Source organism: Thunnus thynnus, chromosome 17 (assembly GCF_963924715.1).
Source record: "Thunnus thynnus chromosome 17, fThuThy2.1, whole genome shotgun sequence".
Classification (NCBI taxonomy): domain Eukaryota; kingdom Metazoa; phylum Chordata; class Actinopteri; order Scombriformes; family Scombridae; genus Thunnus; species Thunnus thynnus.
In genome coordinates, this window is record NC_089533.1 from 10,295,084 (window position 1) to 10,367,172 (window position 72,089).

Consider the following 72,089-nt stretch of genomic DNA (forward strand, 5'->3'; position numbering starts at 1 on the left):
TTACATCTAATTAACTGCATATTTAACCCCAAGCTAAGCTATTAATAACCTCAGAATTGTTCATTGTTCGCAGATATCAGCAATTAACTTGCTGAGTAAAATATTTGTGTGAAAGTCCCGAAAATAAACCAGAATGACTTTTCAAGCATATCAAAAATCTTTCTGCAGCTTAACACATGCTTTGCTCTCATGTACAGTACGCTGGAAAATGATTTATGACACATTATATCGATTCCACTATATTGTGCTGCCGGTGAACATGGAGAGGAAGCTCTTCTAAATCACCGCTGTAAATGAGAAAATACAAACAAAAACGACAAATTTTTACTCAGTTGACAGAAATAGATGAGGCTCTAACACTCATTGTTCCTCTCGGGCGCAGTAAATGTACACATAAAGATGACGGGCATGTCTATCCCACAGTGTTTCGGCCACTGGCCACATGGAAACACTGATAAAGACTTGGAAATCAATAGGCCACCCGGTGCTTTATGATCTTTGCGCAGCAGGCGTGCTTATGCAGCATCTGGCCTCTGACCCTCAAGTGAATTTCCAACGCTTGCTTTCTGTTCAGTCTTTTATGTAGTCCACAAACCCTTAAGGCCTAACATCACTGGACATCAGAGGTCACTAAGTATCATTCACTTTTATTTTTTCACCCCGGCCAATTTTAGTGGAATCCAATCACAAGTGTAGAGAAGTCTGGATCTTCCCCTAAGGGAACGGTGCTCAAGAACCCATAACAACCCCAGCATCCTACAATGAATTGTTGCCTCTAACAACGTTAGGCGCTTCCTGGCTGTAGCAGCAAAGGTGAAAGTTCATTTGTTTTCATGAGGTGTGTCCAGAGGAGGAGGAAGACAAATTACAGAGCTGTGTGCCATTGCTATTTGGCTGAATGCCTCGTCCTGCTGAAGCCTCCCTAGAGTGTCCTGCTGCTGGCGTCGGGTTCCACGTGGGGAGGGCAGAGGGGGTATCAGCTCCTGCCCACACAATCAAAATATAACATGCGGCATACCTTTCAGCGGCTGGCTCAAGTAACTTGGTAATCCAACACTCAATGTTGCACAGATCATTAAGGTCATGCTCTGATCTTCGAGACGCAACAAACAATTGGTCTTGGCAGTATGATATGGCTATGTTTCACTGTAACGGATTTAGCAATGCAGCATTTGACAGGATGGACAAACTTTAGTCCAGACAGGACTTTAAATCTTCAGCTCGGTCCCTTGTATAAATCTTTCATGCTCTGTCTTCTCTAACTCTTTTAGGAGTGTGTCTTTTTATTTAGGTTCACCCCTCATTTGTGGCCAGCATTGACTTGGCTGATTGGCTCCTCGTTTTTCCCCTTAGAAATACGGACTTATTTGGCTTTGCCTCGCAATGCAGCCGTACCATGATTTACTGCATGTGGTTAGATGTTTTATGGAACTGTCCTTATACAGCACATTAATGCGTGAATGGATATGTCATGTGTAGCCACATAGGAGTGTCTGCAGGATAAGGGCATGATGCAATATTGTTCATGCTTTGTGTTCTCTTGAAGCAGCAGCAAGTGTTTTTTTCTCCCTCTCTTGTCAGATGAAGGCCTAGACTTTTATGGAAATGAGGAACCCAGCCACAGGGTGTACATGTTGAATGAGGCACTAGATAGAGTCAATCTGTATTGGCTGTTCATCATCTTTTTTTTTTTTTTTTTTTTTTTTCTGCCCTGTTTTAAGTTCCAATTTGAACTTTCTTCAGCTTTGCCTTTCATCTCTCCTGGAGTTTCTGCAATTTACACTTTGTCTTTCAATTCATTCCTGTCTGATGTAGTGCTTGATTATCTGTTCACCTCATGCCTTCCCTCAGTCAGACTTCTAAAAGGTTGTAGGATGAATCACACAGGGCACTCACTTCGGTGAATATGAGGTAAACCCTCTTTTTCTATCACCTACCAAAACACCCTCCTCTTTATTTAATGTCTGCGCACACGTTCCATTTCATTTCAGACGGGAAGCAAGGGAGAATTTTCCCACTGTTGACATCATAAATCTGAACTAGATTAAAAGTACGACTACACTGTTGGGGAAGCTCTATGTTCTCATCTGTCACCTGTGGAGGAGTTAACATTCGAGACAAAAAAAAAAGCAAGAACACAGCTCGCCTGCGTATGCCTGTTCAACTACTGCCATCTGCAGTACGCTACAGTCACAGCCACTTTTCTGCTCCTTCCTTTCACTATTCAATTACAGCTCCAGGAAATGTGCGGTGGCTCAGTGATCAGTGTCTATTGTATGCAGAACCAACAAGCATGAAATATAGAACAGAGTAATTACAGCTCAAACTAAGCAGACTTCAGGCGTAGACTGCAGAGAAATACCTTATAGCTACAACAAACATTTAGCAGCCATGACTTTGTCTAGAAGAGGACGCTGAAAAACAAACAGCCCTTATTATGCCTATTTACTGTGTCAGGCCAATGTAATTTGTTAGTGTGAATAGAATGAGAAGAGACATGACCTGTAATGGTATAAGAAGGACAACTTATTGGGCATTGGCTTCACTGCCTTACACCTGCTAAAATCTTCTAACAAATACTGAGCAGTGGGGACTAAAGATGTTTATTCAGGGGGAAAAAATTCAAAAACCTGTACGATAAATGACACCACCACATCCTCGTTTTTTTTTTTTTTTGTTTTGTTTTGTTTTTTTCAAGAGTCACAAGAAATGTTTCTGTTCACAAATCAGGATCTAAAGGAGAAGACAATATAAATTTTCAATTTATATTCTGTCTATCACAGAAATGGGACCACAGTGGCAATGCTGTGAGGACACAAGTCAGAATATCTGGCTGTATAAAACCAAAAGTAAAAATATTCATTGTATTTGTCTGTGTGAGTGTGTGTGAGTGTGTGTGTGTGTGTGCATGAGTGTGTCTCTAAATGGAACAGCAGCTAATGAGCAAATTCTCTGCTTAATGCCAAATCTCCCACTTAAAATGCCAACTATTAAGTGACCTTGATGCCTCAGCTTGATGTTGTTAATACAATAGTAAAACCCTTAACCTTGTTGCACTTAGAATATGAATGAGTTCAGAGAATAGGATGGCAGCTTTTTCAGAAGGATTAAAGGTCATTAAAATATTTAATAGCCTCGTGCCTTTGAGTATCACTTAAAATCAGTGGAAACCCCCAATTCCTCTACTGTATGTAAGCCTGTGTGGGTTTAATCTCTGTATGTGTGCACGTTTGGGTTGAAAGAGCAGGTCAGCATGACCACAATCCCATCTAAGTCTGATAAATCTGTAGTGCAGCTCACTGTTTGACTCCAACACGGCATTCTGGCACCTCTTTTTGCTAGGATTTAAACCCTCTAGCCTGGATGTGCTCCCTTATCCCCCAATCCCAGACTGCACACACAGCTTACTGACCTCTGAACTCCCATACATGCGGTATATGTGCTTTCTGACACCTTCGTATTTTATACCTGTTTAAATCTTAAAATAAAAATGCCACTTGTATCAGCGGGGTGAATGGTCAGATGTGACTGGTGAATTGCAAAGATAAGATCTATGTTATTCATTGGCTGTGGGGGCCTATCGACACTGGAATTCCTACATATTTCTTGTATCTGCTCAGCTTGATAGAGAGAGGAGGTGCAGGGGGAATAAATGAAGAAAAATGCAAAAATAAAATGAAGAATTTGCGAGTGTGTCTTATTCTATCCTTCTTGTATGAAACAAACAATAAGCTCAAATATCCCCAGGCTAAATTTGTACACTTTGTACCATAAATTTCTGCTAATACAGTATGTGATGTATGCAGAGAATTACAGAACCAAAACACTGATTACACACTACTTGTGCAGATAGGCATTTTTGTACTTTGCGCCTTGCCAGGTTTATATTATTACGAGGACAGTGGAGAGATGACAGGAATTGAAGGGAGAGAGTGATGGGGGGTGACATGCAACACAGGTCCGATTCGAACCATGGACGTTGCGGTTATATAGCACGCGTCTTAACCAGTAGGCTAACAGGGCACGCCGTGATGCTCCTCGCCAGGTTTTTCAAGGCCTCCAGATATAATCAAATTCCCCGACTCATGCCAGTTCCTGCAGATTGAATGAACAAGCACCTGCTGTGCCAGTCTGGGAAAGGGACAGAGCTGGCAGCTTGTAGATTAAATAAAGCTGTCTAGTCTGTGCCAAGGTAATGGCTTCTCAAACCAGACTTAAATGTAATACTGATTCCATGTCAGTGTTGCTTTGTTGGATAACTCTGTCCGGGGTACTGAGGGTGGGGATCATTGCACACTTTGCATTTACTGTAGGGCTCCAGCTGGCCTCAATTCTGGGTCCACAGGGACCGCAGAAATGTTCCTTACTTAGAGTTGTGCAACACATCGGTAGCCAGGGGCGCCGTAAGTGATTTTGGGCCCCATGAAAAGATATCAAAAGATAACCTCCCCCCCCACCACCACAGGCCATGCCAACCCTGAGCAAATGCTGTAAACACACCTCCAGAACCCAATCGACCCATTCAAAGCTTTAAATAACTCTACCTTTGCAGGCTTGCAACTCTCTTATACTTACCATGCGATATTTACTGACGGTGAACTGTGAAAATATAACACTGTGCAAACATGCATGCAACATTCTTCAAACACTGGAATTGACTATTTGATGCAAGACTGATACCCTCTATAAGAAATGTGCTGGAGGCTACAGTGTAAATGTAATTTTAATGGTAAAATTCTTGAATAGCATTAAAGGTAGAGTCAGTCATTTTGGAGAAAGATTATTGATATTTGAACTAAACAGCCAAACAAATACGTCCCTTCCTTTGTGCTCCTTCAGAAGCTCCGCCCCCCAAATTCACAGACGTGCATCTCCATGGCAACGACCAAAAGAGAAACATGTCAAAATCCAGAGCGAAGCGTCAGCTGTAGAGTCACTTCTGTTCCTCTCACACTTTATCATGAGAGGAAAAAAAATTGTTTCATGTGTGCCCAACAGTCCATCCATGCTCTCTGCCTCTCTGCGGGTTCCCCACTGCGTTCAGCGTCTCTGTGGGGAGCTGAGAGGACAGCGGCTGGACAATCTGCCTTCACCAGGCTGACTTTACTTAACCAAAATAGTTTGCATGTCAGCTCCACAAGAAGAAATGAACAGTGTTTGTATTTATTGATTAATTGATAGGGTTAATAAGTTCAAAACACATATACAGTGGGATACTTGTGTGATTTTAACAGCTGCCTGCTCAGATTATATTTCATTAATTGTGACAGAAACAGATTCAGAGTGTAAAAAAAAACAGGGGGTCTCTGTAAGACTGTCAGTGTGGATTCAGTGTGGATTGACACATTTAATAAAATGGAAGCGTATCTGGTCCATGAGAAAACGCTTTCTATGTGAATTGGCCACAGCCTCTCAATCTCTCCAGTTCAGCAGCCCTCCCTCACCATTCAGTGAGTGCTGGAGACAGAAGACTGTCATGTCCTCACATAGACAGCTGCTCTGATGACTTCCCCCTGTCCTGTGCTCGAGCACAATCGAACATCCCCTGCCTATTGGCCAGAATAGTGTTGTGCGGCTCCCTCCGAGCCACTGTGTTTACATGCCCATTTACAGAGCCAATGGACAGCTAGCACACTGTGGGGAGATATTTGCTGAATTTGACAAAAAGTGTATTGGATTAGAACTGCTGACTTTACCTTTAATGATCAATGTAAAATAGGTATAACTTAACATTAATATTAACATAACAACAACATTAACATAAATTATCGTCTGTATGATATAACAAACAAAAGCATAAAATCAGCAGCAGATTTTTGAAGAATACATACTGACTGAGTATACTACCAATTCTTATCATTGAAAAGGATTTAATCATTTTTCTTTCTTTCATAATAATAAAAAAAGATATTCCCACAGACTCCCTGCAATTATGCAAACTGACATGTTGTTCAACACAATGCTGCTCATATCCTCCTTCAGTTGGGAGTAGGGCTGGTTCAGTGGTAGGAGGATGGGGAGACAGTGCTGCTGAGCCTGAAGCTGCAGTTATTGGGCCTGGCACCAGGGAAGGGCAGGGACAACTGATTTAGTGGGAATAGCTTGCTTGAAGTTTGCCTGCATTGATTAAATTTCGGGTAAAAGCAGAGTGAAACATAAACACTCAGAATTCTCTGTGAAGATATTAAGTAACTAATGTTGGGGGGCAAACGTAGCCTCTTTCACTATGGACTAAGCTAACAGGTTAATTTCCACCACTCACAGACTACACCCACCAACACCTCTGTGATATACTGTTGCTTTTTCTTTTCTCTCTCGTTTTTCTTTTCTTTTTGTTTTTGGAAGGCAGATTTTTCTTTAGAAACCTGAGACATGATGCTCCACCAGCACGACTCATTTGCAATTCACTGCTAGCAAATACCGTTTGTGATCATTTTTTTTCGCCAGGATGGCAAATCATGACCCAACCTACTCTGCCTCTGATTGGCTTACCCTGATATTCTTACCCTAACCCCAACCAATCTCACTCCTCATGCCTAAACCTAACCAACCCAACCAATGAAGGCAACAAGCACTAGCCAATCAGAGGCAGAGTAGGGCAGGTCATGACTTTGCCATCCTAGGAAAAAAATTTGGTGAACTGTTTGTGCCTGGTTGGGGGGCAGGACCGCACCATTTCATATAATGAATGAATGAGGGGATGAATGAATGTATATAATTTTTAGGGCCCCTATCCAGTCATAAGGATAACCTCATGAATGGGAAGAAATTATAAACAGTAAGGACATTCTCCTGCAGGAAAAAAACTGCTTTTACATTAGCAATTGAAATGTTTAAAAAATAATAAGCTACACAACATTGTACATTATAGTATTTTATGTATTTTGATTTATTTATAATCAGTGTTTTACATACTAGTGCTTTGGCTGGGCTCTACTTTGGTCATGAGATAACTTATCTTTAGAGCGTTGCTCAGTTTCAGTCACATTGACATCAAATGTATATTTAGATGCAAAAAGAAAAACAGTCAGAAGGAAGGCTGTTTATATTTAGACCTGTGCTTTGCAGGTACTCAATTTTGGCATCTTGTCAGAAATACAGTAACACTTCTCTCCCAGTATCCTCTCCCTGGATTGCACAGGTTTTGTCTTTTGAAATTCTGGGGAAACGGGGTGTCCGCTCCATCCCACGCATCCCCTTCTAAAATAGGCACTCACCTGTGTTACTAAAATTTAACATCGATTTAGGCTCCTTATACGGCCCATTCCAGTGAGATGGCTATTGGACTGGGAACATCTGTTTGTCACAGTTTCTGTGCACAACATCAAACATGTTTATTAAAACATTTGCTTCCTTTATATTCATGCATTCATGTATGAATATTGTGATATGATAGAAATGGGGTTTCATATACTTTATACATTCAACATTCCCCATCACATAAAAAATTTCAACACCTTATTCTTATTATTAAATCATGAAACTATCAAGCAGATTCCAGTCCATGAGCAACATTTGGAGGGGCATAAATAGATTTTAAAATACTAATATATTAGTTCAAACTGCCCTTACAGTTAAATTATGTGCAGAAACTAAATTTCTTGTTGATAGTTCAGCTTGAGATAAGTATGCCCTTTGCTTTCATTATGCCTTTTAAAAAATGCTAGTAAGTAATTTTGGGGAACAGTCAAAATATGTCTGCAACAGAAACGATAGAAGAACCAGTGAGGTACTGGTGGGGCAGACGATGAAACCTCGGAAATGCATTGAGTGATAATGTCAACATTTATGTTTTTGACACATAGATTCATGTATTCTGGGTGACATCTTGATGAGGTCATTCACTCTGTCAAAACATAACCATTTTCTTTTTCTTAAATCAATTTCAGTTGAGATAATGCAATTTCTTATTTCACTGGTGGTTGCCATGACAAAGAATCAATCCTAAACTGTAACAAATGGCTTCAGTTCATAGAGGGAAATGGTTTCTATTTGTCCCCAGCTGGTCAATACACATTTGAGGTCCAGTCGAGAGCTCTTTAATGAATGTGTGCTGGCTTGTTTACCCTGGGAGACGGAGACATAATTTCTGACTGCATGTCTCTGGCTACATTTCGCTGGAGCTTCATGCCATGATTGCTGCAAAGCCGGTTTTCTACAAAATGTTCTGGGCTGATCAGGCCTTTTTCTTTGGCACGCTGTATCACATACACCACCGGGGTAAAGGATGGAGATAATCACTGCAGCTTTGTATGCCTTACTCGCCTCCCCATTTTTAAAGGGCAGTGCTTAAGGATGCCTCACTGTGAAGACATGCACACAATCTACAATACCGAAAATAGATGGAACGTCTTGGAGCTTGACCTATACTGTACGTTTTGTGTTGTGATAAAAGGACATAAAGCTCTCTTTGCATATAAACAAGTCAAGTGCTGTGAGTGAGTTCAAGGGCAGGGGCAAATTCATAATCAATAACTGCTAAAGATCCTAATTTAGCACATTATTCATCTTGACTACTTTGCTCCATGGTTATTGATCGATGGACAATGTCGTTGAGATGACAGAGACGAATAGGTGAAATAAAAGGACTTATTAAACAAGGTGACAAAACCACTACTGGTCACTGGAGTCAATATGGAGGATCATCCTGTAACTCCTTGAAAAAAATAAATCACTTCATATTACTTCTACCTAGTTTGTGCATATTTTCAGTCTTCTCCCGTTATTTATTCACAAAGACTTATTGTAGAGACGTCTCAATTAATATTATCGATCTGTGATGTTGAGGGTTGGTCATTTTGGCCTCCACAGTACGGATGTCAATAAGCATCCATTTACAGCGGCATCCAGCAAATGGGGAAGGAATTCAATTTGCCAGCATTCATTCAAAACTATTTTGTTCTATGGTCTTGCTGACATCTACCATCAAGCAAAACCAATGTGGTGGAACCACAGACAGGCTGCAGGCTGACAGTGAATGCTCCCCCCATTATTGCAGGAACAGATCAATCCACATCCAGTATAGAGGGACTGCACACAATTTACTACAAATACTGTATTTATGTTTTTTAGGAAATGACTGCCTAATGGACATTTATAGTCAAATGTATTATATATATCAGGATAAACAGCCCGAGAGATTGATCATCTTGTTTTCAACAGCCCACATTTGTTTAAGGTACAGAATTCAGTCCGACACATTACATAGTGAACAGACAAGCATCCTCTGACTAAACAGGACGTATCCAAACCAACTGGGAACATGTTTCTGTGTGGGAATCCGTGCATGGTTGGATGCAGAAATTGCCTGTACTGTCATCTAAAACCATTTGATTTTCTGCTATACCACAGGCATAATTAGCCAGACTCTAATGGTTCTCCTGTTACAGTTCAGTCTTTTAATCCTGGCTGAAATACTGTACTGTATGTTCAAAGAAATATTTGAAAATTATGGAAACTTTGATTATTTGCTGTCTTACCACATAGAAGACAATATCCATATCTGTGCGTATTCAGTAAAGCAACTGGCTCAAGATGTGTTTATCTGTTTAAAGCCTCAATATTAAAGTTGAAACGACTAGTCATTTATCTAAAATTTAATCAGCAGCAATTTTTGATAATCGATTAATTGTTTCAAGTCAATTATACAGCAAAAAGGCAAAATACTTTCTAATTCAGACTTCTCTTTGTTATAATATTGTAAATATCTTTGGGTTTGGGACTGCTGGACTGCTGATAAAACAAGCAATCTGAAGATGTCATCTTCAGTTCTATATAAAATCATTTTCAGTTGCAGCCCTGCACAATATACAATAGTAGTAATGCTTTGGAACAGATAATACAATAACTAAAAAAGAATTTTATTCCAGAGATGTCACAGAAATGCATTTTGTGAACACAATGATTCACTCTTCTGCAAATTGCTTAAAACCAAGTTAAGAGAACTTGCAAATACAACATGCACAGATACTATGTGCTTCACTCAGGGTCAAAAAAACACCCTTGATGGACACTTTCACACAAGTGAAACTCACATCAAAACATATTTATTGACTCAGTTTTTTAACAATGTTGTATTTGACATTTAATCTAAATGTAAAGTATTAGCATTTTGACCATATAACAAATCATGTAATTGCAAACATATTGCAGCATTATTTTGCAACAGTGTAGTAAAATATGTGTTTATATATTATGCAAATACATTCTCCAGGCCAAAATATACTTTTATTGAACAGACATACACCAGTACCACTGTGTCATGTGAAAATGTGAAATGTTCCAGTATATTTCTGTTGTACACCTCCTGGTGATTGCAGTCGCTTGTGTTGCATCCACTGCACAAACAGATTGCAAACACAGAGCTGCTACTTTGTCAGTCTGGTATCTCTGTGATTACCATCTCCTACTCACACAGACTGAAGAGGAAGATGTAATATATTGACCTGTCTATGGGTGGCACTACATCAACATCCACAGCAGAGGAAAAAGTCCTGACTGCACACAGGTGACAGTAAATTCTGATCTTATATGTGCACACACACACACACACACACACACACACACACACATACATATCTATACAGTCTGTTTCCAGCATTTATTATCAAATCTGTTTGCAAGAACTAATCGTGTTGTATAGTAGCTCATTAAAAGCCATCAAACACTCCATTAAGCCACTTTGCAGCCCATATTTTCAAATGTCTAATGGCTTAAAGCATGGTTGATGTCTGATCTACTATAATTTATCATTAAGTTCTAAGGCCTTTAGGGAGCGGAGTGTCAGTGAACTGTGTAACATGACATTTTCTGTCCTCCAACTCCAGAGTCAGCAAGCATCTACCCTACTTAAGTGCCATTGAGCAAGACCCTGAACTCAACCAGCTGCTCTGTATTTGATTTGCTCTTCTCTGCACAGAAGGGGGCAAATGAGAAGAGAAAACTGCGCTATTATTATCACATAATTGTCACAGCTTTACTATCACTATTACGCAATGACACACAAAAATGGGTGAGTGTTTGCCCTCAAAGTGGCTTTCCACTAAAGTGATGTAATGACGCTATATGTGCAGAAATGTATGTTGCTCAAGGTCAGACGGCTAGCTGTCCTGTTTCAATCTCACAGATAGTGATGGCAGTACGTTAATCTCAGTTTTCCTCCGTTGGTTTTTAGTGTACAGTGCATGCATCAGGAATTTTAGCAGTGCTGTGGTGTGAGCATATACCCTCTAACCATGTAATCATGTTTAACATGTTCCACCTCTCATGGGCTATGTGTTAATGCACTGTACTTTGCATTATATAACTGTTGCATGAGGTACTTCTGGTCTGCTGTGCAAAGACCTCACAAAGTGATGGTGTAGCAAAGTAAGCAGCAGTCTAAAAGACTGATGTGTGGAGAGGTCTCTGTGAGCATTTATTTATATTGGCATCTGTATGACTGAATGTGAGGGCCTGGGATGTGGTTGCAGGGGTTATTTCGAGCTCAGCTTGCTCTGATCGGTGAATTGATTAGACGTGAATGAACCCCTGCAGAGGTCAATGAAATCAACACAAGGACAATTGAGCTCCTACTTCCAGCCCATCATTTTCAACCACATTTCTAACAATAGACCTCACTCAGTATAGTGAGCCTCTTTCCATTAATATGTGAAATTTTGTTTGATAATAATTAAAACAGGGCACAGTGTGAATTACACGTTGAGGAAAACGTTTTTAAAATGTTTCTATGATAATCACATTCTTGCCAGAATTTGAAAGTGTATATTGAATATTTAAAAAGGTAACTAATTAACACAGCCTGGCAGCCTGAAAGTAATTAACAATTTGATGGGATTCATGGCTATATTTGAAGAAACAGCTCCAGTAATAGATTGTAGAAACATTGATAATGACTCTGTATTACAAAGTGCCTCAAAGGGCACATATGTGTGTAGTTCAGCTAATCAACGATGATGATTTCGTTTAATGGTATTCATGAGTGTAGCTCTGCATGGCCCATTGTAAGCTGTGTGAGTGTGAAAGAACTTAAAAATCTCACTTAATTCTCAAATAAATCTATACACAAACATATAAAACACATGACAGCCATATATAACTAAATCACATATGACATAAGGAACTCTTTTTATGTGTATATTTGTATGTTTTGAATGTGGTCAAACATTACCACTCGAATATGTTCAAGGGATTTGGATGCAAAATGTTGAGGGGTTTTTTGATAGTTTGCATAACTTATAATTTAAGAAAAAGACTAAAAAAAGAATAAACAAAAAAAGTTTAGATAGATAGATAGATATGTGGCAATGCACAAACAATTTGATAATCATGTTTTATCTTTAGAATAGCTATTGAAAAGCAATGAGACAATTTCTATATGACCACATATTTGATATATTACAACAACAAAAATATCTCTGTATTAGCTAGGAAAACAAAGAGTTGTTCATCAATTCTACAAAAACTGCAAAGATAAAGTGTTAGTTGACAACTAAGTTGTAACTTCTCAAGGGAAAATGTTTATTTTCATTTTTGAAATTTAAAAGAAAGGTATTGTTCCTGTGAAACCTCCAAAATCCTCCAAATTTACAAAAGATATTCATTTTCTTTCTTTCTTTTTATTCTGCCTGTGAGGCAAACACAGAGATGACATAAAGTTTGCCACATCTTTCATCTCTCAGCTGAAAGTTTAGTCCACAAAGAAATGATCAAACATTTAAGTTTCTCACCTAGTCGGATAATCCACACCTCTCTGATTTTATCACTATCTAGTTTTGTTTATTCTGACAGTCTGTGGGCTACTTGGTCTGTTTTATAACAACACAACACATACATCCAGCGACTTTAGTATAAATATATTAATTGGTGTTTTAATTCACTGTACCCTCTATTTGACATGAGCCTTACTTAGAATAGACTATAAAACAGATTAATGTCTCTTTCCCTCTGAGACCAACAGATTCATCCTTTTTATTCTAATGAAATTTTGTGTTTGGCAGTGGACATTCCTCCACCCACAGGAAATGATGAATCAAAATCTAACAGCCTCTATCCACACAGTAAGTGAATGTTCTGTTAAGAGAGAGCTGTTCTCACTAACAAAATGTATGCTCAAAAGAGAAAAATATAACATAGCTGCAAGCCACAAACGGAGGGGTCGAGTCCAAATGTTCACAGATGAAAGTTTTTCAATAGTGGTGAAATATTCATGCGGTTGTGCTTACAGTGCAGGCAGCGATCTTTGTGATAACATTGATGTGAATGCAAAGTAAGCACAATGCCTGGGCTAGGAATCAAACTCAGACTCTCTTAGTGGGAGGAAATTATATTAAACAATGAGCTACAGTATCGTGCCAACCTCGAAACTTATTTTTTACCCAGTAATTGTGCCAATATATGTGTAGCTGATCTGACAAAACTTGAATTAAAAACCACACTGAGGGACGTACTTTGGCATGAGTGGCACGTCCTACTGCTCTGTTAATATAATTTTACAGTATGACTGAGCATTGTGATTTGTTGTTTTGCGTTTCAACCTTTATTTACCAAGTATAAACATAATTATGGTAACTGCTGTTGATGCCAATGTCACATACATGCTGGAAGATATATGAGGTTAATATGTTTATTGTTGTTCTGTGCATTAACATATAAAGTGTTCATACAAACAATTACCATGTTTTTTATGTCAAGAACTGTTTACAAAATTGATTAAACTTCATAGTAATTGTAATGTCAGTATCAATGCCACATACATAAATTGTCATATTAACCAATATTTATATTGTATTGCTGCCTGACAGTGATGCTCACATTACGCAGTGGAGAGTGAAAATTTAGGGTTCATTTGAAAATGTCAACCTTTTTTTCTGGTGTGTTCTTGTGCTAAGTAAAGTCCTGATATCCTGAACTATTTTATGGTGAGGTCGAGAGGAGAGACAATGAGTAAATATAGAATGAATGGTGTGAATTTGAGAACTCCTTGCAACAAGAAAAGAAAAAAAGAATAACAATGTCCTATGACCAAATCCTGTTAACAAGTCTTCTCGATAATGAGATGCACACATTTTGCACCTGAATTGGCACATGAGATTGGCTTGTTCTATTTTTAGCCACTTTGAGCATTTCAAATGGCCAATCAGTCCTATATTTGTTTGGCGACCATTATGGCTGCCCTTCTACCACAGTTCTAAGATTTGGAAAAATTGGCCAGGTAGTTTTGTTCCAACTGGAAATAATCCCTGCAGTGCCCCGAGGATGTTTGATTGGGCCAGTTTCTGCTCGTGGGCACACAGCATTTGAAAGTTGATCGGTTATATTACACAAAAGAAAGGATAAACCACAAAAGAGAGGGTAATAATAATCACAGATACTGTATTGAGTGACAACTACAATATATGATTGGTTGTGTTGTGAAGCAACGCCTGAATAAAGTGATATTTGTTCCTGGAATACCATACCATCGATACATTTTATACCTTTTGTCATTAATGTTTTCATTTCAGTCATTACAAAGATAGAAAAGGATGAGAAGAATTGCATATTTATAATGGTGTTTATATTCGACAAGAAGAGAAATTCAGAGTTTGCCCACCAAGGGGCTCCCTTCTCAAACACTGATATGACTATGCAAAGCAAGTACAATCCTTTGGAGCATGCTCAGTCACAGTGTGCTGTAGGTATGTTTATAGAAAAACCATAATCATGGCAGTGTGAATGGAAGGTCTGGCAAATAAGTTATATATTGCTGTAAAAATAGGTTTACTGATTTAACAGTGACACCAGCACAAAGATTGAGTAATATAATGAGTATAAGTTTGAGCATTTATCAAAATTGCATGAGATTCTGTATTTAGTGTGATAGAATTAGTTCTATTTTAATTTTCAATATTATGTCAAATTTACATATTGTCCTAACTGGCTCAGACAGTTACTGTTTTTCTGTCACACTGTCAGCCAGAAGCACAGTAACAGCACTCTTAACTAAATAGCTACTCTATTGTAAAAAATATCTACTGTAGAAACAGATAAATCAGTAAACTACTGTCTGCTGTCTTTGCATAACTGTCCCACAATTTACCAAACATGACTTCTTTTTAGTTTTAGCACTTAACTTCTACATGTATGTAGAGCGCATGTTATTATTCAAGCCATATCAGTGTATTCAATCACCAAATCTGATGCAAGGTCACATGGATAATATTCCACGTGTTTGTGCTCTGAAATCCAACTGTACAAACAGGCAAAACAATATGAAAAAAAACAGTTTTGCATGAGACCCACGTCCAACACTGACCTTTCTTGATTGAGTGTAATAGCATACAGAGCAAATGCAAAAAGGTCACTGGTAGAGACAGCTTTAATATTATAATTGGCACTTTTTTCCAGGGAGACAGCTCTCTTGCAAGGAGCTACACATACCAGAGAAAAGTCTTTTACATATTCAGGGCATAATGTTTGCGGCCCTGTCATATCCATGCAGTATGGTCTACCTGGTAAATCAGACAGACAAAATACTGTGATGTGACTAAAAGAATGAGCTATTGCAACGGAGATGTAGTGTAACTTGTTTTGTTTTTTTTGTGCGTTTGTACTCTGAGAGGTGCCTTTGTGTCTTTATTATTTGATTCTGTATAATAGTGAAGGATAGATTTTTCAGCTGAATGCCATTCTGCTGGAATATGCAAGAGGGGAAATAGTGCTAAAAGCATCAAATTACTATGCTTAGCCCGACATTTATAGAGGCAGCACATCTCCAACATGTTGCCTTTGTCATCTTCAGGAATAATCATCACCCATGCTCTTCTGCTCTATATAAGCTAATCAACAGAGAAAAATATTGTGTTCTGTGACTGTTAAGTACTTTCAAGTATTCTCTGACTGCCCTCTCCTTGTGCCATAATGATGAGCAAGTAGTCTGCCCAATTTAATCACTGTTATTCAGGCAGGTTAGGTTGGTACGTGGGCTACATTGTTAGGCCAGATCTGAAAATATAGAGTGAAGCACACAGCAGAAACATCTTTGTCCCTGCTCTGGCTTTGTTTACATCGTAATTGACTGGATCACAGACTTTGTCACACTGGAATGTCTGAGTTTTTTATTGAAGGGCAGACGGCTCTGCATTAATGCTACTGCTGTAAAGGTTTCTGTGATGTTTGTAAGACCAGTGAGAAGAGATGTGATAGAGTAAGAAAGAGATAAAACAATCTTGAAGGACATATACTTCAGTTCATCAATGTATCTATTGTATTTTACCTGTAGAATTGAGCCAGAGGTGAAGCAACTAATTAATTACATTAACTTAAGCACAGTAAGTACAATTTTAAGCTGCTTGTACTTTATTTGAGTATTTTTGTGCTTCTTTATACTTCTCCACATTTGAGATGGATTTATAAGACTTTTTACTCTGCAACATTTATAAGACAACTTACTAGTTATGTGCTTTTCGCATTAATATTTTACATTTAAAAAATAATATAGGAAGAGCTTATAAAATACAGTACATTAGCATATTTTTGGCTTGTGACCTCTTACAAAAAAGCTGTGTCAGATTTTGGCACCTTGTCATGTTTCAGATAGTTGTTCGCAGTTCTGCCAAAAAATTATTCCCCTCTACACTTCTCAGATGGCTTTCTTTCCATGGCTTAAATGACAGTTTGAGGCCCAATTTACCCAATATTTCACAAATGAACTAAAGATTCAGTCCAAAGTTGCATGCATTTAGACTCTTTAGAGATTAATTACCATTTCATGCTGCAAAAAGTTGTATGTATTCCATGATCTTTTCACATTTGTTATTGTGCTGCTTCTTGGTCACAAGCAGCATCTACAACAAAGTGGGGAGGGAGGCTCAGTAACATAAGGTGCATATACTGGGAATTGTGAGGTGCCCTTTCATAAATGCCTACTTTGACAGATGTCTTTTTTCGGTTTGGGGGATCAACATAAGGAACTTCTCACAGAACTCAAAATGGATCATGACTGGAATCCTTTTAAACTCAAATTAATACTCTTTTTAAAGAGGGATCAGTCATTTTTTAAATATATTTTAAAGGCCCATCTAGAGAAAACTAGCTCAGGCTATTAATGCCGTGGTATGTGGCATTAGTTCATGCTATATACTTGTCCCTATAGACATATGAAGTCTAAAAAAATGTGTAATAGAAATTAGTTTTTTATTCTTTTCTGCCACACTAAACATCTCACAACCTCCCAGATTTATGTTGTGACCCTTTGAAGGGGTCCAAGTCCTGGGTTGGAAACCACTGTACTAATCTACCTAACTGTAGACTAAATTGTTAAACTAGCTCCACCTTGACAAGCTACACAGTAAAATGCTGCATGTTTCAAATACTTTTGATACTTTTCATTTCAGCAGAATTTGAATGCAGGACTTTTACTTGCAGTGGAGTATACATTGTTGTATCAGTACTTTTACTAAAGTAAATTATAGGAATACATGTAGCCTACCAACACTGACGAATAACATGCTTTCAGTTTATTTGTGGTTTGCCATACTGAGCTTTAATTATGAATTTACATCTATAATGATAACATGAAACCCAAACACTTTTTTTTGTAAACAAGCAGGCTTGTCTGTGTGAGTTTGCTCCTGAGTATAGCTGCATTATAACAATGGCAACAGTAGGTGGAGTAATTAATTACAAAGAAGCTTAATAATAGGTTTAGCTCAATGGCTTATTTGTTCTGGGTTATGTAAATACAGTGCATTCTAATTAATGTAATTGGGTAAACAGGGAGAGATAATTGGGAAACATCACACAGCATGGCTGTGTGCTTTGGTTTATGAAAAGGTCACAATTATGGAATATAAACATGAATGCAGTATAATCATAAGTGAAGTACCTACAATTTGATTTTTGCCATACAAATTCCGACATACTGAACCCTTTGGAGATATTATGGAAATTAAAAGCTATTCACTGTGTGCAATAACTGTTGCACTTGTGATTCAGACCACAGTGTCATGCAGCACACTGTGGACAAATGGCATCATGACACCATCTGATAGATATGATCCAGTCTGCAGATGATTTGTTAATGATTGATGGGTGTGTCAGAGCACTCTGCAGTGAGTTCCCATCATAACTGCGCTGCTTCTGAGCTCAAGTCATCAAACCAGAATCAGTTACACTGCTAGAATTTCCATTGTTGAAAGTAATTTTTGTCTATTGTTGAGTATTGTTTTCAATACAGTGCAAATGATGATTTAACTCCTGATTCTAACACAAATAACAGTTTCAAGTGTCATTTTATAAGATTCTATGCAGCCATTTTCCTTATTCTGTCTTCTTTCAAGATACTGGCAATCATATCTACATAAAACTACTGGAAAAGAGTCTCTGTGTTCCCACACAGTGGTTCTTCAAGCTAAATATTAATTGATAATGCTAAAAAGCAGATTTTTAGCAAGTATAATGTTTACCATGTTCACATTCAGGGGATCACCACAGTTATTACAATTAATCTTGATTGTGACATTAAAGTCTGTTATATTTGAGATATTAAGCCTGGACCAAAGTGATCCAACCAATCACTGAGCATTAACTCAGCATTAAAGTATGAATATGGAGGAGGAAGAAAGAAATATTATATTCCAACACTCATTATCAAAACACATCTCAAATCTTCACATGCAAATGAACACCAAAGAAGATTAATCTGATGATCAGTGTGTAGAAATGATAAATGTCTCCATAAACTGATATATACCACTAGAGATGTCAGGACCAATACTGTGTGTAACAAATATGGTCTGTATGCACCTGTGAACCCCCCCATGCTTTCATCATTATAGCATTTAATGGCTCCCTCTCAGTAACACATTGACATTGTCCACCCAAGATCCTCTCCAAGATGGCTTGATTTACCAAACCCCTCGAAATGGAAAAAAATCTCATTGAGGAGACGGATTGCTGAGAGGGCTCTCCAGCAGGCCTATAAATCATTCTTTAATCAGAGCGCACTGAGAGTGAGGTTACACACTCAGACCCCACATTAGCACCACTGACTCTCAGCTGTCTATGGTTCTGCTCCTGCACTCTGCCTTCCAAACTCCTTCGGTGCTCCTTTGCCCTCCATCTTCTCTCATCCTCCACACTCCACAATACAAAGCAGTCATTTACCCAAACCTGAGAGGAATGTTGTTTGGGAAAATTAAATATTTGGGACACTGAAACACTGAGGTCTAAGTTGTCTAAATATTTGGACATCAACTGTTCCAGTCATTGCTTCGGATGCACAATTACAAAAAAAACTAGGTAGACTGATAGCTTTAATTTTATGGTGTTTTCAGCTACAAAACAAGCAAGCAATCAAGGAAGAGTTTTTGTATATTTGACTTCATATTTCAAAATCCCAATCCCCTGCTAGAAAAACTGAAAGAAAGCCTCCAAATAGTCAGCCCACCAAATATCGACCTTTGCACCAACCACAATCACGACTTAGCAAAACTAAACTGGTAATCCTTGGAGTGAACATTCAGGGATTACACTCCAATATTGGTGAGCTTGCCAGTTGGAGCGACTGGTAGTGGTATAGCAGTCTACTGTCTAGACAATCCATCTACCACAATCCATCCAAAGACCCTGAAGACGTCGAGCTCATGTGGTTCACTGTTGCTCTGAAGACCAGGAAGCTGCTGATAGGACCTGTATACCATCCTCCAAGTGCCTCCAATGAAGTCTTGGACTATCTTGACACTCATACCTTCTCAGTGGACAAGTTTGGCGCTCAGTCTGTAATGCTCATTAGTGAGTTTAATGTACATCATGAAGAGTGGCTTGGACGCTGCTGGACGACATGCCCTGCAACTTGCCAACTGCCTAGGACTAGATCAGATTGTCAGCAAACAAACCAGAGGAGACAATATCATAATTCTAATTCTATCAGACACCCCAGCAACCACAAGGGCCCTGGCACTAAAATCAAGTTCAGTGAGCAAATGGAAATTCTAGGACTATGCATTGACCAAAAACTCCAGCGGGCCAGCCATCAGTCTTACATCTGCAAATGTGCTGGACAATGTCTCAGAGCATTGCAGAAGTTGGCCAACAAGCTTGATCCTAGAAGCAGAGCTAACGTCTGCAAAACCCAGGTCAGGAGCATCATGGTATACTCCTGCCTTGCCTAGATGAATGCCTCACAAAGCACTCTTAGGTTACTAGAAATCATCCAGGAAAAGGCAATAAAGATGAGGTCTATGACCTAAAGGATTACACCATCACCAAGCTGAACCACCACAGAACAGTTGCTGCTTGTTCTTTTCAAGATGCACACTTCCAACTGTCCAGCAGACCTTAAAGCACTGCTACCCTCAGCTCATGTCTCAGCACAAACCACCCAGAGGTTACCACCAAGCCATGCCATGTCACTCCCCAGAGCTTGACAGGAGCTTTCTCCACTCTGCACTCTGTAACAACATGGAACAGCCTTCCCCCTGCAGTCGTCAGAGCCATCACATCAAGTAGTGTTCATGTCTTCAAGAAGAGCCTGAACAAACACCTCCTAAGCACAAAACTGCAATCAAAAAGCTAAAGGACTTTCAAATATATACCAGTCAGCCTCATATATATTCCTGAGTACATGCAGATCAGCGATAGGCCCTCTGAATGGTATTCATTAAGCTTGTATCTGTAAAAGCATAATAAAAAAGGAACAGACATCTCCACACAAGACAACAGGATATAAAGCTCAAACAATTCTCTAAATAGCAGGAAGAACATGATTCATTTAAATGAGTAAAGGTATCATCTGAGTTATTTAAAATAAGCTTTGAATGATGGTGCTGTTGTTAAAGATACTCAGTTAAAGAAAATTACATTTGGCATGAGTCATTTTCCCAAGTTTCATAATTCAATGGTTTATAACCCCAATAACAAGCCTTGTTTGCTGAAACCAGCCTGTTTAAATATGAAACACATACTGTTTGGCCTTCCTACTGTCAAAGACAGTCCAGTTAATATTTGTGAACTCTTTTACAAAGATAGAGGTCGCAAAAAGAGGTCACAGTTGTAAGATGAAAGTTTGTTGTGTTTGTACAAGCTCAAAGTCGCTCTGATTGTGAAAAATGATCAACTGCCTAAATGATGATGAATCTGTTTTTGGCAGCACCTGGAAGTTTATCAACATTCTCCTGACCAGATTCTTCATTTATATTATCAATCCATCTATTATTTTTTCATAATGTTTGTTCATGCTGTATTTCTGTAATTTTGCTTTATTGGTCTATTCTGTGCACACAACACTGATTGCAAGTCTGTCCATCCTAGGAGAGGGATCCCTCCTTTGTTATTCTTCCTGAGGTTTCTTCCATTTTCCCCCAGTTTTTTTAGGGAGTTTTTTTCCATATTTGAATCGAGGGTCTGTGGATAGAGAATGTTGTATTGCTGTACTGATTGTAAAGCCCAATGAGGCAAATTTGTGATTTCTGATACTAGGCTATACAAATAAAACTTGACTTGAATATAGAGTGAACAACAACAACAACGTAAAAACAGATGAAATGATGTGATTTGATGAAGAGCTTTCATTTCCTCATGAGAAGTCTAATAAGTCCATGATTAGCTTTTATTTGTTCTCAAGACAGTTATTGCCCTTTTGTTCACTCTGAACTTGACAGTGCCATCTTGTTTCATCTGTGCTCAACAATGGGCCAACAGGTTGGAGATTGCTATTATTCCAACACATAAATCATGCACATGTGCCCCTTTGTCTCTCCTGCTCGGAAAGTGATGTGTCATAATACTTCCCTCCCCTCATGGGTTCTGCTGTCACTAAACAAGGACACATTTCCAGGGACAGAGCACTCCAAATACACCTTTGTATTTAAAAGCACATACAGAATTTTCTAAAATCACATTTATCCTCTCACTCAGATGCTGCAGAACAGGAAACGTGATCTTTCCTTGTAGAAGAGAAAAGTTCTGGTTGTCAGATCTGCATTTGATGCATTGGATCTCCAATTGGCAATTGCAGACCAAGCTGAAGTTACACAAAAATATCAACTAATCTGAGGTGGTGAATGAGAATACATTTTTAGACAACCATTTCTTGTATTTTATAATAATAATTTTATAAACTTATGTAAGTATGATTCAACCATAATCATCTGTCTGAAGGCTGTTTTGGAGGAAAAGTGAAATATTAGCATCCTCATTGGGTTTGCTGTGTACCCACACTCACACATAGTCTGGTCACAGATGAGGAACTGCACCCAGTCATCATTGGATTTAAGTTCTTTCAACTCACTTCAAAAGCAGTCTTACACTGATAGTGTGGCAAAAATTCAAGCTTCAGTACAGGGACATCACAGCCAGCACACTCTGGATGTGTCAGTTCCATCACGTGGAGCCTCTTAGTTGTCATCTTCTTCAAATAGGATGTGTTCAGCTTGGCTAAGATAGGAATAGAAAACTATATTTCAGTCTGTGCATTAGGGCATCAAGTGCACTCAATTTGAGGGTCATGTATTGGACTTCATTCACATGCACTTCACTTGATTCCAGTTCCCCTTTAAAGGAGAAACAACTGCATGTTACAGTATATTCCCACAGAGTGAGCAGTAAAATATACATCACACTGTGCTTTTTGTGCTCCAGAACTGACAGTGCTATAAAGTAAATCATATTCAGTTGTAGTAAATACTCACTCTAGTGCTTGACTTACTACTTGGCCAAGCACTAGAGTGAGTACACATTGCATCCTTGTGTTGTGCAGAGCAATGTGTAATATTTTTAATGGTTGGATCCCCTTGAGACATGTTACACCTTTTCAGAACAACCGGTCTTACTTCAGTTGTTTGGCTGACTTGAGGCTACTTGATGGAAACAGCTCTAACTGTCATGAAGCCAGGCTGTTTAAGAGGAGAGTTGCCTTTTATATTTATGCTTTTATTCACAATTAGGCTATTATTAATATGTTTTAATCAGTAAACTGAGTTTTGAGATCTATAGTCCATTAATCAGAATGACTCCAGCATCTCCTCTTAGTTAAATGTTATATTTCTAAAACTTCTGCAGTTACGTTTTAAGAGCAATATGAAGGATACTGAGCTGGACTTTCATCACTCTGCACTCTGTACTGTAGACAGCACCAGATTGTACCATGCTGCCTGCTGTATGAGCGCAAACCTTATTTTACTGCCTCCAGAGCATGCATGGTAATTCCACTCTGCACAAATCCCAAAAGCCGTCCGCTGATAAATATCCTCAAGTTAACCTCTGCATAGCAGAGTGTAGAGTGTATGCACTGTGCTCATATCTCCTTCTTAGAGAATGTCCCTGTAGGCTTTTACTAAGTTGGGAGCACTGTTGGTTATATAGCGCACAACCTTGCCATTAGTCCCCTGTTTATTCTCTGTTTATTAAAACAAATTGGCAGTATGCCTTAGAGGTGTGGGATTTAGGCGCCTCCCTTGCTTCCAACATCCTTGAAAGGCAATGTCAATAATAATGTTGTTCTATGTTACAATGCTATACTAGACGCTGTTAAGCGAAGAGATGCTCCCGTCTTTGTTGTTCACACAAAAAATTACATAAAACAAACAAGGGGCTCACTCCTAAAGTCAGTCCTTCACAGTTCACAGGACACTGTACATAAAGAAAATACATAATAATTGCTGCATTATTTCTGAATGTCCAGGACTCTGTATCAATCTTTTGCCTGTATCAATCACTCATAGAAACAGTCAGCTACAAAAATGTTATTTCAGCACATAACGGCTATAGCTGTATTACCTCACCACTTATGGCAGGTGAGGAGGAAGCAACTTTGCAGGTTGTGTTTACAGATCAACAGGAGCAGACTACAATATGCCTTTAGGTTTTGCTTGCCGAGTTAATCGATCTCATTGTGCTATGGTCAACAATTCTTCAAATTAATAGTTAAATGACACAACATATTGCTTGTCCATGTCCTCCAGAGTGCTACTGACATGAAGACATAATTTGTCTGTTCCTTTCACAACTGTTGCAAATCACTGTTTTGGTAAATTAAACTGTTTTCTGATCTGGAATTGCTATGGTTAACGTTTGGTTAAGTTTAGGGTTAGGAAAATATCATGGTTTGAGTTAAAATGACTTTGTTAAGGTTAGTCTTCTTCAGTCTTTACTGCTTGGGAAGCGATCGTGGTCATACAGTGGTTAAAGACCTGACTGTAACGACCGGTCACTTGTCCTTAGAAGAACTTCCAACCTGCATTATAACTTTTGTTTGCCATGCTGTCTTTGCCAGACCCCAGAGGTGTAGGCTTAGCACACAAAAAGGAGAAATCAAATATGCATTCCCTTCAATTCATAATTAAATCTACTGTATAACATTTGCTTATGTTAAATAATTCATTCATATCACTGATGTGCCCTACATCAGCTAACAAGTAGCAAATGGGGGAAGAGCAAACTCTCGCATTCCCACAATAAGCTGCAAGACATTTTCACAAAAAATAGATTCACACTGGGCTTTTATGACCAAATAAAAGCTGTTTTGCTAAACAGTCTAGTACTGTATACTTTGTAAAGAGTTTGTAGACATGGTCAACATGTTGGTGGTTGTGTATTCAGCTGTATTTTATTTATTAATCGTCATTCTAAATCAACTTAAAATGTGGTAATAAAAGAAGTGACATTGCCCTTCTTAATAGCAGCTTAATTAGCTGATATGGCAGCTTGTTGTTGTTTTCCGTAATGGATGATAATGAATAACAATTAACTTGAAGGAAGAGGCATCCTTAACATGACTTTATTTTTCCTTTGTATTTTCATTTTGCTTTTGTTGGTTGTGTTTTGCAGTTTCTGCTTTGCTTTTGGCTTCCACTTTTGCTGTGGCATAAAAAAAGCACAGGACCAGCACTTTTGAGAACAAAACAAACACACAAGTGGAAATAAATCTGACACTTCTGATCTTGTGGTCCTGAAAGGTCTTTCCCAGAGCCAAATTGTAGCACTTAACTGTTTTGTCTACCATGCAAAAAGTATAACAAATCACCAAATCATTCTGTTCTGTTTCTGCAGCATCCCTGAGCCTTGTTCTTTGTATTCTGAATCTCCACCCCTGTGACACTGGTGCAGGGAAAGTTGATGAATGATTGAAGCCCCCCCCACTCCACACACACACACACACACACACCCTCACCCCCCTATTTTTTCATTCTTCTATGTGGTGGCAACACTATCTCCTCTGACAGACCCTGGCTGTGTGTGGAGTTTCCCTCAGCAATGCAGAATTGGTAACAGAGTCAGCCCTCTGTGAAAAGACAAACTAGGCAGAAAATTGAACACCTCCATCAGTATTTGCAACAATCACTTTGTTTAAATGAAATATTTATGTATCTGCAGATTGTGTATGTGGTGCCATATCTACCTTCCTATAAACATACAGGGTTCAGCTGGTGAACATAGTGTGATTTCAATGATATGTTAAAAAAGCAGCAAAATCAATGCTATTCTATTAAATTATTCCAATGCCTGTGTTAAGACCACAGAGATTGTTTCTACTATGCGTTTCCATGGTCACTGCCAAGCACCTTCCCTTTCAAATCCTCTCCCAAATCCCGATAAGAACATTAATTGAGACGAGATTCCTGGAGGATAAAGGCGTCGGGTCTGCATGGATGGCAGCAAATGAGATCTGAATATGTAGTGAGGACCAAAAAGGATTTAAATATAAATTATGAATACGGCAGAAATTCAAAGTGCTCTAAAAATTCTCCCTCACGCTTCAATAATAGATATGGTTTAGTGCTCTGCTGATCCATATGGGATCCACATTTATACACTGGTGTTTGTGAGTGTAATGCAAAATAATCTGCTCCTTTATTGAATGAAACAGATGAAATTTCCAGTATTGTTTGGCTTTTGCTGCTAAGTGAATGTGAATTCATAATGTTGCATTTGATTCTTCAAGCTCAGCCTCTACATTATTGTTTGGTACACTAACTAATGTTCACTTAAGGTGTGCCACCTGTTTTGTTTTCGGAGGTGTGAAACATCTTCTAGTGCCAAACATCTACATGATTGGATAAAACAACACATTTATGCAATACATCTGAACTAAACAAAGTTTATCACAGCCTATCTTGAGCAGTGAATCCAGTGCTTTGAGTGTTACCTTTCTCTGTGATATACGCTAACAAACACTTTCTCAAACAAATACTGATAGCTGAGCTCTCACTTCTGTTTTCACAGTGGGGAGCCCTGTAAAAGCAGAGCTGCTTCTTCCTGCACTGACAGCACTCGTATGCTGAGATGTCTGACTGATGAACTGCAAGACTCCTCAGGAAAAATCTAAATTACTGTTAAGGACGAGAGGGCTGGAGGGGAGTCAGTATCAGGTATTTTAAAAATTAATCCGTGAATACAGGCAAGTAGGTACTCTGCCCACACCAGTCTTTACAGATGAAATACACAGTATTTTGGATGGGAGATGATTAGTAGATGTGCAGCAACATATGTAAGGTCATTCTCCTGAAATTCTTTTTGTCATTATGGACATGCGATTATGGTTACTATACTATGGCACCTATATACTGTCTATACCACCTGTTCATACTGCTGCTTTCCTGGAATCTGTTGTAGGACAGATCTTTTAGTCTTTTGTGGGCTACCTGTTAACCTGAGGTAAACAGCAGAATCCAAACATGATCTGTTTGCTGTGTTTAGGTCCACTGAGAGAATGTCAGATGGCACATTGCATCGTAGAATCATTTCTCCAATGACATGCAAAAATGGACAAACTGGGCATGAAACTTTGGACAGGAAGAAATGTATGTGAACACGGTTAGCTGGAGCTGCTGCAGAGAGTTCAGAGGCAAACTAACAATTAGCCAAGCTGCTACACTGAAAATACTGCAATGGACATTAAAACAAAGGAAAAAATAGTCATCAGTCAACATGAGGAGGAACAACTATTTGCTTTTGTTATTCTAGATTTAAAAAAAGTGTTACAGTTGGTTCTGTCTGGTTCTGTCTGGTTGATCAACAGCCAGTCTAGGAACGATTTGCTCCCCTCTCTCAAACTGCCATTATGACCAACAATCTGATTGCAACTCAGCTAAACTCCAGCTGAGTTTGGGCAAAACAACATTATTTTTCTTTTAATCAAAACTGATGGTATAATGACAGTAGTCCATAGCAAAATATCGGACTCTAAAATAGGATTACAGTACCTATTTATTTACAAAACATATTTCAAAATATGCCAAAAAAGAGGAGATGTGGAAATCAGTCTAAACCAGGAGGCAGGAGCTTTGGGCTCAGCTGCTCCCTGTTGATTGATATGACAGCCCTGCCTACAAATACCTACATCACCATCTACAACAAGTAAACCCAAGCAGGGCCATCACAATGGTGCATTGATTGTAGTAGCATTGGTACACATAGCTACTGTTATAAATGACTGCAGTCCTGTGTTCTATTCAGGTAATTCTCAGATGATGTTCAAAGTGTTGGTTTTGATGTACATTATATACAATGGTAAAAAAAAAGTGTGCTCAACAGTCTGTACGTACTGTAGTGTAATGCAATGGGTTTGAACCATGGATGTACTGGTTTTCACCACACTTTGTTGAGATGAAAATATCATTCAAAATGTTGCAAAATAATAGTGCAAAAATGTTTAGCAGTGAATGCATCCCTAAAAACGTCATGCACAAAGTAATTTCTTGAGTCACACCAATACCATATTTTGTTTTTATGAGGATATGAGGTTAAGAGGTTTGTTATACAGCACTGCTCTGTAGGTCCATTTAATTCCAGGGTGTTTACTTTTGCCTGTGGGAGTGATGTGCTTAAACCAGTTGACATTGATCCAATACAATAACATCACACCGTACTTGTGTTTACTCTGTGGTTTATGTCCTTCAGAAATAAATTTCTGAAGGACATAAATTTGTTCCATGACATTTTGTACAATAACATGGGATTAACTGTAAATCTAGTGCAGGATTTTATCATTTTAAATACTTTATTTGTAGGAGAACAATTTAATTTCCACACACTGACAGCAGTCATTCAAAAGAACATACTTATAATTTTTCTTCTTCATGTTTTTTCCTGCTCAGAATGCCAGTTTGAGAGACTAATTGGTTGAAAAGTGTGGAGAACTTATAAATGCTTCACACAATATTCTGTGCATGCGGTCACATCAGCCTGTGTGAAAATTAAACACTCTGCAGTTTTGCTTGAAGCATAATATCACCAAATTAAATATTCCCATCTCTGTCGGACACAATATGCCGCAGGACATTCCAATCAATATTTGTCAGTGTTAATTCTCTCCCAAGGCCATGAACGAGACAACGGAAACTAAAACGTGAGAGGTAGCAACAGGTGACATCTAAAGTTGCAGCACATTGTTGAACCAAATTTGACATCTTTGTCACAATGCTGGTTATTGACTTCGACAGGGAGGAGAGGAGTTCAATTTAATATATTGATAACAAGGTGTTCTCCCAGCCAACTAACAGCAACAAGTTTGTTTGCACAGATACAGGCTTGTTGTGTCCGTGTCATCAACAGTGTTTTCTTCCTGTTTCCCAGTCTGAGACTATTCAATGATTCAGGGTCCCGCTGAGGGATAGTTCTCATTTTGTTTGGATTCAGGATTGTTGAGCCTCAGAATAACAGCAGGAGTCGGGTACTCCCTGTTTATGTGCTTTCAACGGGTGCTAGCCATCCAGAATAAAGAATCTGCGGAGATGCAATCAAAGAAAATGAATCTGAGAGCCACTGAAAGGACATGGAAATCCACTTCACAGCCATCAATCGACTCGTGTTGCATTTAGGCAACAGAAACAGGGGTGTAGCCTTGTATGCACGGTGATCAATTACATGCCGAAGCAACCCTTTGTCTGTGTCAATGAAACCCAAATAAAACACACTAAATCCATCAGCTGTGTAGGTTGTCTCAATCAATAAGAAGTTGTGTTCAGAGCTGCTCGGAGCAAATAAATTGCTTCATTTTTAACAACACTCATGTCCTTCTCTGATAGCAGCTATCCATCATCCATCAAAGAGGTGTTGCAAGAAAATCGAGGGGATGTAAATCAGTCAGACACGAAGGTTTTTTAATTGTAGGGACACTGTGGATAATATACAGTACAGTATAGAGAGAGCCACTGTATCACTTAATCACTGGAATAACCTGAGATCAATGATTCCTATTTTAAAAATCATTTTATCTTGGTAAATTACTTAATAAAACAAGCTACAGCTGCTTAAAATCAATGCTGCTTGACAAAATAAATCAGGAGTGGAAGGATCACAGCAACCAGACTCCTGTGTTTCTAATATTTTTGCTTAATTTGACTTTTTGGATAACTCCTGACAGTTAAGACTCTTTTTTACCTGGTGGCAGCCAATCAGTGGGTGTTGACTTTACCCTACATGCAAGAGATTCAGAAATATTTGCTGTATTCAGGAAACTGCTGAGTCCTGTCAAAGCCAACTGTGTGATAATTAGACGATTTTGTCAAATAGTGAGACGCTCGGCGGATGGCAGAGAGGGTGGCATTTCTTAACCGTGTCCCCTTTTTGTGAAGAAACAAAAAAAAAAGCAATGCATCAGAATAGTTTTGATTTAAACAACATGGGCAAAATGTCAGCAGCAATTAGCTGACACCGTAGTTGGCGAGGAGAGAGGGAACCTGCTGTTCAATGGCCTTTAGTCAGTGCTCTGCTTTTGTTCTTGTTGTCTTTGCTCAGTAAATCAGCAACAAACATAAAGAAAAAGGCGAAAAAGAACTATTAGTAATAGTGACTAGTGGCAGTAAAAGCTGGTTTCAATTGAAGAACTAAAGTAAGATGTGAGAAAAATCTTGAAACATGATGCTGATTTTGCTATCTGAAGTTCAGCATGCTACAGGTAGACACGTAGGTACACATTTCATCATGCACTAGTTCAGGCATTTATAATCATCAAATGGCATCTTGGTATGCTTTCCTGTAATGTAAAGTGCAGAGGGGAATTCTGATAGCGCAGAGCCTTTAGAGTTCTGCTTAAGGGAAAAACAGTGTGCACTCGTACACCATGCAGCCAGTATGGTAGAAGTCACATATTTTAATTATATATTGTATCTTATTCAGTGTTTCAAGAAAGTCAGCAACTTTTCTTTCATGTTAATCATGAATAGTTTCCTCCTGCCAAGCAAGTGGAAAGCTCTAGCAGACTTGTTAATTAAGTAATAGAAATATAAAATATAACTGAAAATATATTAAATCGATGAATAATTATGAGTGTGCTGACAATTCAGTGTCATTTTTCTGTTCTTAAAACACCTACCTGCAGAGAATTAACCTCTATATATCATTCCGACATTAATCTTGATGGTATAGCATAGCTGTAATAAAGCAGGACCGTTAGTCTGAAAACTGCTTTATTTTACTGCCCTCTAAGTTTTCATTCTGTCGGTCTTTGGGTCCAGTTTTAATTACATAAAATGTGCAGGAGTGACTGATGGTATAAAAAGACAATTCTCAACTAAAACACGTACAGCACTGCCTCATGTTTCCACTGGAATCAGCAACAATCTCACTCTGCTAAGACATTTTGATGAACTTGGTTTGTTCAGTAGTTGTATAACAGTGTTTTGGATTCAGCAGAGGGGAATAATCATCGAGGATACAGTACTTATGTTTGTTCTCAAAGAAACATTAGTGCAGTCTCAAAGCAACAAAACATTACTGTAATTCCCTATTGTATATTCACTTTGTGACTCTTACTCCCTGCTCTTCTCCCTGAACAATCATTTCCTAACTAGTCCAATCAGAAAGCACAGTTCTGCATATTCAGCACAGACTGTAATTCCTAACTTAATAATAAATGCATCTTAAAGTCGACTAATAAGTGTCTCTGTTTTAATAAAGATAGAAGTTTGACAAAGTTTTTCAGCATGACTCTCCAACAAATTTCTGAAACTTTAGATTGTCTTTTAGCTGTCCGTTTTTGACTTTTACAGCATTGTGTTAGTTTTTGACAAGCATGTGTGGTATAGCTTTGTTTTAATGACTTGCACTCTCTGTCTTACTGTTCACTGGATGTTTTTCTTAGTTTGAAGGAGGATTGTGAAGATACACAGCGAGTGCTGTCGATCTGGTTTGCCATCAGACAGATAGGAATCTGCAGAAAACATCGGGTGGGTGTTTACCACAAATAAAGATGACACATTTTACTGTATAACCTGAATTCTTTCTTTCTTTCTTTTTTTTAAGAAACATTAGTTATAGTCCTTACGCTGGCATCTTTCTCAAGTTTATCTACAAAATTGCAGCCTACAGTGCGCCACATAATTTAGCTGTATAGTGTCAGGTTTTCCACAGAGTGGGTGGAATAACTGAATGCTGTCAAGTCCTGATATCATAGTGATACTGTGAACCTAATCTCTGAATAGCATGAAACTAAATGAAAAAAGTAAGATATCCTGATATCCTTGGCATTATAGGACAACGGCAAGAAGAAAGGGAAGGTGTTTCATTACCACAGGGTGCTCTGCTGTGCTGCTGTGCAAGGTTGGTTATTCTCAGTGGTTTATATGAACTTAAAAGCGAAAGATTATTTGAATCCCCATTCGGTGCCCTAGGCGAGCTTCACTCCAGCCCCCCGTCCCTCTGAAAAATTATAAGGATAAATAAATGAATACAAGTGCAGCAATGGTTCTAAAGACACAAATATGCTTTTCATTTAGTACAATATTTATTTAAACAAATCTAATTACAATAACAATATATGATATCATATACTGTATATATGTCTATCAGATGTGAAGGCCAGTCAGCAGGATCAGCTGAAAGTGGCTCATCTGTCTCAGCAGCAGCAGGTGTGTGCAGCTCCAAAGGCTGGGCAGAGGACACTAGTGATATGTCAGTCACGAGCCGGCTCCTTTAAGTGAACGATGGGAGTCGGCTCCCGTCTGATTTCTTTTTTCTTTCTTTCTTTCTTTTTTTTGTAAATGAATACAACACAGAATAATAGGATGATCTTTTCGCCACACCGCACGGCAACGTGCACTCCACGCACTGACTGAATGTTGTGTTGATGTGCATGCGACCAATCACGTGTGATGACAGACAGAGATCTCAGGTTAAAAGCAGGCAGGGGGGCCGACAATCTTCAGTTCTGAGGGACTGTAGCTGGCCTGTGTTGTTTTCTCTTTGATATACCCATTTCATTTAGCATTTTTATCACTGGCCTGACACTGTTTTGGATAGTTCCCTATGAATTAAAACATTCAATACACGTGCGATAGTGTTTGATGTTTTTACATTATTTAAGGTTTTTATACCAAGCGCAATGTAAAATTATGATATTATGGAAATTATAAGGTTTAGTATAATAACATTGAATAATTTAAGTGATATATCTGCACACATATCAATCATAGGTCAAAACATTGCTCAATTTGGCTGAATTATAAAAGTGATACTAAATGAAGAGCCATTTGGGAGCAAAAAGAGTCGGCTCTTATTGCTGAGTGGAGCAAAACGATCTGGCTCACTAAAAAGAGCCGGAATTCCCTTCACTAAAGGAGGCTGCATCTGGTGCTCCTGCACGGCAGATAATACACTTATTACACTTATTCTCACGTCATGTCCACACAAGCTTCACACTTGAATACAGGTCGTAATATATTCTTTTATAAGGAATTTATTTGAATCAACTGATTGAGGCAAATGTATGGAGTGTGTATACAATTACAGTTATACAAATGATATGGCTATTAAACAAAATGAGTTGTGCATATGTTTGTACTCATGTATTCACACACCTGAGAAAAGTGACGATGTGAAATCTGTGGTCAGTGTTGTGCTCTCATCATCAAAAGAAGATATAGCCAACTGTTGAGATGTTTCTTGAAGTGGTTCTATAGATATATAGAGGAAACAGGAACAAGTTCATTGATTAGATTGTATATAGCATTACATGTATTTACAATAGATTATTTACCACATAAATGTCTAAATTGATATGTTGCACTCACTCACCTGGAGAAATATTTGGGCCTCTACCAGTTGTGACAGATGGTGACTGTAGATGTTTTAAAAGTGCATCTGAAAATGACATAAAAGACACTGTGGTAAGCTAACATAGCTAGCTAACTTAGCTTACATCAATATTAAATGCTGAGCTCATGCTAGCTAGCTAACCTAGCAGGCTAACAGCTAACGTTAGCAACTAACGTTAGCTTGTAGACATAAACCATAGACTGTAAAAATCATGAACGTAGCCACCATGACGTTACCCATTGGTTTGTGGATTTGCTTTTTGAAGCCTCGAGTTTTGCATTTTGACCGTCACCATCTTAGATTTTTGGAGCCAGAAGTGATGAGAAGTGACCATATTTGGACGAGGGGCTGGCGCTGACCCTGACACTAGCTGCTAGCTTGTTTAGCACAGAACATTTACAGTCTATGGTTAATTGTGATTATGCTAATATTTAAGACTACTGAAACAAATTGTACTTACTAGAAAAACTGAACACCCGACTCCTTAGAAGATCTTTTAGTACAACCAAACACTGAACTGAAAACACACTGAAATAGTGACGGCTACGATTACACCACCTTGTGAATCTGGGGTCACGCCATGGTTACGTTACCTAACCAACCTTGTCGCAAACGTAGCCATGTCCTGAATCATACCCTGCTTTATCATCAAATTTAAATAAAATGGGACCAGTATTTACAAAATGAACATCATGCTGTATTGAAGGAGACTTGAAACCAGAAATTGAGACCATAAACTCATTAGGAAAAGTGGTTTAGTTTGTTGCAAATGCCAGACATATATTTATGACACACCATACTTGGTTAGATTATAAATGCGGGTTTTCATACCAAAATACTTTATCTTATGTAGATAGTAATAGTAATAGTTCTATACTATTTAAAATGAACTTACCCTACATGATTAGTTTTGAAGTATATTCTTTTTTTTCTTACTGCATGCAAAATGGCTACCATGATGTCATTTTGTTTATGCTTTTGGAAGTAAATGCTAATGTACATTTTAAGTCACACATAATATGTACAAAAATATATACAGTGTATCAGCAGGGTTGTGCAGAGTTGTGGTGTAATAGTTACACATTCTGATAAACAAATGTTAGTTTTGTACAAGTGAAAATAATTGACTTAGGGCTGCATGTTTATACAAGAGAAATGCAAATTTAGCTTTAATCTCATATAAATATAAAAGTATATACGGTGTATCAGCAGAAACAATAAATGCTAATTTACATTTTAATTCACACATTATGGACAAAAACTATATTCAGTGTATCAGCAGAAACAATAAATGCTAATTTACATTTTAAGTCACACACAAAAAAAATATATGTGTGTATCAGCAGCAAAAGTTCTTCTCTAATAACCCTGTAACAACACTACATTACAAAGCTTCTTTCTCAAGCAGCCAATCTGCCATTGTAGAGTGTGAGTTTTTGCCTCAACTTATGAAAGCTGCTCACGATTAAAGATATGAGGCTAAAGTGATGGTTGTCAATGCCGTCCTGAGTTTCAACAATATGGTCACGAAGATCAAACACATCTTCACAACCTATGTTTGCTCTGACAACACAGTTGACCAGAGACACAGTGCACTGATGTGCTGCAGATGAAATGTTTGTGGACCGTCTGATGCAGTTCTCTGTTGAACAGATCACCTTGGCTGTATGCTTGGAATCATCAGGCCTCTATTGTTTTTCAAGGTTAGAAGGTGGTAGCCATCACAAAATGATGCTGGTACAATCTCAAAAACCGAATTGTAATGGCATACATCACATGAAAGCTGTCTCATGACCTGCCTGACAACAAAACCTGTGATGTAAACCAGAGCATTCTCAGTTAGGCACCCGAAGCTAGTTGGCAGGTAGCTGTGCTCCAACACCACACTAACGAAATTCTCAAATGCAGTGTCAGAGTCCTCAGCTGGCACTACAGATGTCCAGCTGACAGAGACACAGTGTCATTCTGTGCTCTGACGTTGCCTGTGTTTCCTGAAGAAATGCCACCGCAGACCATAAGACGGCAGAACACCTCTAATAAGCCATTATAAGTATGCTAATTTTTTTCTTGTTGGTCATGTTTTTTAATTTCTTTTATCATTTATTTTATTCCGGCTGTCCTGTGAGATGGTTGATGTTAGAAAAATGAAACATTCACCAACATGTAAAATCAAAACTGCAAATATTTTCTCTGACACTGACTGGTGTTGCTATTTAGGAAAATCTTTGCAATATTTACAAAGATTCTGACAAGTCTAATAGTGGCATTTACCCTCTCATGAAAAAAACAACACCTCTTTGAGCGTTGACGTGGAGTGCCATCATTCATTGTCAACTTAGTCAAGCAAAGCTGGGCTTCAGTCATAAACTCTAATCTCTCTTTCCAGTTGAGGAAACCTAGTGGAGCCTTAAAGCCTTTGGCACATGGATTTCTGCTGTTCATCACATCAAACAATCTGTCAATCACCTAAAACACAAATATTCCTTATTGTTGATAAACAGTGAAATTATACATTCACTGTAACTGCAAAGTTTTAACAATACATGTATATTCAATGCCAATCAATTATTTTCGAGAGAATTATTTTGTTTACGATGGACTAAAATAACTTTGGCAGGTTTCATAATGGGGCTGCAACTAACAATTATTTTCATTATTGATTAATCTGTCAGTTATTTTAACGATTAATTGATTAATCATTTAGTCTAAAAATGTCAGGAAATAGTGAAAAACGCTCATCATAATTCACAAGTGCCTAAGATGACGTCTTCAAATGTCTTATTTTGTGTGGCCAACTGTCCAAAACCCAAAGATACTCAATTTTCAATGATATAAGATCAAGAAAAGCCGCAAATTCGCACATTTTGAGAAGCAGGGAACATAAAATATTTATCATTTTTGCTTGATAACCAACTTAAAAGATTAATCAATTGTCAAAATTCTTACAGATTAATTTTCTGTTGGTCAGCTAATCAATTAATCAACTAATTGTTGCAGCCCTATTTCCTTACACATTGCATTTTCACAATACTGAAAAGTAGAAGTACTGATAAACTTTTCAAGGATTACCTCAATAAATTCAACCGTTGGAGAACAATCCTTGAACTGTGGATACCCAGCTTCCTCAAGCATGTGCAGAGCTTTTCCCACAGACAGGCTTAATGTCTCTGCTGTCAGGGACACCTTCATCTTCTGAGTGCTGAAGTTTATGTGCTTTCTTGTGATCCTGTTGGCAGCATGCAGACTCTCTTCGTCCTCTACATCATTTAGCTCTGATATGTAGCTCCATCTCACTATTTCAGCAGGACTGATGATGGAACTGTATGCCTATAACATGTTCCTAGCCAATTCCAACATGTGACTCCATCATCACAAACACTTTTTCTCCTACAGATGTGTGGGAAAAATATGTCTTGAGAGGCTCCAAAGGATTCAGCTTGAGCTGGCATCCAAGCATAGTGCACATGCTGACGTTGGATAAATACCCATCCATTGTCACACACAGTACTTTAATACCTTGTTCATGTAGTGCCTCCAAGGCTGTCTGGTGTCACTGTCTTAACAAAGAAGTAGGCAATGAGCGTCTTTCAGTGGCCTTGCAGTCCAACAACCATAAACACAAAGGCTTCACTTGCAACATTGTTCTCATCAATGCCGTCTCCAAGATCCACAAAGCCTGTCATTGTTTGTGTGTGAGAGTCATACTGAACTTGCCTCCTGATGGCCACAATGGCAGCATCCACAATGAGACATACTTGACTAAATCTCGCCGGATCTTCATTTTTTCATTGTTGTAGAATATCTAACAATTATGTGCTAAATCCAGGCTTGGCATCCACAGTCTGTAACCACCACAATACATGCTGACATTATATTTACTTTAGAATAGTGTGAGGATGTGGGAGTGGTATCTTCATTGTTTCTTTTTTTTTTTTTTAAATAATTCAAATAATTAAAATTTATCAGCTGTTGTTTTTCAGAACAGTGGTGAGACTGCAATTAAAATGTGTGTGATGAGACATGAATTTAAACAGCTACAAAATTATAAATGTTACACTTGCATCTGTTAAAAGGAAGGGGCTCAGCGGTTCAGCTAACCAGAGTAGAAGTCGAGCTGCTGCTGCAGTTACTCTGTTACCATATTTTTGTTTTTTTAAATCCTCTAGCAGGGATTTCACCATCTTCTTACGCCTTCTTTCCCAATCCTTGGCATTTCTTAAGTCCCACTGCATTTCCTCCCCCTTCTCCTGAGCCTCAATTAACTTTTTTTTTTTACTTTAACTGGGTCAAGGGCATACTGATGATCCTGAAAAATGTTAATTTTATAATAACTTAACAAATCCTCTTTTTATAAATGTCACTGTAATAAAGGGTCACATGTGATGTACCGACAGTGTCCCAGTATAATTCAACATGTGGGCCTGTTGTGGAAACACTGATCACTTATGAAAAATATAATGCCAGGAGTAATAATACAATAATACAATAATATATAATAATTTTCCAGACATTGCTTAGTGAGCGACGTCATTATGTCTCCTCTACTCTCAGAGATTTCTCTCTGATCTTCTCGTGAATGTCTGTCTCTACACACAGTCCCATTTGTTATGTTTTGTTATGTTTTGCATCTAAAAGAAATCATCTTTTTTTTCTCTTTTTCAGCGTTGATGCATAAAATGCTCACTAAGCAGGAGATGATTCTCGAGCAGCAAACACACATTCTACAAGTTCTATAAGCAAGACCACAAGCTGTGCCTCAATGTGAAATTGATGAGGGTCTCCTGCCATTAAAGGACCAGCAAAGTCTTGAAATCCAACTTTGGGAATCAGACTTCAGATCGAAATCTGGTGAGTAATGGGTGTCTGTTTTAAAAAGTGAAAGTTTACCAATGTGTGCAAATTTACTCATAATTTATTGTTTTATTCGAATCTCTTTTAGCTCAAGTGTAGTCTTGTAAAAGTCGATATTAAAGTCCCAATAAAAACATATGCAAAGTACCATATAACAGTTCTGGTAAGAGGAGTTTATCTTACTCTTAAGTTCCTATGTCCATGTTAGTTTAACTGAGGACTCTATTTATCCTTATTTCTTTAAGATGGACTTGTATATATATATATATATATATATATATATACACACATATATATATATAGCCTTATTGGGGGATGTGATGTGAAGAACATGGTTTGGTATTTAATGACGTTCACCATCTCAAACACCCTTGCAAAAGATACTAATTGGAGAGGAGTGAATGGAAAAACATCCATGGCTTCCCTGCAATTAAAGAATGTTGTAATTGGTAAATATTCGTCATATTTGTCCACTTATTATTCAAAATCTTTGCTGGATCATAGAATTTTGCCATTTTTGTGTTTGTCCTGTACTAAATGATTTTTTATGTCTGTAAACTTTTGTCTGCATCAGCTGCCGTATGGAAGAACCCTCTGACATCAAAGGCCTCTGAATGTGAAATAGAGATGTTCATGAAGAGATGGTTGCAGCTGGCAGTGGATAGAGAGGGGGGGGCAGAAGATGGTGAGTCAGAATGCCCGAAGCACCCTGAAGCTGGATTTCAAGACTGGAGAGCACTGGGTCTTGTTTGAAGAGCCTCAGTTGTATTGTTGATTGTTAGTCACGTTAGTGGCATGAATTTAGGGTCCGGATTGATCCTTTTGTTCCAGTTCAAGAATACATAATACTCCTCTGGCCGCAACAAGACCTTCTTGTGTTATCTGGTGGACATAGGAACACAGCTGATTTACTATGTAAAGGATGAGCATCTTGGGTCTCATGCTGAGGCCTTCTTCTTATGACCACCGCATTCAAATACACAAGGGTCAGTTGGTCAATCCACCACTTTAGTCCAGACTGAAATATCTCAACAACTATTGGATTGTCAGGACATTTTGTACAGACACTCGTGGTTCCCATCGGATGAATCCTAATGATTTTGTTGATCCTCTGACTTTTCATCTAACACCACCATGATGTTCACATTTGTGTTTTTAGAGAGATGTCTCCACAACTGTCGAAAGGCTTTCTATCAAATTTGGTTCAGACATTCATGCATAGATAGAATACTTTGGTTTATCACCAAATACCCGCAAAACTAAACATTATACCTGCTAAACATCGGCACGTTAGTATTGTCATTATGAGCATGTTTGTGTGCCTGCAGTAGCGTTTCGTTAAAGCAATGCAGTGTTTAAGTACAGCCTCACAGAGCCTCTAGCATGGCTGTAGAGCCATGTTTTTATTGTCAATTGTGTTTTGGTTTGACTGCTGGTTGAACAAAACAATTTCTTTCCCAAAAATAAAAGTTGACTTTAATATATTTGTTTTGACTTTTCACAGAAACACACACACATATATATGTATTGTATGTATCAACATACACTATAACTCTGTTCCACAATGTATTTTTTGCATAGTGTTTCTTTAATTTGTCTTTCTGAAAAGCTGAAAAATAATACCAGGGTATTTTGGTATTTTGTTCATATTGTAAAGCAACAGGTGGCAAATATAAATATGTCAAATATGTGGCATTATTGGGCTCAGTCAAATTGTATTAATATGATCAATTTATCTAGAATGTTAACAGAAAACGTGAGTATCATCTTTCAGCTTTTCAGAGACACTGATGAAAGAAATGCAAAAATACACTGTGGAACAGAGGCTAGCCCTGAAGTGGGGTGGGACTTTGGATCTCCATGGCAACAAGGCAACCCTTCATGTACATGGGCCAGGCCTGGGCCAGCAGCACATTTTTAATTTGATATCAGTATATAGTGTATGGGCCAGAGCTGGGCCAAATTATTAAAATGAGAATGTTACAGTATGTGGGCCAGAACTGGATCACAGCCTTTTACTAATGTGTCAAACACATTTGGCCAGATCAGACCCATTTATGTTTGATCTGACATTCATGCTGTAGATAGGCCAGACTCGGGAAATGCAAACATGTGGTCCAAGTATGGGTCCAATTAATTTTGCTATCTTTGATTTCTATCAAAGTTTGATTTGAAGTGTCATTACTGAGTGTTAAGGGTGCATGCATTATTCACCAGGACTGATTTCTGCTGCTGAGTAATGCATCCCCTATTATTTCAACTTAGGTGATTATTAAATGTATGAAATTCACACTGTCGAGCCAAAACGGCCCAAAATATGTGCTGGTAAGACCAGTTGATTGATAGATCTCCAGAAATAAAATCACAGTGTGGATGCATTATTCGGGCAGAGGTGTATTTTATTACATGCTGAGAACTGCATCTCCTCCTTTCTCAGACCAGGTGGTTTTTACATGTATGAAATTCACACTGTCAAACCAAAACAGTCCAAAATATGTGCTCGTAAAAGCATTTGATTCATAGATCTCTAGAGACAAAGTTAATGGGGTTGATGTAGTATTCCGCAGTAGAGTTTTTACCTGCTGAGACATGCATCTCCTATCTCAGGCCAGGCTCATACAGTATCATTACTTTACATCAACAGAATACATTTTTGAGTGAAAGCCCATATTATACACGATGTTCTGTACTGCACATTGTACAGACTTGGAGATTTCTTGATTGTAGTGAGAGTGAAAGCATACATGGCCCCTTACTGTGTGTAAATTCTATTTCCCTCTCATAAAATACAGGTTACTGATAATTTTTGTCTGCCCTGGCCTTGGTAATATACACATACACCGCAAAATGTTCAGCAGCTGGGATGATGACACTTTATCCAGTCAGAAATATAAATACCCTCATCCAACTGTTTAAAACAAAAATAACTGCAATTCAGTAGATAGCAGCACTCAAAGTGTATTGGGAATATGAAAAATATAATATTTAATAATAATAAAAGGAACAGAAAGACCCAACAGGACTGAAGAATGGGCATACCAGGACAATAAAACATACATGTTCAAATAAAATTATACACAAAAGTTAAAAAAAAATAATAAAATAAACATTTTTAGACATAAGAAACCAAACAAGAAAATAATAAATGCCTGAATAAAAACACTGTAAATAAATAGTTGAATGTAACATCTTACAACTGCCCACCCCACACTGAACAGGACTTTGTCTATAGAGGGCAGAGATACTCCTGATCCAGCACTGGACTCCTAACACAGCCATGGTGGTAGCACCTACCACAGATGTCACAGCCAATCTGAAAATTCGAAATGTACATTTAAGCTTAATATTATCAACACTTCATGTACTTTTTCATAATTCTGACGTTGCTTCTGTTTTACTGTGGGTTTTACTACTATCATACTACTGGAATGTTATAAACCTGGTACGAGCAATGTCAGACTTACCCATGAGATAGATACCTAGGTGATTAATATCTAAGTGATAATGATTTTGTAAGCTACAAAGTATGTCTCAAATTTATGCTGCATCTAAATTTATGTTATTATGTAAATTTCATATATATAACACTCATCTGGTCTGAGAAAGGAGGGGCTGCAATTCTTAGCAAGTAATAAGATGCACCTCTGCTGAATAATCCATCCATACTGTGACTTTATTTCTGGAGATCTATGAGTCATGGTTTTACCAGTACATACTTTGGGCTGTTTTGGCTCGATAGTGTGAATTTCATACATTTAATAATGACCTAAGCTGAAATAATAGGGGATGCATTACTCAGCAGCAACAATCAGTTCTACCAAATAATGCATGTGCCCCTTAACACTCAGTAATGACACTTCAAATCAAAGTTTGATAGGAGTCAAATGGTTTTATCAGCACATACTTTATCTGATCGACTTTGACAGAGTAACACCCCACATTCATTTTTCCGCATTTAAAAACCTAATTTCAGTATAACTATCTGAAATCTTGTGCTTAAAAATACATCAACAAAGAACACTGAAGAGTTCGCCCTAAGAAACATTGAGAGATTAATCAAGGAAACCTTGTAAATTCCAGACTAATCATATCAAGGAAATGCTATGAGTCGAATAAAACATCGATGACTCTAAAAATTCAAAAACTATAGACTTCAGATCATTTATCATCATTGATGAACCTGACAAAAAAGATTCCTATTTAGATTTATTGATTATTTTTTATTTTTAAACAGTACATTGCCTTAAAAATCATTAAATTGTCTGGTAGTTTTCCCTTTAGCTGTGCACGCTCCCACAAGGTGAACGCAATTCTCGGCAGGCAAGCAGAACTCAGCATAACACCGTCGCATAGTGAAATGGGCTTGTTATATCTGCGCCCCCCATTAGATGGCGTCTTAGGTGGTTGCCTAGGTCGCCTATAGCTAGGACCCACTAATGTCAAATTTTCAGAAAACCTGCTGACATATCACATCACTATCACATAATGCAGAAGCTTGTAATTTATGAGGATACCTGCACACATCAAGCTTGACTTGATTCAAATTGCAAACATTTGCACAGAATATAAAATATTTTTCACAGTTCTCACAACTATGGATGGCAAGAATACACTCATTTACAGTTTGATGTTATACACTACACAAGTTCAATGTTTTCTATCATTAATACTTTATTTTGACATTACATGTGTATGTGTGTATGGTCACAGCTCAGCCTTGAATAAAAAACAAACAAATCACAATTCCTTTACTGGGTCATTTCACTGCTCACTAAAGAGTTCATTCTTCACTGTGTGAAGGCTGCGAGGGCAGACAAGTGCAGTGTTGTCCACGAGTGGAAGTGTGATGGAAAGCAGCTTCTGTTCATGTGAGCAGACTTAATATAAGTGAGGGAGTTTTTCTGCAAGTGTGATATGTGCATGGAGCGTGGAGTGAAAGCTTTAGCACTGCCTGAGGTTACTGTAAGCAACAACTCACTTAACATCATTTACTGGCAATTTATAGGATTTTAATTAGTAACTATGAATTAATCCTGTTGCGTAGGAAGCCTGTGAGACTGAGACCCCTTTGAAACACCAAAAACCTGTACCCTTCACCCATGTATACAGATGGATTATAAAGAAAAAGCCAAAAGGTTTTAAAAATTGAACACTGAGCGTAACGCAAGAAAATATACAGATTTTAAAAAGATTCTCACTCGTTGTGTCCTTGAATTTCAGTTTAGACCCCATATTCATTCACACCAGCTACAAATATGAGTGTCCTTGCAGTCAAGGGCCAATCTCTCATGTACAGTCTGAGAGTGAAACATGAAAACACTAAAGTGTGCAGATGTTGGGAGTGTCTTCAGTGCAATTTCTGCTTCTGCATACCATGTGTCCAACTGTCCATTTGTATAGTTGAATGGTTTGACCTCCAACATGTTTTTTTAATACAGTATCATGGACTTGTGTGATCTACATGTTCACTGATCATATTTTTCTAAAGACTGAGTGAGAAGCAGGTTCAGTAACATGGCGTGGATCAAAATGTTAAGTTTGTTAAATGAAATTGAAAGCAAACAGTAAAAAAAGAAGACACCCAAAGGAATTGCTGGTGTCCAAGTGGATATACATTATCAAACATTCAACATGAGCTGCAGGTGAAAAAATGCTGTCTTATGGCCAGCTGAAGGAGCTTGACAGATGACTTCATAAAACAGTGCATGGTTTAATAGCGCAGAAATACAGCCACTTGTTTATTTCCTGGAGTACAGTGCAGCAGTGTGGCAGTAAACCCGAGGGAGCCGAGACTGTTATCTGTTTAAGCAGCACTGAATCTTGTATATTTTACTCGTATATTAGTTCAATACGCCTCAGTGACAATATTTACCCCATTATTAGCAGTAACTCAATGCAGCATAAACTTGCTTAGATTAGACTTTTTAAAAATCTTACAGAATCATTAACATATTTAATCAATATATTAAATCTCTCATTTAAATCTAGTAACTACAGTACACAATCCAGTAACTACTTAACCTTAGATATCCCTCATTTTGTCACTAATGTTGAACTGGCCTCAAACTTGAGTCATACATTCCTCTTGGAGATTTTAAAGCTTTATTATCTGATGTTTTTTTATGATTCTTGCAACTGTTTGCATTAATTCCCTGTTCAATGTGTAGTTGTGTTGTTTCTTTTCTGTGTATTGTGTTCTTGTCTTATGAATGTTTTTTTGCTCTCAGGTCTCTTTTGGAAAAGAGATCTTAATCTCAATGAAACTGCCTGATTAAATAAAGATTAAATCAAATAAAAAATAATTATATTTATTGACATCAATCTGAATTCCTAATACACAAAAGTGAATGAACAGATGCCAAAGCTTGAATGTTTTGTCTCAGTTTCATTGTCAGCTTTTTGTGTTAATGTGAGACTACTGTTGTTGTTTTAATGTCAAATGTGACTTTTATGAGCTCTGAGTGCAATATACTGAAATAATAAATAGTTGGAAGGAGGCAGAGTCTGGTTATTGATCTGCATTTTCTATTTAAGAGTGGTTTCACCTTCATCTCCTTGCACCCCCTCTGTTTGTCACTTTTAGCTAATACAGTAGAAGCACACTTTTATCATTATAATCCTTTAGAAAACAGACTTATTTCACTTTTCTGTTTGACCCTTTTTAAAGAACTGTTCGCCTTGAAACTGTAAGTGTATTCTACCTAATTTTTTCACTTAATCACTTCATTGTTGTTGTGAAACGTGGTGGTGTTTTAAAGCAGATACACACAACCAGCAAATGGATCCCAAACTTCATGAAAAAGCCAATTTGAGGCAAACAGGAAGATGGAGATGTGCATACACAGGGTCATGTACAGAAACAGAATGACAATGTTCATATTGTATTTACAGGTGGAAAAATGCGAACACTGCAGCTGCTGTTTGTGTGGGCTATTCACTCTCCAATAATGGAAGGTTCGACAGACTTTAACCATGACAATGAAGGAGCAGTCTGCATCCAGCGTGCATCATGGCTTTCAGGCTGCTAATGCCCAGGTGTGTATAAAGAAAAAGAATACATGTAGACAATGCTCAGCCTTGATGAATCATTCTGTTTCAAGTGAAAAGTGAACACGTTGCACACAGCAGAAAACTGATAACAAAAGTGTTAATAGCTCCTATGAAAGCCTGAGTGCTTTGGTGGATTCTTCTGAAATGAATCCGAACATCATGAAACTAAATGTCATAAGATTCATTTAACACATACCATGCAGCTCTGACATGCTGAAACTGATGGAATCAAAGTTAAAATAATTTCCTACATACATTACTATACTCTCTGACACTCATTTTGCATCTTTAAACCTCCAAATATGATGCCTCCTAAAATATTCAGGATGTTCCTTTAAAAGATAAAACGCATATAGAATTATGATCATGTGAGTTACGTCAGAGGGGTTGATTAAATATTTATAGCCGGTAGCCTAAGTGCATATATCTTCACAACTTCATTATGAGAGGAAAAGGTGGGCTGAGCATCGAAAAAATCCCCTCAGAGGCGAGCAGAACAATCGCGCTGGTGAGAGTTTTGGGGACACTGAGGACGCGTTGGACTTTTCGTTTTCTCTCATAATCCACACACAGGGAGAAGGAGGATGAAGATTGGCGTCAAATTCCTTTCGGATTCGTTTTAGGACAGTGCCACCAGTAATTGATCCAAATGAATCACTTCAAACTACTTAGGAAAAACTTGTCTAAAGGGGGACTGACCCATTTTTCTCTCCGAAAGCAGCCGCAATCATATTCTGTTCCAAGTTTTCTCGTACAGTTCAGCAGCCTATGAAAAGAAATAACGCGACTTACGCGCAGTTTATGCCTCAGAGAAGCCACCCCTATCCTCATATGCCAGTCTGTCAGACTTTGGAACCTACATTATTGCCAGACTCCAACCGCAGAGCAAGAGAGGAGGAAGACTCCGATGGAAAATCATGCAGCACTTTGAACCCATGGAGACATGGCACATAGGTTCCTCTCATCTACGAACAGATTCAGCGCCAGATTCGCCTTCATATTCACCGTTTCACTTTCTTGCACCTATTTATGCTATAGTATTATTTTTTGTCGCAGCACAATCATGACAAACCAGGGTTACGGCGGGAAAAGATGCCCACCGAGCAAGAACGCTGGAGGGAAGAAACTTCTTGGGAAATTAGACAATTGCGCTTCGCTGGAAGTCAGGTCCGCTTTGGATGAGTCTGCTGCCCAGCGAGGATCAAGTGATCCCCGCTACCAAAGTAAAGCATCTGCCTTGTCCGGTACTCACTGGGCTGACGCGAAGTTGAGAAACATGAGTGTTGCGCAAAGATATGGGAATAAGAAGCTGCCTAATGCGTTAATAGTCGGTGTAAAGAAAGGAGGAACCAGGGCGGTGCTGGAGTTCATCCGGATACATCCAGATGTGCGCGCACTCGGAACGGAGCCCCACTTTTTCGATAGAAACTATGACAGAGGGCTGGAATGGTACAGGTGGGGAAAAGATGAAACAAACATTTAAGTAATAATTTGTCATGTTTTCTGCAACACTTGCTTAACCTTTTCTTCTGCATACTGTAGAGACCCTACTCTGTCTTTACTTCTGTCACAGTGCGCAGAGCAGTCACCCTCCTGCTCTGCAAACAGGGGACTCTTGTAATATGTGAGCTCCTTTTGTAGATTCTTCCATACCAACATGTTTATTTAACCAGTTTTATGACAAGCATGCAAAGTCATAGTCTGACACAGTTCTCAGTCTCTCTGCATTTTACTCTATATAAACTCAGTAGCCTAAATGTTACATTTGGCTATGCACACACACACGCAGAGGCACCATAAGGGCTATACCACACACATGCAAACTCACCTACACACAAGTAGCACGCCACCACCAAGATCACAAGTTTGATTCTACTTTTGTATAATGTTGTTTTTCTGAGTGACGCAGATGTTACATGTGCTACGTGGTGCTGAACAGACAGTTCCATGAGGCAGATGTAGGATCAGTTCACACAAACAATCACAGTCAACAGCACAGATGACACAGGCAGCCTCCAGGTTACCAGCTGGCTTCAAAAAGCCTACACAAGGCACAAAATGTTCTTCTGACGGCTGGTGAGGGCAAAGGAGCTCATACTGTAAGGTGCAACAAACACAGAGTATCATCACCACCCAACTCTGTCTCTCTTTGTCACTTACTTCTTCTCTATGTTATAGATGGCCCTATTCAATCCAATCTGAAGATGAGACATCTTTCTGATTAATACTATATTTTCTGCTTTTAACATAATGAGTATCTGTTCAGTTAAAAGTCAAATCCATAAAATGATCATAAAGCAGGCGTCCTCTCAAGAAAAAACACAAAGATCACTGCCAAACTGAGTGCGCAGACTAAAAAATGTTGCACTCAAATCCAGGTTTGATGGTATTGTGTTACATTATGTCTGATTGTTGGAGCTCCCTATAGCTTGCCGCTCACACATCCATAGTTCCTCCCGTGTGGCAGGAACGGACCACAGAGCGATATTTCCATGAACATGGAACAAGTGATGAAGTCTATTCTCAGGCTGCACTGCAAGAATGAACACCTGAGGCTGCAGTGAATTGTCATGTATATGAGGACCTGCCCATCATGTCTCAGCTGATAGTTTGCTCTTTTATACATATAAGCTATGTGTTGTTGGGTTTTTTTGCTATACCTTGTCTTTTGGCAGCACCAGTTTTCACCTTTTTAAATAAATATTAATAATCTAACTATAGGATACATAGTACATATACTGTATGTTTAAAATATTTCCTAAATTCTGCACATGGATTCAAGTTCTTGGCTGCAAAGACAGTGTTTGTGCTGGAACAGAGCAGAAACAACTATTTTATTCATACTTATTTTAGTTGAAATAGTTGACTAAAATGTCGTTGCACAATGTCACAGTGTACACTTGCAGATGTAAGACAATCTTAGTCATACACAAAGAGAAACTGGCTGCACAAAGGAGTTTTCTCAAAGGCAGATCCATGCTCATGAAATTATCTTCAAAGTAATGAACCAGAGGCTATAATATTACAAAAATGCATTAATGTAAGACACAAAAACACTCCAGAATCCCCTGGTCGGAAGTTAAAAAGAAAATACTTGTTCAATAATTTGCATGTTTATTAAGGTCTCTTTTTAATTGAAATTTCTGATATTAATCTTAATTTCCCATGTATAATTCTTCGCTATCAAGCGCACACTGTAATGTCACTTTATTTGAATGCGCAAGAAGGAGCCTTCTGCTTTTTAAATTTTGAAACTAAAACTTCCCAAGGGCATACTTTACAGATAGTTAGTCTTAATTGTTGTGTGTATTTCACTAATTAAATAGATTTACAAACAGCATATTCACAAATGAAGGTGCCTGCCTTTGTAACACTTAATTGAGTGAGTTGAATAGCAAATATATTGGCACATAAAGACATTATATACAAGAATAATACACACATGTTGATTAATTTATGGAAACACATGCACACACAAGGCCAAATGTAGACACAGTGTGATGTCCTTCGTACATTTTGTATTCGTACAACTTTAGTAATAAGCATCAACACCACAGTAACAGAAGTTAAACAAACACCCACCAGTAAAATATCTGAACTACAACTGAACATCACAGAGTGACTAAGTATTTTTCTGAGTATTTAAGTGCATTTTTCCACCTCTCGGAGAGCCCAGATCAGACACCAACACATCAGACACCATCCTACCCCAGCCATTAGTCCATTCACTGCACCAGCAACCTTCCATCACTTAAATCTACCATCTTAATGGAGCCTAATGGTGCAAAAGCAACCGTTTACTTCATGGATGAGCAAACTATTAGACCAGATGTGTGGGCTTTATCTAAGTTTGTTTTTTATTTTTCTATATTTATGTCAGTCTAGATTATTTAAGCCAAGATAAATTCAGGTCCCATGCTGATATGATGCCACTTGTGGAAAAATCACAGAGCTGGAATATTGCACACATGTCACAAGCTGACAGTTCATATATTTAAGATAAGTACTTAAACAATACTTTGGAGACAAAGACTGGTTTAATTCAGGCTGCGGCAACTTGGCAAGTGACTGAGTGATGTTCATTGTATTAGACTTTGACAGATAATCACTGAGGGCCAATGTTTGGTTTGTTGGCAGCATGTCACATAAAGTATCTTTCCATTTTGATTAACTGTCAAATTTGTCTCTAGAGCAAGTAGCATTGTGTAATTGTAAATTCTACATGTGTTGCTCTGCAATGAGCTTTCTTCAACAGCCCACTTTGTAAGTTGGCCAGTCTGTCAGTCTGTCTATCAAAGGGCTGCAAATAAAGGTCATTTTTAAGATCAATTCATGAATAATTTATCTTTTCATTTTTTAAAAAGGTGGTAAACTCCTAAATTCTTTAAAATGGATACACAGCCTGGAACAACCATTAAAAAAATAAAGATCAAATCAAGACCACCTTCAATAATTGAGAGAATAGAATTTGCCTGTTAATGTATTTTAAGTTCAAAATGTGGAAATAGAAAGCCCTGGTCAGACAATGTAAAACAAGTAATATTTATAAAACAAAAAGATTTAAATAATAAGATTTGACAACTACTAGTGCCAAGTTTCCCAAAACAAGACTAAAACTCTACAGCCTGCTAGCAGCTCTATGAGACAGTACTTTGAGCTCACAATGCTCACAGTGATAATAACATGCTAATGTTATGCATGGATAATGTTCATCGTTTTAATTTAGTGTGTTAGCATGCTCACATTTGCTAATTAGAACTAAACACACAGTACAACATGAGGCTGATAGGAATGTCATTAGTTTTGTAGGTATAATCCAAATTATTTGACAAATTAATATTTTGGCCTGAATTTGGAGCTGGATGAAAAGTCAGGGTCCATCCAGTAGTTTCACTTAAAACCACAGAATGACAAAAAAAAAGACAAAAAAACTGCAAGACAAAAATTTTAACCTGTTGCTGGCACTAGAGGAACATTCAAGGTTCAGGTCACCAATATCAGTAGGAATCATCCTCTGGGCACCATAAATATCTGTACTGAATTTCATGGCAATACATCAAATAGTTTTTGGGATATTTCCGTCTGGACCACAGTGGCCCAACAGACCAACATGGCCATGATATAGTCATTCCACATGGCTAATAATGATAAATGATTTTCATTTTTAGTCAACAAACTAAAGTATTAACATTTGCAATCATATGATATGAAAGACAAGCAAGACAGTGTTAATATTTAAGAAGCTGTAATCAGAAACTTTTAGCCAAGTTAAGACAGAGTTGGTCAATTGGTCAACCACTTTGGTCCAGGGCAAAATAACTTGTCAACTTGTTGATTAATTTACTTTTCACTTAACATATCTTTAAAAACAATGACTTTATTTCCATCAACCTCAAGTCATACTTTGAGATGAGTATACTCACAAACTGCTAACATGCCTAACATGCTAACATGCCAGCTGTATGACTGTTAACCATGGATGTATAATAAGACCTGGATAAGGCTCCACCACTCAGCCTTGCTGCCAATTTTTCCCAGTGGCCACTCACTTTATTGTAGCGGAAAAATCCCCCTGCGGCCCAAAAAGCATTTTCCCAATATAACACGATTATAAAAGAGACATCTATAAAACTGTTGGCAGGACACCTCCAACTGCAAATAAGGGTCATTATCATGCTTTCTATTATGATTTTTTTGATCCATGAAGGTTTATATTTGTAAAACTTTCCTCAAGCCTAGAAAAGCGATTTAAAAATCTGTGACATCATCCCAATGTCAAGTCTACGGGCCGAGCATAAACTCGCAGGCGGGACGAGTGGGAGAAACACTACTGCTAACATAACCTGGAAACACTAGTTTGACAAAATAATTTTTACTCAAAAGCCATTTGTAGCAAGGAGGATTTTTCTCAATGTATTTCTTTCAACAAATTAATTTTGTTGTCTGTATTGAAAATTACAGCCTCATAGTCTCTACTTGATGAATGACTCCAATAATCGATTTCTAAAATTGATTAATTTTCTGATTCATTTGACTATGGAAGTTTACTTTGGGATTAGTACATAAATATCTTCAACTCGCAGTCTTTTCAATGATCTGATCATTTCAAAACATCTTGTTGATATTTTAACTTATTCTCAGAGGCTAATGTCTGTTGAACAGACAGAAAACGACAACATGTGACACCAAATTAACTCTCGTCAAGTCCAGTGTACTGGCCAGTTATTCTGCACAGTCTGTCCTGTTACATTAAGCATGTGACAGATCATTTAGGCACAGAAGAAGAATGGTGCCGCATTCATTACTGTGCCTCCTGAACAGAACACACACGTGGCCTCATTTATTTTGTGCAAGGGTATTCACATAACCATACAGGACCCGATAAAACAGACATTTCACCGCCACCAATTTCCTCAAACTCCTCTCCCCACTTTTACCATTCTCACTGAATCATAGAGATCAAACAAAAACACGTTGCTATACACCATCAAGACTTAAAAGGGCATCTCAGCTCTATTGATTTCACAGGAGGCAGAAGCATTCCAGTAGATTCCCTGAGAAGTGTTGAAATTGTATGAGAGGCTGCAGCTACGAATATTCTCCAGGTCCACATTAATTGGCTCGGGGAGGCAGGGAGCTCTGGAACAGTATCATCAGAAAGGTTGATGAGGACAGAAAGTCCGATGGTTCTCATTTAACATAGAAAACTGCACATTTTACAGCGAGGGATGGTCAGACGTAACTCTGCATTATTAATGAGAGCTGTCTTCATTCCAGTGCTGCTCAGAGACATGTAGTGGTTAACATTAATTACAAAACAACTCTTTTTGAGAAATGTCCCCAATGAGACCAGTCTGAAAAGCAGCGGGCTGGTGCTTTTATTCAGGAGATAATATAATCATGCATACATTATAGACCACTTATATACTATAGCTGTAATATTTGCAGTTGAAGAAACAGTAGTTCCAGTTCAATCTTGCAAGTATGTGTTGGTGTGGTATATGATGTAATAGCATTTCATAACTTGCACCATTTACTGATTTTAACAGTATTTTGAAGAAAATCTCCAAATATCTATCTATCTGTTTATATAACTATATCATAGTTTGAATGGGTTAAATGCAGGGTTGCATTTGGTTGCAAATTCCACCTGGACAATGGTAAATGGACATACCTACTGCAAGTAGTACATTTTTACCTTAATGGACTAAATGCTTTACAATGTGCCTCTCATTCACACGCCCACTCACACACCGAGAGGACGTTTTGCAGAGGTGCAACCATCAGGGTTGTTGTTTATGAAGTGATGTATATTGCAATGATAACACAGAGACTTGACACATAACCATATTAGCTCTAAATGCTGGTGCTAATCGTCACACTTAATTGTAGATCCGTCAAACTGCAATTGTGTGGTCATACAAGTCATTGTAGGTCAAGTAACATAATTGATGTCACTTATCTGTGTTAATTGGTGCAACCTTTAAATAGTTAGATGAATAAATTTAAAAATTTGGTCTTCACAGTACTCCCTGTAACAAATAGTACTTTAAAATAACTGATGTCACTTTAGGGACTTTATGATTCCAGCAGTCAGTGATCCTTAGCTCATATTTCGAGATTGTCGGCTTGTTAACTTTACCCCCCTTGGCGAACCCGGTGTGTCCCTACTGACCAGGCAGGGATCAAATCCTGTCTGAGCTCTCCCTCCTGTGACTCCCATATTCTGTTTCCTTTTGTACTTTTTCACCATCTAAGTAAAGAGTGAAACTACTAAAGGTGTGTAGACCGTCCGCTCTCCATTTATAAATATCCTTGACTGTCACATTGCCAGAGGCTATACTGTAAACCCAGAGAGAACTTCCAAGAGGTCCAGCACCTCTATGGTTGATGTAAATTCAAGAAATATCCATTCATGTTAGTTAATATGCTGCAATACAACTGAACAAATAGGTGAGAGATGCAGGGGAGGTATACATCTATGATGTGCAGGGGCAGGATGTAATCTGCCAATCACTGGCTGTCATTCACAATGTCACAGTGTTAGTACAGTATCATCAATGTTATTTCATACAAATTCAAATATATTTTTCAGCTGCCGCAGTGATTATACTCATTACTCTTCATTGCCACATTGTAACAAGCCTTTTTAAAGATTTTATGCATTCATCAGATGAAACAGCAGTCCAGCAATTATAGATTCATCAAAAAAATAAAAAATAAATAAATAAACAGAATAAGAAGCAATCCTCATCTGGGAATGTGCAGTTCAGGATTTCAGAGGCTTTCCTGTCAGCCTGAGTGTCTTCATTTTGGTGTCCGTGGATACTTTGTCGTGCCACATGTTAATGTGACAGCTCGAAGCTCAGTTCAATTCAATGTGTTATTGCTCAAGGAGAGCAAGTGTCAGTCATTTCCCTCTGCAGACCAAACCATGAATAATTGTTATTTCAGCGAACGCAAGGGGCTAGAGTTGAAATGACAGAAATAAAATAGGTTTTCTTTCAAGGTCAAATACATTATGTAGTTTTTTTTTACAGTAATGCAGAACTGTATTGTCTTCCTATAAATATATTTTGATTCTATTATGTTGCCTGATGTCAGAAAGTGCTCTACTGCAAGTGTGTTGGCTCAGTTATTCTGCTATTTTCAACCAATTTGCCTTCAATTAAATTAGAGAAATAGATGCTTGATTCTCATGACGCTAAATTGTTATTCACCTCTGTTTCTTCACATAGTTGAAATGGCCGCAGGATTACTGTATTCGTCTGGACCGCTCTTTGTTCACTCTTAATAGACTTTGGAGGAGGCAAGCTGGTGTTGCTGGTGATTAATGATCAGATGTCTTCACAGCTGTAATCTTAGTGAGTGATACTTTAATAATGGAGCAGCCTCTCCAGTGCAGACTGGATCTGTGCTGTCATATGAGGAAAGAGGAAGATGCCATTTTTAGGAAGTGCAGTGGCATAGACATTATGAGAATCACACAGCATAAGAACCTTTTTTCTGCACAGTCTACCTGAGTAATGCAAACTGTTAATGGGTTTGGGTGGCAGGGAGCAAGTCTGTGCGTGGTATTGGTTTTTCAGGACATTTCAGGACAAATGGTTTGTATGAAACACATTTTCTTTAAGTCAGTTTTGTTAAAATATGGAAGGAAACTTTGCCAACAAAAGATATTTTCACTTTTGAAAAACTTGAATCAGAGAAAACCTATTCAGCGCTTAACTCACGATTATTAAAAATAATACCAAATCATGTAACCCAAATGGGAGGCAAAATAATTTGCTGTATCTCAGACATCTTATAAGTCAAAATCTAATACTTGAACGCTCCAATTGTGTCCAAAAACGCTAACATAACTAGAATTTACCCAGAAGCTGCTGTGACAAGCTTTCAGGACAGTGCACAAGTCAGACATTCATTTAATGAGCATACGCTGATACTAACCAGGCCACAATATTGGGCATGTAAATTAGAATATTTTTTTTGTGAGTGCATTCGTATTACTTTGTTCTTCTCTTTGTTACTGTTGACAGCATCTTATTGCATGTTTTTGTGTAGCTATAATTCAGTCAGAAGATTGAAGAACTAGATAAATATAAAACTGCCATTTTAATTCATTTGTGATTGTGTTTTCGAGATTATTTGATCTGTAGTACCTTTGATACAAGTTTCGAACTATTCCTTCTAGAAAGTGTCACATTTTTGTTCTACACTAAAGCTGTTTGTGTAAAATATTGCAGAGGACTGTGACCATTATTGCCCTGCTTGCTGTGATAACACATTGGCAATGAGAGCCAAAGAGCCTTTTTCTTAACTTTATTCTCCATGGTCAGCCTGTGAGGCTGCATATTGTTTAATGGGTAGGGTTCATTGTTAGTCATTGTAATGACAAACATTTATTGTCAAGTGGGAGGTAAAAGGCCATTCTAAAAATCTCCCTGATTAATGTTTTTAATGCTTGTGATTAATGGTTTCTAAGGTAAATCCCAATCAGATCAGAGTGAGTTTCTGTCTGAATTCTCACATTCAAATGTGCTTTATTGCTGATCAAACAAAAATCATGTTGATAACATTGGGTCACATAGGAAGATAATGTGTTTGAATCCCTAACAAAAAGCACATGTAAAATTCATGTTTTCATATTTGAAATATTATATTGTCTCTAAATTGATGCTGTTTTATTTAGACAAACATACATGAAACTTTGAAGCAGTCACCAGTTCAATAGGTGCGAGATTTAATCTGACAAAAATCATTAGAAGCCAAACATCATCCCAGTTCAGTCAAGTGAAACCCCACAAACATCTAGAAAATATCACATTAATAGAGCAAAACAAAATTAATACAGCAATGCAGCAATGATGCAGATACATTTCCCACTTCACTCAATGGTTAATTTACAGGAAGCAATACACAGCTCAAACGTCCAATCTAGGATTTATGATTGTTCCAAATAAACCAAACAAATGAAAGGATCTTATGCTCCTGAAACTTGGCTCAAGCTAAAACAAACAAGTGAGTGTTGCGAGTGGTCAACAAATTTTGGTGACCATCAGCAGTAGAGACTGAACATCCTCCTCTCGCTTCAGGGCACGTAGGTCCATTTGGAGCCAGTAAAATAACAAAATAATAAAAGTTCAAATAAATAGACTTACACCTGGGACACACTAGATGCGTGAACCTCAGCACTGAACTGCTGCATCTCTCATTCACACAGGAAGCGTGTCTAAGGCCCGCCAGCTAGTTAATCAGCATTTATGATTCAACCTCAAAGAACAAAACTTTTGACACAAGGACCAGATTTGGGATTGAATGTCATGTGACACAGCAAGCTGTAACAGAGAAGCTGACAGCTAACAGTATGAGCCATATTGGTTGTTCTTGGAAGGCAGACTCACACAATGCTGGTAAACTGGCCTTGGCACTGGTGTAGTTTTATCAGAGAATATGTGAACTTTCGTCCCTTACAAAAAGCACATGTAAAACTGATGTTTTCACACACTCTACATTTCATATGTAACCTGCTCAAAAATCACACGTGCCTACAGTATGTGAAATTCTATCAAACGATTTATCATATGTGTTTGTGATAGTGTCACAACTCTTTCTATTTATTGTGTGTTTGTAAGGGATGTGGGTTTTACATCTATAGCTGTGTTGCATGGCAATGCTTTATTTGAGCTGCAAACATTTACTGAGAACTGGTATTGAACTGATGAGATGCAACATTCAGTTTTAAGTTCAAACCGCAGTGAAATGACAGTAATAAATTCTGAGTTCATTGATTGTTCACAAGGAGATGATTCAAAGCTGACCTTTACTTGTTCTGATGGTCTGCATCTCTGATGAATCTGTGTTGCTCTTTAGAACTATTCATTTAAGTCCTGAGTTATGGATTAGCTTGTGTTTCGTACCATACCTACCTTACTTTCCAAGGGACTAAGGGGAGGCTCCTCTTCTTCTTCTTCTTTGAGTTTTATTGGTGGTTGGCCAACAATGAATTGGTGCATTACCACCACCAACTGGTATGGAGTGTGGATCAGAATTTTTAGTACAATATTCATTAAAAAAAAAACCCTGATATCTTCGCAATCAAATTAGTCTAAGATACTGAAATAGAATTCAGTAACACTGATTTCTTTTGTAGAATATCTATTGGTCAAAGTGTACTTTTTATCTTTCTGAGGTTTTGAACCTTCTTTCTGCCTCATATTTCTCACAGTGTAGCATAACAATGGGGGGGTCTCCCAACGACTTCCTGCTTTTAAGCTCTCGCTGACATCACCAGTGATGTCATGGGTCAGACCAAGAATAGGGGGGATTTATTTTAATTAGTTTTAATGTTTGGTTTAGCATCTATATGATTTGTACTTATTTTGGCTTATGGTGATGACTATGCTGTGGATGATGTGTCTGTGTAAACAATGGTAACTGATACAAGTAGCTTTGTTGTTTACCTGTTATAGGTGGGAGACCAAGACACCCCTCTAAGAAATATGGCTCTACCTAGATAGATTAGAGGGCCTATTTAAGGGGAGAGTTGTTGGTTTGAGAGAGAGAACAGAGAAATGAAACAGGATGTCCATGTAGCTGTGTGCACAAGATCATGCCGAAGTTTGTTGAGGATAGTTAAACCAGATTAAGCAAAGTATGATTTGTTTGTTTTTTTCATTCCTTGGAGACACTTGTTTTTGTTACACTGCTCAGAATAAATCACCTCAGTCAACAATTCTCTGAGTCTGCCTCCTATCACCTTTCCTGACACTGGCTAAGCTTCCTCACAGTCACATACAGGGGCTGCACCAAATGGCTTTAATATTCAATATTTGTTTAGTTTGTGTGTAAGAGAGGTTCTTTACTCTGTGATAATATTTAAGATTCTACTGTCAGATTGGATTTACTGAGTTTCAGTTTTTGTTGACTTTATTTTATATCGCTGTTTGGGGGGAAAAAAAGTTTCTTTAGTTTTGTTTTTTTTCTCTGCCAGCCATGAGATGTAAGGAGGGTGATGTCCCTTCTGTGAGGTCTGTCTGGCCATCTGTCCAACACTTTGAAACAGAGGAAGACATTTTGACAGCTACTAGCCGCCCCCTCTCAACAAATCCTATTGTATTTGTTTGATCCTTGATGTTTTCTTCAACAACATCAACAGGACAAAATTTCTACTTTTGTGTAAGAAATATCAAAATGCCAATGTCAGGTTGCCATGAACATTACTGAGCATATTCAGGATCACCAGAAGATAAACCGTTTGTTTTTCAGTCAGTCCTCTGGTGCCACCCTCAGTGGACACAAAAGGTACTCTAGGTAGCGTTGTCAAAGACCACAATAGCATATAGCATAAGGTCAGTACCTGTGATTTAGCTGGGGTGGGGGTATTAGAGTCTCCTGCAGTCCTCCGTTGGTGCTGTTGTTGAAAAGGGTAGATGAAAGGTGAAGTTACTGGAATGCTTGTATAGCCAGATCACTGTCTGTCAGTCTTATTCTAGCACAAAAGCCAGTTCCACAACAACAATGTGCTACAGAAAACTTCCAGAAACAAACGCTTTCTCCTAGAAATTACATTTATATAACACTAAAGTGTTTTCCCAAATACTTAGTGCTGACAAAATGTAATTGCTGCCGGGATTCTGTTCACAAGTAACATTTTTTTTAAAAATCAAGGATATACTACATTTATGCCACCATCCCGACTCCTACGGTTAGGTTCAGGCAACAAAAGGTTGATGAAAGAATATGGTTTCAGATAAATGTTACACATAGCTGTAACATTTTTTTAATAATGCTGTAGTCACTATGTGTGGATATTTTATTGCAAGGTCAGATATTTTGGCAGAAAACAAATGTGCAAAAATGTAATCTATCTGTAACTTTCCTTCAGTATTTTCTCTTGTAAATTAATTCTATATAAATGTCATTTCGAGGTGATGAGGGTTGCAAAAACGGACCCACAGGTGCTGCTCTGTAGATGGAAACTTACAGCCAAATAAATGGCTGCCTGAAGAGAGGACATCCTCTTTTTGATAACATTTTCTCCAGACCTGTGTGAGCTTGATGAGATGAAGTACTGGCTAACTGTAGGGGCAGACCCTGTTGAGTTGAAAGAGCTAATCCTGACTGGTTAAGGACATACAGAAGCACACTGAACACTACAGAAAATTAACTAAACCTTTAAAAGCCTCATGAGAAGTCAAAGCCTGTGTGAAATAGAATAACCGGGCAATTTGCAGATATTAACTGGCCTGCAGAAGTTAAAGAAATCATTACAGGGATTAACTTTCAGATATAAATTGCTGGTGAATTAGGCACACATGACTTCAAATGCATATATACCTTTATTTTCAGGGATATAAATAGTTGTATCACTGTTTTCTTGAGTTTTACTCTTGATTAGCCAAGCAACAACAGTTCAATTGTCTTGTATTGGCCCGGTTGGTGTAAAAAATTGTGGCATGTTCTCCCAGTGGAAATCCACACTGCAGTACAATGGGTGTATCTGGGTTTAATGGGGAGTCCTTGGTACTTTGAAATAAAGACATCTATGTTTGTGGCTTATGCATCCATAATGATATAGCAGAGTCCAGAGGGTACTAAGTGTGAACTCCAGACCCCCCGCTTCCACCGCACCAACAGAGATAAATCGTTGAGCAAGATAGCCAGCAGGCTCTTTCAGGGTCACTATAATATGCAGACAAGTGTTCAGTGCACTGAAGCTCATTAATGAGTGGCAATGACTGCCATACGTTCCACTGTTGACCCTAACTACCTGTAGATAAGAGTTGCAGAAGGATGCTCATTTTCAGCAAACATTTCATCAAATCATTACAGACCAGAATTGGTAGAGTCGTAGAAAGTCTATTTAAAATTGATTTAATGTTTCATTTCATGGCCCAAATTCTAGTTAAGGCCATATTTAATAATGAATACATGTGAAGACTCTGTGAAGCAACTTATAAATAAGTCTGTTTGCCTTCAGTGTTTGCTTCATCTGTTTTAGTATTGGAAATTATTCTGCCTTACATTAAACTGAAAAAGGGCTACACGCTTTAAGTCTCCCTGTTGTGAAGTGATGCGAATCAAAAAACTTCACAATAAAAAGGAACTCATTGTACATACCCATTAGCGCCTGTCTGACACCCATTTTCAGTGACACCCTGTGATGTGTTTAAACAGATAGAGCTTGTCTTCACTGTTAGATTTGCTTGGTTAAAATACAACTGTGTTGTTTTCTTCCCTTAATATAAAAAAGCATCTCCTTTAGGGTTACACCATGTCAGTAGGCCCATTATCACAAAATCAAAACAGCGACTAGGGGATTAAATTACAACTTCCTTGTTTAGAAATATGAAATTGCTGGAATATTAGCAATAGAATATCACAAACCATTTATGATATGAAATTAAAGGTACACATCAGTATTAAGTAAATTCAAACACACATGAATAAAATTCAATTTGCTATTTTTATTGAAATTACAAACAAGAATGTATTACAATTACAGCATCAAATCCAATGCTGAAGCATTCAGAACAAACTAGCTTTCAACTATTCAACCAGGAACAGGTCTCATTTACAGTATTAAGCAGATCTTCCACACCTGAGTTCATTTTCACAGAGTGATTAAAATGTCACAGCCAAGCCTGTAATGCATCCTGACTTAAAGTTTCACCAGGAATTGTGAAGACTCCACATTGCACTGTAAATTACCCCAATGAATTTAGTGTTCACTCTAAGTGAGACGGTGGTAATCAATCACAGCACTTCACTCAAATGTCAGTTAATCAAGGTGTGTGTGTGTGTGCATGCATGTGTCAGTCCAAGAAGCAAAACGTTAACTTTAAAGTGAATTTCAAAGTTTATTTTCACTGATACATGCATACTGATAAAGATGTAGAAGTTTCAAAGACATCAGTGATGTAATTTTCATTGAAATTACAATGATTTAAATTTTCTGATTGCAGATAATTATTACCTAGGAAGGACTTAACAGCTTTTAGAAAAAGCACACCCGAACCTGATGCAGATCTTTAAATTTCAGATACTGTGTGCAGTGCTGATAGTTTTTCAGGGACATGGGAAGAAAAAAAAGTCCCTGAAAACAAATTTCTGATGGTTTTTCAAGACACCTGCCTCAGGTATCACATGTTCCCCTTCTGGCCTGATTCCCGCTATCTTTATAACAAAGAGATACATAAACGAGGCCACTGCTGCCATGTGTTTGAATAAGCAAAGAAGATGATTTATCAGCAATAATAAATCTCTGCCCTTCACCTACAGTCTGTTTGTTACATCACTTTAAAAGGCACATGTATGCACACCTGCATTGAAGGTTAATGTGCAGCTGTGGCAGAGCTGGCTCACATGCTAATTTTGAGATAACCACACAAATGAACGTGAACATAAGCCCCAACTACAAAATATTAGATCAAAAAATGTTTGTAGATATTACAGACACCCCACAGGGTTGCTCATTAACGTCACTCCAAGACAGGTGACTTGAAACTTATTGGTCCAGACTGCTCCCACTGACATGAAAGCGTCCCTTATAAATAGCCCTGATTTTGATAAAAATAAAGACTAAGATCCTTTGATCATTGGATTGCACCTTGTTCTTTCTGGCTGCTTTTACAGCTAGTTAAACGATCCTTTGAATGGACAACTGATGACTACAGGTGAAAGATCAGACACCCAAAGCTCAGAGGATTGGTGCTGTAGGTATCAGTTTAATGAGCAACGGTGCCAGATTAGAGTCATGGTTAGATAAGGCACAGCAGAGGGATCTGTTAATATTTCTGGTTTCATGTCATCTTGTGTGAACAAAATCATTTTCATCAATTGATTCATCAGTCATGGCACAAGATTTGATGCAATTTAGTGCAAAGGCAGATTAAGGTTAATGAAGGACATTGTGTTGTGGGCAGACTTGGTGCATTTGACTCCTGTTTTGAGTTGTCTGCAATTTCAAATTGCTGTCGGTTGGCTGCAGTCTGAATCCAAACGCCACTATCTCTGTCAACAAAAGGTATTTTATAGCCTGCGATTGTTAAATGGGAAGTTGCTCATTTAATTTTATATTTCCAAGAATATGTGGCTGAGGATATTTCATATGAAATCATCATTCTTAAAACATAGAGTCTTACTTAATTAAAATTGAGCTACATCATCCAATAAAGCACTCCAACACTGGAGACACAGAGGGCCGTGACAATGTGTCAGTATTTGACAGCCTGGGAATGAGTTGTAATACCAGCTGGAACTGACTTGTGTATGATGACATTACATGGCCCTGACTCAAAAAGTAAAATTTACTTAAAGTAAAATCTTTGACCTCAAACAAAAACTGTGAAATGGAGGGACATTGGACATATACATGTCAAATTAGAGTGTACTATTTCAATGAAAACAATACTACCTTAATAGTGTATCAATCCTTCTTTACACTTTCATGGTAATTGATCCCAATGGTGCCACTCGATCCCTTACTTCAAATTTATCAGTATTTCTTTTACGTCTCTATTTCTATTTTGTCTGTATCAGTCCCTTCAGTGTTGTATGACTTCCGTGTTACAGTCATATAATTTACCCAGTGCTGAGACTCAGTGGGAGTAAACAAACACAACAGCTGTAAAAATCAATAACTCAAGGTAAGTCAGTGCATGTTGCAACTTGGTGCAACCTGTGATGGACAGGCTCACATGGAATTTTGAGTCCAAACAAAAGTCAACCAATGTGAGTAAAAAAAACACTAAATCTCCTCGTAGTACTACCAAAATAATTTTATGAACACGTATTTTTGAGTATCCACATGGTTTGGTATATGTATAAACATGCTGTCTACACACAATAGTACTGTGTTGTCATACAGCTGCAGTCAACACCAGGCAGCTGCTTATTTGCTATTTTAAGCTAAACCATCTGTGACCTTTCACTCTGTATCTTCACATTGTCAGCCCAGTTTTACAACACGACAAGTTGCAACTCTGAACGAGCACACGCAGTATGGGGTCCTTTCATCTGCACAATCTTCACCTGTGAGGATGGTGAAAATGTATGGAACTGACAAGACAGTTTCCTCAGCACACAACCACAGATCTGTTTAGATCTTGCACCTCGTGGAAAATGGCTGCAAGTTTTTTTTTTTTACTGTGTAGCAAAGCTGTTTTCTTGAAAAGGTGCTGTTCTCATAAAAGATTAATAGTTGCCTAGTGGCCCTGAGGCACTCGAGCCAACAACTCAGGATTCATAAATAAAGCTAAATGGATCAATATTTTCAAGACTTTAAAAGTAACCTATGGCTACCCCTACCTTGAGAGAGAAAGCTCTGAGAAAGGTTAGGTTTTAATCGAAGCCTTCCCCCAGTAATAATAAAGAAATGTGGTATTTAATCATAAGAACTGTGCAGTAACGTACCTGAAATCCAGAAACTGATCCACATTGCTGTGAAAAGGAGAAATTCAGGCACTATATCTTCTGCAATCATAAAAAGCAAAAGACTGATTTAATATTACTGTTTTGGAATTACTCCTCTCAAACTGCCAGGTTATTGTGCTGCTGACGCTACATCAGAGTCACTTTTCTGTTTAAAGGAAGCAGGAAGAAAAGTATGGATGGTCTCTGAATTGTGGGCAAAGCATTCATTGTCTCAACAGCCAACACCAGATGCTTATTAATCAACTTTTATTGAACCACAGTGCCGAAGCAGGATGACACATTACACTTTGAAGGAAAACTCACATGACAAATATGACAAATAGAAACATTTGCCTGTAGTTTGCAAAGCCATTATCTTGACAGCATGATGATAGTAATGATGATGCATACTTTGGATGTGCGAGCTGTCCTGTCACCAAAACGAATACATTCACATCGTTTATTTGTTTGTTTTTCTTAACTGGAAATGGTATTGTAAAAGACTGGCGATTATTTGACACTGATAATTTTGCAGATGTGACATTGCTTTTTACATAGCCTGTATTTTACACCTAAATATGCATTTATCTCAACTCTTCAATAATAATGACACAGTATTGAGACAGTTTGTGAAAGTGGTAGGGATTATTGTTTTACATTCTGAATGTGAAATTTCCCTTTAAGTTATATATTTTTATCCGTCACTTATGAAACAGAAAATCAGAAATGTAGAGGAAAATAATAACTTTTGCTGACTCATCCATGTGTGTTTTATTCTTTGTTTCTCTCTCAAGGGGATTAATGCCACGAACACTAGACAGCCAGATCACACTAGAGAAGACTCCAAGCTACTTTGTCACCAGAGATGCACCTAGACGCATCTCCAGCATGTCCCATGAGACCAAGCTGATTGTCGTGGTGCGCAACCCAGTCACAAGAGCCATCTCCGACTACACTCAGACACTTTCCAAGAAGCCCGACATCCCTACGTTTGAAGAGCTGGCCTTTAAGAACAGAAGTTTGGGTCTCGTCGACGCTTCCTGGAATGCTATTCGGATTGGGATGTATATTCTGCACCTGGAGAACTGGCTGCAGTACTTTCGTCTGTCGCAGATGCACTTTGTGAGTGGGGAGCGGCTGATAACAGATCCGGCAGGGGAAATGGGCCGCGTTCAGGACTTTTTGGGACTGAAACGAATAATCACAGACAAGCACTTCTACTTTAATAGAACCAAAGGCTTCCCCTGTCTGAAGAAGCCAGAAAGCAGCAGCCAGCCGCGGTGCCTCGGCAAGTCCAAGGGCAGGACTCACGTACAAATTGACCAGGAGGTCATAGAGCAGCTTCAGGAGTTTTATAAGCCATTTAATATCAAATTCTTTGAAACAGTGGGACAGGACTTCAAGTGGGATTGAGAGTGTTATACAGAAACAGGCTGTTTTAAAAATGGCTTCCTCTGAAGAGAATCTTCACCAAAATGTTTAAATGACAAGTTTATTAAGATGTGTATACAATGAGAAAATGAATATAAAATAATATACAACTCAGAAAATATAATATAGTCATAGAAATGGTTTCACATCATGCTGCTGGGTTTTGGGTTGGGCCATTCAGATAATAATAAGTTCCATTTCTTTAAAATATATGAAAATATATATATAAAAACCCAGTTTCTCTACCACATACATACATGACATATGAATTTATCACCGGGAAACCAGCATTAATCCATTAACCAATTCATTAACCCTCACAATACCCCTGTCATTTAACCACACCAGACCTACATTAACGACACAGCTTAAATATTCATTGTCTAGATTGCTTATTTATTCATCATTTCTACTCAAAAATTAACCACTGGCTTTACTGCTAAAATGAGCTCTCGACATGAAGTCACAGCAAAATGTCAAATGAATAATAAAATCAGCCTGTCAATTATCCTGCAATGAAATGTATTTCCTTTTGTTGACAATAGCTCATGGACAACAGTGGCAAATTTACTGAATAAATGTACTGTAACTGGTAAGAAAAACATTAAAACCAACGGTACAGTTTGTTGGAACTCTACTTCAGCTCTTTCTGTGTTAGTATTTTTGTTGTGATCACATAAATAAAAGGCTAAAGTCTTACATTCAAGTATTTGAGATATTTTCTGTTTTTCTTGCCAACAAATAAGGGGGAAAAAAGCAGTTTTCTTCTCATGGTTTCTGCATAATGTGTATTCCCTATATTTGCGGTGTATTCTTGTCTTAATATAACACTCTAATCAAATCTGGTTCCAGTCTATGTGACACAAAGACAGTGAACGGACAACTTTGTCAAAATCAAGACTTGCAACTTGCCTCAGCTACAACACTTTATTCATAAATCTACTTTTACCAACAGACCTTACCTGCACATGTGAGCATGACATTCACTCAAGTCTACTGACCACATTTCACAGAATATGTAACACAGTCCTTTGAGTCCTTTGAGAGATAGAGAGATACTTACCAAATGCTGCCATGCATATCATTGATCTTATTATCTTCCAATATTCCTCTTTTAATGGATCTGATCGTGCTCCCTCTCTGAATGGGTCTTCATACTAAGAAGCTAGATTAACCTCCTGAATCTGCACCCTAAAGCCAGTCAGAGTTGTCATTAATCATTTCTACTGAAGCTTTCAATTCTCCAACACAAAAGAGGAGGAAAAGTTCGGACAACCAAGGAATCCTAAGTAATAATGACACAATAATAATAAAAGCCCATATTACTTATATGCAAATATAGCTGCACTAATATTTTCAGATAACTTCTGTGTTCTGTGAAAAATTGCAGCAAAATGATGGTAGAGTTTTTACTATACAGTTTACTGGTACGGGAGATCAGCACAGGATTAAGAACACAGATGACGTCTGCAATCATTTTACGTCACAAGAAGTCCCTCGTTAATAATGTACCCTGTGTGAATACAGCTTTAGATTTAATTTTCCTTGTGGGCTAACTATATGATCTTCCAACACTGCTAAAACTGTGAGCATTGGCTTGTTTAAAGTTAAATAAACAAGCCTCATTGGTCTGAGATGTTGGCATCCTTTCTGAACTGTTATTTCTTTGTGCATTTGGCTTATGGCAAATCAATTTGTTTGCACCAGGAAACAACATTTTCTGGACAAAATAGTCAGATTTTGAGCATTTACAAACAAAAATTAAAAACCAGGCCACATGAAATTAACTAGACAAACAAAAAAATCACATTTCTTTATGTGTACAGTGTCAATTAGACTTCCAATTAATGGAAAATCTGACTTACTGTAGTTTTCATGTCATACTGTACTTGCACAAGAGTATTGCAAATACAAACCTGCCAGTGAAGGGATACACATAATTATCATCATTTTAACAGAAAGTGTTGCAAACAGAGGATGCGGTAAAACTGAACACTTACTGGGAATGTAGAGGCAGTCTCTGAATTCAATTCATTTTATCAACACATTCACTTATAATTGACTGTTTTAAGAGGTTTTTAAATTAAAATAACTGCTAAGGTAATATGATAATCTCACAAAAGCATCCTGGCTAAAAAAAAAAATAAAGATAATATGGTAATTGTAAAAGAGGAAAGTTCTTGCATATGTGGGATATGAAAAATGTCTGTGACTTCCTCCATAGGTGTTTCGCTTTCATTGTTTAATCCCTCGCTGCAGGGCTGTGAATTGAGCAGCGCTATCTAGTCACACTTGGGCTAATGTGCAAATGTGACAATGTGACCTTCCATATTAAGGAAATTAGATATTCACTTGCATTCCAACTGTGCTCTTGTGCTCTTGTACATGTACATTGGCCAACAGCAGTATTTAAACTGTCATTTGTGATATTCTCCATTAATTTTTGATTAACCTGCCAATGCCGTCTGCAGCTGCTGCCCGCTACTTAGTGAGCCATCAGCAGACATGTCAGTTTAGCAATAAGCTCAACTTTATCTCAGTTCAGTTAATTATAACTTTTTTCCCAAGAATGCTTAAGGCTTGATGACACGGCATTGAGAAAAACTCCCACACCACTGCCACTGTATGATGCCCAGAGAATACTCTGATGTGATATCAGTCCTACATGCGACTCCTTTCCATGTCACTTCTCTTGAGGAATATTAGGGGATCTTTCTGGGGAATATTCATGCCTCTTTAACATGCGAGACATGTCGCAGACAGGAAAATTGCATCTGTGCATCTTCAAATGTTTGTGCTCTTTCTTTTTTTTTGCTTTCTTGCAAAATATATATAATATAAAAAGACACCCTACTCCTGTCAGTTCATTGATGTGTATAACGTACCAGCTCCCTATTATCAAAGAACAAATCATTCACTGGGTAACTAAAAACTGTCTGACTGACCATCCTAACCTTCTAAGTAAATACCAAAGAAGCTGTTGTAAATGTCATGAACTTTGAAAGACTCTGAGGTAACATACACCTCTGCCGCATCAAAAATGTCTAACAGTACACAATAAAATCAATTACCGTGGGGTCCGTTTAATGAGGCCGCATTAAGATGTGTGTTTTTCAGTCGCCTCAGACGGACTCCAAAGCTGCAGACGTCTTTCATAAATCCTGCCTTGAAAGTCTATTGAAATTCTACTGAGGCTCCAAAGCTGAAACTCCACACACTTTACAAGCTCGTGTATGTAGTCTCTATATTGTCAGGACGACATCTAAAGAAAAACTGTTGCCAGTGTGCTGTGTCCCAGACAGCACAGTAACTATAGGCTGCTTCAAAAGAATGCATCAAGAAATGCTCAAAAAGCTTCGTATATCTTATATTAATTGGCTTGTATCTCTTAAATGTTATAGTCATCTGCCATTCGTTTTCTGATGTCACTTGAAATTTGCAAATGTAATGAATTGTAGAAGCAGATCTCCAGCTTGTGTCTAACTGGAATGTGCAGTTTGCCCAAGAAGACTTCTTCCATTTGGAGGACAGTGTTGAAGTATTTATATCGAGGCATCTCCTTGTCCCCCATAATGAGCCAAAGCCACGGATGATAATGAGGATGTTCCTTTTCTCCATTGGACAAGGAGAAGAGCAGGCTTTTCCTTTAGATGATTTGAAACTTGGCAGCAAGAAACCCCTCCAGAGGAAATCTCATTAAATACTAAAACGACATGCAAGCTAACCTCTACCTGCATCAATGCACCTTTTGAATATGTCATCATTCCCCAAGGTTTTTCCAGGAACATGTTCTATCACTGTCGTACTTCAAGCTGTTCCTCTAAATTAAAAGATGTACAAAAAAATTGATTTATTTCCTCTGCAGATGCATGTTTGTGTTTTCTCCGGGTGTGTCGACATCTGCAGGGCTGCTGTTTGATGTAATACAACTGACGAGCTCTGTGCCACACTAATGAAAAAGTTTCCCATTAAAGGAGCCATGCATTCTTTGAAAGGCAGGAATAATAAATCCATGCAAGCACAAATACATACAGTACAGCCACACATGCACATCTAATGTATGTGCACACAAATGCTGCGCTAACTGTGAAAACCTGTCCCCTCACCTCATTTCCTCTGGTTTGTTGAACATGCGTTGGTTGCCTTACCTTCAGAAAGGTCAAGTGCAGAGCGGGTCTCCAGGCACACAGGCAACTAATTAAGCAGTAGTGGTGGAAGATGCGTACCACCTCCTCGGATACCGCAGCATTAGCCACCCTCAGGGGTAACACACATATTGTTTCACATGTAAGCGAGGTACGGATTTGCATTACATCATTCTCATGCAAAATATAAAAGAACTTTACATTAAGGCAGGAAAGAAACCTCATACACCAGTGTGTCAGTCTGGATTTTACTTCATGTGTGCAAGCTGAATCATTGATGGAAATACACAGCATTTAATCATAGATAGAGAGTAAAGAATAACAAATGCTAAGAAGTTTTAAATGTCTTGTCATTTTGCCAGCTGGTGTCTCATGAAGTTTCCATATTAGCATTTCTCTGCTTTAATATCTGAAATTTCAAGTCATCTGCTAACCAGCATTATATCCAAATGCTGTTTTGTTGGAAAATCAAACTGGAAGACAAATAATCAACAAACTGTTAGCTGCAGCTTTGCAACTCAATAATTGTTCTGTGTTTGCAGAGGACTATGTGCTCAACCCGCTGCCTTCCATTTAAATGTGGAATCACAGAGGAAGTCAATTCAGTGTACAGGACTGCACACAAGAGAGCCCCAGAGGAAAAGAAGGGGTACGTAGTGATAACAGACACCCTCTCCACTACGCCTGATAAATGCAGTCAGCCTGAGTCCGTAACTTAGATAATTAAGTCCTTACTCAGCTGAGAGAATCTGCCTGATGGCATGTTCAGGAAAGCGGAACACAATAAGGAGCTCTGCCAAATGACCACCACTTACCCAAACTTTCACCGCTTTTGTCATTCTTGCCAAAGCCCAGAGCCCGCCGGCCTCAGCTATAAGCAGCTCAAGCTTCACAGATTCTGAAACTTTTAAAATCCAAGCAGGTGAATAGCACTTTGCTTTAAACAACACAGAGAGTTCACTTAACTTCTTATGGGTAAAAAAAGGAAGCAGGTAATGTGAATGCCATTACTGCCAGATCTTTAAAGCACCCAGGTGCAGCCATTTCCTGTTTATTTCATACCTCTTATATGACATAGCAGACATAAATCTCCAAAAATGACACGGATAAAATCAGGATTTTTTTTCTTTTCTTATGTGTATTTGCTTTTAGAGCCTTGTCTTCATTCTCAAATGCCTGGAATCTGTGTACATTAGAGTTGTAGATATGAAACATTTAAAAAAATATTTGGTTGAAATGAGCATGAGCCATTATGACACGATAAGATAACAAAAGGTTTGCACACCTTATTGCGTTTGTGTTACAGTTGCATATTGCTGCTGATCGATACTGCACATTTGTGTCGCTTATTCAGATGTAATTATTAATGTAAGGTTGAGATTTATGATGGCATCTCTAATGCAATGGAACCATAAAGCTGTCATGATTGTTTTCAGGGTGTGAATAAAATGCTATCAGTGTCGTAAACATGGATGGAGGACGTGGTCTGTAAATATAATGCCTCATTGGTATCAAGGCAAATCTGACTGGCTTGTTGATCACATGTTTTCTGACCTAGGCAGCCTACAAAAAAACTTGCTGGGTTGTCTAATTTCACAGTCTGTGTGTTAGTAGGCACATTAGAGATCCAAATGTATGTGCTCAAGCACTGCAAAAGTGAGTTTTTCATAATATGTGACCTTTAATGTGTAGGCATTTGGGGAAAAATGGCAAATCACTATGGAATATAACGCTCTGTAATTGTGGAACTAATAGCCTTACTTTAGAGACAATAATCAGACCAAATGCAAAGCCACTGAGATTGCCTCTGCCCGTCTGGGATAGATTCTCAGAGGGAAATTATCATAGATTGTAGCGAAGCTCTTTGCAATCACACTGGCTCTGGTTTAGTGTAATGTGACTTATCAAAGCATTTCCATTGTGTCATTACTTTCATGCTCTCAGAGAAAATGGGCTCATTCAGTCAGTATCAGTCCAACTCCTGCTCTTGTCTTTTACCATCTCCCCTTACAGCGACCCTCAACCACCAACCCACATATTTAATATTTTAAGATATTTGCAGCTCACTCCAGCCTCTGATTACACCTCCTCACAGAATATTTATCATTTGGGTTTACGTGTCTTTATGTGAAGAAGGAGAATCTGCGTGCCTGTTGTTTCTCCCCAGGTTTTGAGAGTAAAATTAGAACAGGAAAACCTGATCTATATATTCATTTTGAAAGAGGAACTTTGAAGTCTGCAATGTTTGACAAAAAAAAACGATTAAATACAGTTTTTTAAACACAGATGCAGACTGAACAAACATTGAAACTTGTGTTAAGACAGAAAGAGTTCATGAGTATAGCAACTTTCAAAGTGTGGCATTTCGCTGTGCTTTATATAAGATACAAATAAGCATTAAAACAACATAAAAATGTAAATAAAATTAAATAAAAGTAGACAAAGACAGAAAAGGAGGACAATTTTTAACAGAAGAGAATTTAAAGAGTAAAGCACCTATAAAAGACATTTTTGATCTGCAATGATAATAATACTGTATCAGCTTCTACAGAGGGAATAACATAAATCCAGTGTATATTTGAATAATGTCCTGCATCAGATCTCTGACTAGAATTTTCCACTGTGTTGCAAATCCCAGTCACAACGTAACCATCAATTTGATGGAAGAAATTTTACCTTTTCTGGATATCAAATGTGTTTTGCTGTCTGGAAATTTTACCTCCACAAAGAGAAGATGGGTAATCTGGCACCTTAGACACATACCTCATTTTAGTATCTTTCACAACTAGCTGAAAATGGTGTGTTAATGCCTGTCATCTTCTTGCTAAATTAGAGAAAATCACCCACTGAATATTTACCTCTGATTTAAACAGTTCTTTTCTTGTGGAAGTACAGTAATTTACATCTGAATGACTTCACACGTACCCTTGAAATCTGAGAAAAAAAAAAAGCTAAAGACGTAACAAGGCTCATCTGTTCTGTCGGCCTGTAAAATGGGCACAGCTTAATGGCTTGTGGTTGGCAGAGACACTCTAAAGCAATATGAAGGCAACAAAAGAATCAATCTGAAATGCATGACAAGTTGCAGTACTCGGGTTCAAATGTAAGAGGATTATTAATGTTTGCTGACATAACTGGGACTTACAGTGAGCTCCACTGGAATTGTCAGCCTTTGTGTCTTACAGCATCAAAGTTGTTTGACTGCTGAATTATTAAAACTGGTCTATCAACAATATTCAGTCTGAAGCAATTCAGTTGAAAAACATTACTTTATACACAGAAAATATCATATATCAAGGGCCTTAAGATTTGGCTACTGGCACATTTTCATCCTTCACAGGAGGTGAAGGAATGACTCTGGGATCACAGTTCAGACTGTAATCATTTATTTGAGGACATGTTCAGTTGCAGTGAATAGCCGAGCAATTACAGAGACCTTTCTCAACCCTGCTGCTCCTCAGAAAATAAATATTGTACAGTAAGAGACAGAAAACATCCTGCAAAGCTGCAGCTTTCCACTGTATTTTGCTGAGACTGAGAACACTTTTTTTTTTTTATATAATGTTACCATCGCACTTGTGTGGATTTTAAATCAATTTCCACTCTCTGTGTTATCTGTAAGTGCCGAGTGATGACTTACCACTGAGTGTCAAGAACAAGTATGTGCAATTCTGTTTGCTA

The 72,089-nt window shown here is 38.1% G+C and overlaps 1 protein-coding gene and 1 long non-coding RNA gene across 5 annotated transcripts; one reads left to right on the plus strand and one right to left on the minus strand.

The window, feature by feature from the left end:
* Positions 1–10,024: 10,024 nt before the first annotated feature.
* LOC137168095 (uncharacterized) lies at positions 10,025–33,727 on the minus strand. 4 transcript variants are annotated; one of them, XR_010924237.1, is made up of 6 exons: positions 33,476–33,727; positions 32,995–33,060; positions 32,778–32,873; positions 31,491–31,620; positions 31,041–31,132; positions 10,025–22,416 (listed from the first exon to the last, which is right to left on the minus strand). It is a non-coding gene; the product is annotated as an uncharacterized lncRNA (long non-coding RNA). The 4 variants fall into 4 exon arrangements; XR_010924236.1 differs by lacking the exon at positions 31,041–31,132 and having other exon boundaries at positions 33,476–33,722; XR_010924234.1 differs by lacking the exons at positions 31,041–31,132; positions 31,491–31,620 and having other exon boundaries at positions 33,476–33,705.
* An 11,461-nt stretch (positions 33,728–45,188) lies between these two features.
* Positions 45,189–64,969, plus strand: hs3st2 (heparan sulfate (glucosamine) 3-O-sulfotransferase 2). The gene is made up of 2 exons (XM_067616099.1): positions 45,189–46,371; positions 63,627–64,969. The coding sequence occupies exons 1-2, from the start codon at positions 45,860–45,862 to the stop codon at positions 64,243–64,245; spliced, it is 1,131 nt and encodes a 376-aa protein (XP_067472200.1). The 5' UTR covers positions 45,189–45,859; the 3' UTR covers positions 64,246–64,969.
* The last annotated feature ends 7,120 nt before the right edge of the window (positions 64,970–72,089 follow it).

What these genes read in the sequence shown, in the direction of transcription:
- hs3st2 (XM_067616099.1), top strand. Translation starts at nt 45,860, where the DNA reads ATGGCACATAGGTTCCTCTCATCTACGAACAGATTCAGCGCCAGATTC. An exon ending in AGAGGGCTGGAATGGTACAG is followed by an intron (nt 46,372 to 63,626) that starts GTGGGGAAAAGA and finishes TTCTCTCTCAAG; the next exon opens with GGGATTAATGCCACGAACAC.